General features: G+C 42.7%; 2 protein-coding genes across 2 annotated transcripts in view; both read left to right on the top strand.

The window, feature by feature from the left end:
• Nucleotides 1-10105, top strand: part of HACL1 (2-hydroxyacyl-CoA lyase 1) — a gene marked incomplete at its 5' end in the record, with an annotated part of 21208 nt that extends 11103 nt beyond the window's left edge. The window contains 9 exons of the mRNA XM_084279843.1: nucleotides 719-854; nucleotides 1746-1851; nucleotides 3215-3298; nucleotides 3575-3676; nucleotides 4600-4754; nucleotides 6182-6340; nucleotides 7124-7231; nucleotides 7826-8012; nucleotides 8335-10105. Coding sequence (XP_084135969.1) covers nucleotides 719-854; nucleotides 1746-1851; nucleotides 3215-3298; nucleotides 3575-3676; nucleotides 4600-4754; nucleotides 6182-6340; nucleotides 7124-7231; nucleotides 7826-8012; nucleotides 8335-8367 — 1070 coding nt within the window. The 3' untranslated portion in view covers nucleotides 8368-10105. The remainder of the gene's footprint in view (nucleotides 1-718; nucleotides 855-1745; nucleotides 1852-3214; nucleotides 3299-3574; nucleotides 3677-4599; nucleotides 4755-6181; nucleotides 6341-7123; nucleotides 7232-7825; nucleotides 8013-8334) is intronic.
• Nucleotides 10106-19504: 9399 nt separating this feature from the next.
• COLQ (collagen like tail subunit of asymmetric acetylcholinesterase) lies at nucleotides 19505-59886 on the top strand (the record flags this gene model as incomplete). Its single annotated transcript, XM_084260221.1, has 17 exons — nucleotides 19505-19610; nucleotides 31526-31638; nucleotides 33447-33551; nucleotides 36190-36234; nucleotides 36924-36950; nucleotides 38619-38690; nucleotides 41072-41134; nucleotides 42140-42166; nucleotides 42812-42856; nucleotides 43585-43620; nucleotides 44557-44637; nucleotides 49117-49213; nucleotides 51015-51154; nucleotides 54636-54755; nucleotides 55375-55495; nucleotides 57750-57852; nucleotides 59817-59886. 17 exons carry the CDS (start codon nucleotides 19505-19507, stop codon nucleotides 59884-59886), a joined length of 1371 nt encoding a protein of 456 aa, XP_084116347.1.
• Nucleotides 59887-69045: the final 9159 nt, after the last annotated feature.

Raw genomic sequence — 69045 nt, forward strand, 5'->3', positions numbered from 1 at the left:
ATACATTTGTTGATGTCACATTTGTTGAGTAGGCTCTCAATTGTTATCTGAACTTTCTGCTCTATGTGGTGGTTAGCAGAATATTTGGAAGAAGTACATCAGTTTATTATCCAGGATTTAAGACTCATGAGTTTAAGACATTGGACAAGGGCTAGTCAGTTATTCTAGATTGCCTGGGCTGCCTTAATTCAGCAGCCTTGTACTGAAGGGTAGCATCACCATAAATGTGTCCACAGACATATATCTTTACAGGATTTTCTTTGAGCTCTTTTTTCATTAAAGGCTTAGAGTAGACCTGTTTGGGCAGATAGTTATGGGGCATACAATACAATGACATGCAGGGGGCAAGCAAAAGGTGTCATGACAAAACACAAAGGTCATCATCTGTTGCTGCTGCAGAATACTTTGCCCTGTAATACCAAACTTCACCCACTCAAAATTGTCATTTTAGATAACCAAAATGCCCTGTTTTTCCTCTACTGCTTTACAGAAATAGTTAAATAGTCTTAAAGAATAGAATAAAAGCTTTTATCAAAAACATGGGAAATTTCAACCCAAAATACCTGCAGTGTGGCGTGTTATGTTTCAAGTTCCCCAGAATGAAAAAAATGAGTAGCTTTCCTAATAGGAAATTCCATTACTGTCAGTAGGTTAATAGAAATTCAGGTGAGTACAGTAGGTTTCCATAGCATTAAGTGATCTCTTTCATTTCATTCAGGTGCTGCTTATTCACATGCTGAAAACAACATCAGAAAGTTGGTGGACCTTTGTGGAATCCCTTTTTTGCCTACACCAATGGCAAAAGGAGTAGTTCCTGATAACCATCCAAATTGTGTAGCTGCAGCAAGATCAACGTAAATATAAAACAAGGCTTCTAATCCTAACATCTGAAAAGCAACTAGGAATTGTGGTGGTCTGGAGATGCCAGGGAAGACAAAATGCACACAGCGAAATTTCTTTTCAACCACCTTTTGCACCTCATTTTAGAGTACTGAAGATCTTGCTTGGAAAGAGACACAGGTTTAGGTGGATTGCTTTTGACAATGCTTGGAATTCTGGCCAGGGAGATATTTTATCTGAGAACTAATATTCTGTAACTCTGAAACCTATGGCAGGTGGATGCATCATTGTTGTTAGTGTGTATTTTCATAACTTAAGCCATTTCCTGGTTTCATTTTACGTTGAGCACTTAATTTAGTGCACTAGCTTTTTATTTTAACATCATAAACAGAAGCTTAAGAGGCACACATTGCAGTTCAAGTTTTGCTGTCTGCTGTCTCTGTGTGGTGTTTGCAACACAGTGTCACTAAATTGCAGTTTATTTAAAAAGAAAAATAAGGTGTTGCAAACTACACTGAAGGACTGTGTTTAAACTAACTTCCAAGAGCTCTTTCTGGCTTTTGGCAGAATTAATGTGAATGAGCTATGAGGCCCTACTAGGTACATGTTTGCACAGAGTCAGCACGCAGATGGGGCAGTTACATACTTTGAGGTCAAAATATTGTCCATTGTTGAGCATCTTTGCTTTATTGCTGTTGAGGAAAATGGAAAATAAAAGAAGATACGAAATATTGTCTACTCAGCTGAAAGGTAAATTACCAGGAATCTAAACTGAGAGGTCCACAGCAGTCTTAAATTTGGCTCCCACTGTTGCCATTATCACGATAGTGAGTCTTTTGCTTTAACCTTCACATTGTTACAGTATCTTGTTGGCGTCCTGATTCTCTTATTTCCCATTTTTTTAGGGCATTACAGCATGCTGATGTGGTCATCTTGCTTGGTGCAAGGTTGAATTGGATTTTGCATTTTGGCCTTCCACCAAGGTTTCGACAAGATGTAAAGGTGATTCAGGTAAGCAGGGAAATGATTTATCACTTTATCCTCTGTGTTCTAGCATTGTCTAGAGCAATGACTGCAAATTATTTTGGTGGTGTACTTCATGAGGCAAATGCTGCCCCATGGACATTCTGGTGTGTATAGTTATGGTAGTTCTGCAGAAATAGTTTTGATTTGAACTATTTTTTTTTATACTTCCTTTTTTTTTCTTTCTAAAAGTGGTTCCAGCTATCAGGGATTCGGTGCTGCTGTAATGAGGACGGCAGACACTCCTGTGTAGTTGACAAATAGAGACACTTGTATGAACTTTGGAACATGGGAATTTCCACAATGGAAAGTAAATTGTTTTGGAATTGGGAAAACTTCCATACTGTTTGCTCTCTCAGCTGGATTTTAACTTTTTTTAAATGGTATTACTTTCCAATCCAGAGTCAGTCATTATAAGAGCTCAGTCACTCAGAAACATTAATGAGAAAAGAGAAAGAAACTATTTAACTAATGTATTTGACAATCTGCCAACTCTTAGAAAGACAAGACATTAAATTGTTCATATCCTTAGAATCTCTTCCCTTAGAGTCTGTGATCGGACAGTAGAAGTTGATTCCATATGCTGACTGGCCTGCTGCCTTCAGTGATCCAGAACATAACCTCAGTTTCCACATTTTGCATCTTTTCCAGAGGAATAACACATTTTTCAGCCATACTTCCTTTTGACTTATGAAATAATACATCTTTTATGTTTCCTTTTTCTAAAGAATGCAAAAGAAGATTTATTTTTTTTTTAATCTCACTTAATTTTTTCACTGTCAAGGGATAGTATTAAAACACTGATTCAGTTCACAGTCTGTGTGACCTGGCCATACGTTAGTATTCCATGCAACTTTAGAGGTCTCATATAGAAATCATACAGAAAGTAGAGAAGGTTCTTCAGTGGTCACAATTTACTTTTCAGTTTCTGCTTATCAAGTTTTTACTGCCAAGTAGCATACACAAACTTGGCAAGAAGATTTCTGGTTTGAGCAGCCTTTAAGAGTACACCTAAGCCTAAATGTTTAGTTCTTATATAGTTACCACTAAAATCACCACTTTTTTCTCTTTAACATTCTAATGAAGTTCTAAACCACCTGTAAGAGCTGGAAAGAGGCACACAGTCAATTTGAAGGATATGTATGAACTTTTATTAAAATGGGTGTGTACCATTGGATTTCACTTTGAATAAAGCATTTCCTGATGTCCTTTCAATGAAAGGCAGGGGAAGTTACCTGTGCAGCCCAAACAAGGTATGAAGGTGTTGTTAGACAATGATCCTCATTTGAACTGAAGAAGATTCTCCTTAATAATCCTTGACTTAATGGTGGTCTTTCTTTTTGAAATATAGATTGATATTTGTGCAGAAGAGTTTGGGAATAATGTGAGGCCAGCTGCAATTTTGTTGGGTGACATAAACGCTGTGACTAAGCAGGTAATGTAATGTTAGATGTCCTCCTGTTTTGACCTTAATTTCCTCTGATTTATTTATATAAAATTACCAGTTTAAAGAAATAAAATTAAAAAACTGTTCAAGGACAAAAGAATTCAGGCAATATACTCATGCAGTGAGTCTATTCCCAAATTAAATGTTAAAGATTTTGGTAAGCATTATTGTGATTATGCTGGGGTCTTTCTTGATAACGTTATTCTTGATGCATGTGATGGTTAAATTATGTTGAAAGAAATCTCTGCTTCAATGTTGTTCCAGCTCTTAGAAGAATTCAGCAACAGACTTCTGAAACATCCTTCTAATTCAGAGTGGTGGAAGAGGCTAAGAGAGAAAATAATGACCAATGAGGAAAGATCAAAGGTAGTGTTACATTAAAGACATGAGGAGGCTCTTGTCTTCAGAGTACCAATGCCTAGTCAGTTTTGTCACTGGTCTATATCCAGGTTCCTCAATTACTTCTGACAGTCGTGTTACCCAGACTTTTGAAAGTTTACACCATTCTGGTACAGGTTTTTCTTGTCAGGCTTATGAACTTTAAGTTAAGTATTCTAGATTTTGTGTAAATTCAAAGTGTGTGGAAGTCGGGGAACTTTGGGATTGGGTTCTTCAAAACAGCAGTGGAAGACCAGAGACAGAGCTGCTATATTATGGGCAGTGACTTCTGAGCAGTGGCCAGGTACTCCCAGGTACCTCCAAGTACTCCAGGCGGAAGCTGTCTTATGTGAAAATATGTTCTTAGTTTTCTTCTGTAGTTGTGCTGTTTAGCAGTGCTGGTGGAAGTATGATGTATGTTAAAAGCAAGTGGCTGTTAAGGCCAAAACACCACAGACACTTGGCATGTGCCTAACTTATGCAGCTCTTTATACTCTGCAAGTTCAGAAGCATGTTTCTAAGATTGGGATCTAAAATAACTAATCTCTAGCAGATTACTCCTTTGGACTCCCTCCCAGCACACATGTGACAGCTCACTTAGGTTTGACTATTGATAACCTTGTGTGCAGAGAAATTTCACATGCTTCTCAGGTTAAACCAACTTCTAATTGCTTCCTGTTAATGATAAGCCATCCAAGGGTTGCTGAGCCAAGAGAGTTGCTGTTGAATATATGGTGTCACCAGCATAGTTACAGAAGGAATGACTTTGATGTAGTGCACTGAAGACCAAATACTTCAGCCTTACCTAGCAGAGTGCATTTTCATTCCCATCATTAATATTTACATGTCTCAGTAGTGCACCTTATAATAAGTTCTATGCACAGGAGTTACCTATATCTCTTATTTTTCAGGGTTTAGCATTACAGAAATCACTGCCTATGAATTACTACACAGCCTTTCATCACATCAGAGAACTGATACCCAAGGACTGCATCTTAGTAAGTGAGGGAGCAAACACCATGGACATTGGACGAACTATGCTTCCAAATTACTATCCCCGTCAAAGGTCTGGTATTCTCTCTGTTGTGCTGACTCAACAGTCTGGATCTATGTGTAAAAGTTTTCATTTAGCTGAGAAGTACGAGTGTCCAGATTTTTTGTAATCCTTTTTAAGGGTTCTAAATAAGAAATAAAAGTTTAGTATATTGGGAGAGGGGTAGAGGGAAGTTTTCCATTCATATACCCAATGTCCTGTCATAGATTTTAACAGTTCCCTGCTACTTGTTTGTGTGATCTGCAACAGAATGGCAATAGTTTTGCACCCTTTTGTGGAAAGGGAGTGAGGAGAGTCATGTTGAATTCCCTGATCTAGATGTTTATTGCAGTGTTCAGAGTCTGTGATAAATATTGGTTTAAAATAAAACCAATCCTTGGGATTCTCATGTTGGAAAGAATTCATATGATTTTTTTCTTCGAAACACACTTAATAACAGGGGAAACCTTAAAAGACTCAACTTGTTTTGAAAATTGGATTGTATATCGGGCACCCTTTCATGTAAACCTGCATGCCTAAAATGTAGGTGTACAAATTTGGAGGTGTTGGTTTGTCAGTTTAATCATTATGTGTAATCTGATTTTAATGTAAGTAGGAATTAAGTGCTGTTTCTTGAATCAGGGGGGAAAGTGAGCTCTGTCTGGTGAGGTGAAACTTTGGATCTGACTGTGAAGCTTGTGCCTTCTTGTGAGAGTAGCACTGAAGTTGTAAGGGAACCTAAATACTTCTTTGTAAACAACAAACCAACCAACAACAGGAAAAAACCCCACCAAACTTCTCATTAAAACGGAGGAGTTTCCATTTTTTTCTCCCCTTATTTTAAACAAGGGCACAGTAACGTTAATGGTTGTCTTTTCAGATTGCATTGTGTAGATCTGAAAGCAGATTTGAAAAGTTAACCCTAAAATAATCTAGCTCTTTATGTACTCTTGTATCCATTATGTGCTTCTGACTGAAATGATCTAACATAATTACAGCTTTCAATTTGATTTGGAAAGTTGAACAGAAGACTAAAATTTGAACAGTAGTATTTAACCAATGGCTTTCAGACTTCTAGTTACGTTTTCAAGGAATTAAATATGGGAAGATTTCATGGAGTCTGCCTATCTCTACAGTAATTGAATGTTTTTGAAATATTGTTACTATGCAAGCTAAAAGCATGCAGTAATAGTTCTTTACTGTAGCACAACTAGTGTATAAGTGGTCCTAATTTTAATTAGAGTTCCAGTGTGTTTATATAATTTTAAACATTTGCAGTCTTAACAACTGTTGAACTGAATCTAATAGTCTATGCATCTGGTACCTGTGTGTACCAATTTTTTGTGAAACAGTATTTGAATAGTATGGCAAATTATTAAAAGTAAAGAGAAGTCACCATGGCTTAACTGGAAATTTTGAGTAAAAGCAAAGGGTTGGTAATTCTGTGTCCTCCCCTTCAGGCTTGATGCAGGCACTTTTGGGACGATGGGAGTCGGGCTGGGTTTTGCTGTAGCAGCTGCAATGGTGGCTAAAGACCGGACACCTGACAAGCGCGTGGTCTGCATAGAGGGAGACAGCGCGTTCGGATTTTCCGGGATGGAAGTGGAGACTATTTGCAGGTAACTGGGTGAAGACCCTCCTCATATATTTCCAGGATCAATTTAACTGGAAGGCCAAGGACGCTGCTGTTAGATGGGGTGCTGTTAAAAGCATATGAAAACCAGCCAAAAATAGACGTGGCTGTTTTTATGCTGCTGTGACATAACGTTACCGGTGATAAATACATCACGTTTCTGGTGGGAGTGAATTTATTTAATTTTTTAAATAAATATTTATTTTACTTTTTAAGGAGAAGTAATTTTTTTAACATCTTAACAGAAGGGTGCAAGTGTACTGGTTTCAGAGTTAGATTTTCTTTCTAGCAGCTCGTGCATTGCTGTGTTTGGGATTTAAGGTGAGAGCAGTGTTGGTAACACACGGATGTTTTAAGTTGTTGCCAAGTAGTCGGGGACTTTTCAGCTTCTCTTACTGGCCTGCCAATGAGAGCCCAAGAAGCTGGGAGGGGGGACAGCCAGGGCAGCTGACCCAAACTGGCCAAAGGGACAGTCCATACCATATGGTAGCATGGCTCAGGAACTAGCTGAGCATTGGGTCCAGGTAGTGACCAGTTGTGCTGCATATCACTTTCATGTTTTCTTTTTATTGTTGTTACCTTCTTCCTTTTCTGTCTTATTTAAACTGTTTCTATCTCAATCCACAAGTTACATTATTCTTTTCAATTCTCTTCCCCACTCCCACTGGGAAAAGGGGGAATAATGGCTGGTGTGGCTGTTTTAGCTGCCTGCTAGGTTAAAACACAACAGCAATTATTTCAGAATTCTTCCAAATGTACCTTTTTGTAGATACAGCTTGCCAATCCTGATTATCATAATAAACAACAATGGGATTTACACTGGTTTGGATGCAGATGCCTGGAAGGAGATGGTAAAGTTTGGAGATCGTGCTACATGGTGAGCATCTTTGATATGTCCTATTAATTAAGGAAGAAGTGAGCAAAATGGTCATTCCCTTCACTCTTAATGCTTTGTGATCCAGAGTGATTTTTTTTTTTTTTGTAAAATGAGGTTACTCCTAGGCTAAATTCATATGGGTAAAAACCAGGTACCAAAAGGAAGCAACCATCCAACCTAATTCCAGGCTATTGTTTACACAACAGTGCAGCAAGGAGATGACTTTCTATTAGTTTTCTCAGATTCAGGCCACCCAGTACAGAGTTCATATTGGGCTAACCTCCAAAATCATTGTCATCTCCAAATTACCTGTGAGTTTACACTGGGCTTCTGCTTCTGGAGCTGAGATCTCAGTACCTAGAAAACTAGGCTAAAGCTTTGTTCAGGAATGTCTCTCCAGAGTTTGAAAATAAGTATGCTACCCTATAAATGTAGTTTAAGTGGTGTAAGAAACATAGTTCTTCCAGCCCAGAAGAATTCATCAGGCCAGCACAATAAATATCTTACACTTTAAAATCAGTGCTGGAGTAATTAAATTGGTCAGTCTGGCAATTCTTTCCTGACATTAGTCAGACATCTTCCTTTTCATTACAGTGTGCCTCCTGTTTCTCTCCTGCCAAATTCGCACTATGAGGAAATTATGTCTGCCTTTGGAGGAAAAGGATACTTAGTTAAAACGCCAGAAGAATTGCAGAATGCTCTGAAAGCAAGCATTGCTGACAAGCAAACACCTTCTCTTATAAATGTCATGATTGATCCACAGTCTGATAGAAAGAAACAGGTAGGTGTATATTCTCCTTTCTTTTTCTGAATGCTTCATGTGGGCAAACCTCTGAAAGCCTCAGGAAATACCATTTAAAGTGCAGAGTAGCTGTGTGGCAGAAGGATTGTTTTTAGATCTGGGAGATAGGAGAATGGGGTTTTTTATTAATGCCTAGTGTCTTCAGTGACTGTTCCCAGAGTTTGTGGTTGTTCTTTCAGTGTTTATTTCCTGTGGATTCCATCTAGTAGTTAATACGTATTGTATCCTGTTCCTCTTACTATTTGCCCATTCTGATATATTTTTATTCTGTTTAATTTTTTGTTGGTTTTTTTTTTTCCAGGAATTTCCTTGGCTGACTCGTTCAAACCTGTAGTAGAAGATGAAGATTATGGTGGTGAAGGGCAGTGCATTAAGCAAAACTAAACTGGTTTATAGAACTGAAAATACTACAATCCTATTCTTCGTAAGCACTGGAACAAAGTGGCATTTTAAAACTGCAATTAGAGAAATTCTTTAAATGCTGAAATTAAGTGATTGTAAAATGAACAAGACATGTGAATGTTAACCAGGCCTGGTGGTAAAATTTTATACTCTTAGTCAGTCGTACCCATCAAGATGTTTGAATTAAAATCTTGGATATTATGGATGATGGGAGTAAGCCAAGGTTTTTATCCAACAGAAACATAGAAGTCTTCAGCAGTTTGTAATTATAGTAACTCAATTTTTAACTTACTGTCAGCACGCTACTTGTTAGAGACTTTGTCCTGTAAGGACCAAAACAAAGCATCTTGTGAAGAAGTGCTGACTGGCCTCATTATCAGCCCAGTGGGCTTCAATACATAGCCACTTCAGAATTCTACAGGTTGCTTTTTCAGCCTCTACTGCAGGTAGAAGTAGTATGTTGAAAATGGAGATTTGCTCAGGGGCCAAGTTCCTGTCTGTTGCATTTGGTTTTGTTAACTGGGACTTACAGGGGAGAAAAAAAAAAAAAACTTAGATTTTGTTTGAAGCTTTGCTCTTTGCAAAGGCAGTATCATCCCTGTAGGCTGAAAACAGGACATGGTTAATAGATCATAAGTATTTCAGATCAGAAACATTAAAAAACCCAAAAACACCAGCAAAAAAAGACCAAACAAGAAAAAACCATCACAACCTTTACCAAAAGAAACAAAAAACCTGTTAGGCTGAAGCTTAGTGTTCAGTTTGGCTGGCACCACAAAGCAGCCACTGGCATTCATCCTGTGCTGCATCTGAAAATCTGAGTTAGAGCTCAGACTTTAAAAGCAAAGTAGTTCTCTATGTTTCTATCATGGTCTGCAGCCATTACTAGTCAGTATACTACTGAGCAGGTTACTTTATATTTATGTCTGTTCTTAAATGCACTGGGAAGATCTTTGTTGTTACATAGGTAAAAGGGAAAATTCTGGCTCTGATTTGGGGTTTGATTGCTTTATTGTCTGTTTCACCATTGACATTGTGTTGCTTAACTAGAATGGCACAAGGAAGAGGAGGACTGGGCTGGCAGGGAATCCTGGCCCACTGTTAGGTTAGTTGTGAAAACTTTTGGCTTACTAGTTCTTGCACTTCAGTCTGGGTCTGGCAGAAGGCAGCTGTTAGGCAAAGGACGTTCTCTGCACACCCCTGCAGAAGGAGAATCTGACGAGAGCAAGAGTACCACGGTCTGACTGGGGACCCTTGGAGGGGGTGGGCTGGTGGGAACAGCCGTGTGGCATGGTGAATGCTTGAGTCAGGAAAGGGAATATCCTAGGAGGGCTAAGAAGTGCAGGAAGATAAAATCCATAGAGTGGATGCAACTCATAAACGAGCGTCAGGCTGATAAGACAACAGAGTTGCTGTGTCCTCTGGGGTACTCTGCAAGGAGTGTGGAACAGCATTGCTTCTCTGTACCAATTCTGTTTTATTCTTCTTTTTAACTGTTGAAAATCTTTGATACTTGCAGTGATTAAACACAATCTTTTATGATGATGTAACTGTAAGAGTTAATGCTGGGGCTGACCACGAGAGAGAGATCATTTGATAAAACAAGAATTTCTGCAATTGCTTATATTTAAAAATAAATAAAAGGTATTTTCATACTGTTTCTCCTTTAATGAGAGCATGTTCATTATGTCAACACTTTGTGTCAGAAGTGGGAAATCAGCTTCTGTTGGATTTTCAGAAAAGTTGATGAATAACCACACCACCATGCACAATTCATCCTAATGTCAGGACGCCTGGAAAATGGAAAGCAAAATATTTGAAACTGTGGGGAGGCAACAACATAGTTGATAACATCAGTTTGACTTTGACTGAGCTTTTTAAAAGCTCAACAAAAGAATTTGTGATGTATTTTTGAAGGCTTTAAAATAATCTAATCCCATGATATAATAGAAATTCTTAGGTTGTAATGATTGGGCTTTTTGAGATGAGAGAAGGTGTCCAATTTCCCCATAAAACCAAGGAGAGTGAAATCTGTACTATTTTGTTTATATAGGTTACCTGCTTGCTACTATATTTTATACCGTGGAGTTGCATCTAAGAGAAGTGTCAGGCAGATGAAACTACATGAAAGAAAATAGTTTCAGAAATGAGACAGAAACAAGCTCTCTTTGAAATGTCCTCATTTTATTAAAAGTCACAAAAAATTACAGATGTCCTAAGTCTGGGGAATGCTGATCCACGTGGCTTTAGTCAACGAAATTCCTCTTCAAAACCAGAGCATGGAATTAAAGGTATCGAACAGAATCAAGGCACCAAACTGAAGAGGAAGACAATGCCTGGGCCTCAGCTGAAGGAAGATGCTCTGGAGGAGGTACTGAGTATGATTTACTGAGACGTACCAGGAGGGCTGTGTTTAAATAAGGCACTGTTAGGAGTCTTTATTCAGCAGATAATTTAACTGTGCAACCACAGGTGAAGCCACCAGCAGCCACAACAAAATGGCCAGGTATGAAGAATAACGAGTAGGGTTTGTTGCTGCTGCAGTACCTCACAAGATAGTTTAAGCTGTTGAATATGTGTTCCTGCAGCCTCTTGGTATACTCAGCTTGCTAAGAGGTTTAGTTTGTGGTAACTTTTTAAATGATTTGATTGAAACCAGATGGACAAGGTTTAAAGAGCTGCTTAGCAAAGCAGACCCTTTCACCTAATTATTGCACTCACCAACATAAATGAGCATTTTGGTGTCCTTCCCAGGAATCTCTAGGCTGCCTGAAATAGTGCAGAAATAAGCAAGAGAAATCAATATCATGACAATTTGCTTTCCTGAGTCAATGCTCTAATAATTATTTGTTTTCTTCAGTCTTTTTGAGGGGGTGATCAGGAAACTAAGGAAGCACAGTACTGAAAATCTTGCATAGAATAGTTTCATCTGATGGTTGGTTGGTTTTTTTACTTTTTGTCAGCTACAGGATGTCAGAGCGATCCAACTAGCAATTAGTTGTGGAACACCTTGGGTCAAATTCAGAGAAAGCGTGCTTTTTGAAGACAGGGTCTGAACTGCTGTATTTTGGAGTTGAAGAAATGGATTAGCAACCCATCTAAGGTTGTGTAAATGACCCTGGACACACGAATGATGGCAGCTTACAACGTCTTTGCATGTAGCTAATGGGAGACTTCCCCTAGTATCACCTGAGGAAGATTGCAGAAGACTCATAAGCCACCTTACACTTCTTCAAAGACTTCAAAGCAGAGCTGTTTGAAGAACTGGCATTAAGGTAATATGCACATATGGCATTTGATAGACCTTGGCGCTGGGAGGTGCAGATATCAATGCTGGTGTGCTTGGGGAAAGACAAGTTCCAGCCAAAGCAGCACATCCTTACAGCAAGGAGACATGGCTGTGGGGGTTTAGGTATGAAAGCCTCACCAGCCAGGCCATAAACCACCTGCCTGCTCTACACAAACAGGGATATCAGTCAAATGCTCAGAAAATAAGGACAATTATACTAGGAAAAAATAGTATTTCTGCCCTACCAAGGACTTTACGCTACAACAGATAAACAGCTGATGCTGGGCCTCGTTCTATGTGGCTGAAACCATTGAGACCTTTGTTACTGAATTTAGTGTAAAAACTGTTTTTTCTCTCAAGCTTTCAGCCCTGTGTACCAAATGGCCACTTGGTAAGGAGGTCTGTAATACAAATGATGAAGTTTCAAAAGCAAGACCTAATAATGGAAATGGTAATGCAGCGTTAATTATAACTCCCTAATTTGGCAAAGGGAACTAGGAAAATGCATTTGTCTTGTTTGATTAGGCTCAGCTGTTACCCCTGTGTCTGGAAGATGACAACTCTGGCATACTGGAATGACCAGGCAATGTTCAGTACCCAATTTTGTATGCTGCTGCAGTAAGAGTGCTGCCTGGGCTTCCAAATTAGCAGCACTGCAAAAAAGCAAAACCTCTCCAGCCATTGCCTGACTCAGCACCTCTGGAAATCAGCAGGAAATTTGCCATCAGCTTACAAAACCACGGCAGTTTTAAAGTGTAAATGTGGGCTGCTCAAAAGCTATGGTGCCAGTGAAGTCTCATTGAGTTCTGCTTGCTCTAGAGTCATGGTTGGTCAGGGCTTATGGCCATCCATTTGCTAGAAAGAAAAGAAAAGAAGAAAGGCAAGCAAATTTGGCAACATAATGCTACTTCTTCCTGCTGTTCCACTGTGACCTATTTCCTTACCCAGCCACAGCTTTATAATAGTGGCTCTTCCATTAGGCCTTTGGATAAACCCCATGAGTTTTCTCCTCTCCTGCTGTTCCCCAAGTGGGGTCAGCAGCTCTGCTCCTGGCTTTGCACCCTGCAAGGCATAGCATCCCTAAATATTTAGTGCCCAGAGGCATCCATGAGAGCAGAAGAAAACCAGCCATGGGAAAATGAGGCACCGTGCTATTCCATAGACAAGGTCTCGGAAGTTTGTCAGGCCCTGATTGTCAGGCCACCTACACGCATTGATTTCATCCATTCACTTGCACTGATTTCACTTGCACGCTTGAGGTTACCCTCACAGTCACACCTTTTCCTGAATCAGTGCTCTGGCCACTGGTGTGATGAGTGCTGCAGCCCTTCTGTAGAGGATCCCTGTGTGAGGGGGCATTCTAGGTGCATGTGCACTGGTGTTGCCATCCATGGTTGCTTGCATCTTAGTGGCGGCAGTGCAGTATGAAAATCAGGAGCAGGAGGCTGCCTTGCCAGAATCCATGAAGCTCTCTTGATTGAAGCATCCTGATACTGGTGTGAGTATTAAAATAATAACAAAGATTTTTTTTTTCTTTCCTGCAAGAATGTTAACAGAGAAAAAGGCAGATTGTGCTTTATGGTGTTTAATTGATTTTGCTTTTTGGCAAGCTGGAAGATAAATCACTAAAATTAGGAGCTGTGAAAGCCAATTACTGCCAGATAGTCTTCTGTTCTGTGCTTCCAGCAGCACTGTAGTGATACTAGGACAGGCAGCAAGTTCTGCAGGCCTTATTTATTTGTGCAGAAGTAAATAACAGCAGTAGACAATCCAAATGAAAATAAGATGAAAGAATTACTGAGGGCTACTTCTATCTCTTCTAGATGTCAGTATCAGGGACAGACTGGGTAATAGCTGTGAATTGGCTGTGATTCACCACCCTAGGATGTCAAAGGCAATTTATCTATTTATATACTAATAACAGTAGATCTACAGGACTCCCGTTGTCCAGGCCATTGTATATGTGCATTTCTATAGGAATCTTCTTTTTTCTATAGGACTGTATTTTCTATGAATAATTCCAGTATTTTCCAATTACCTGGCAATCCTGGATGCAGCTCTTGATCCTGCATGGACTTGCAAGCACGTGTGATGAGTGCAATTCATCCAAGGTGTCCTGCATGGTGATCTGCTCCTGTGCAGTACATACAACAAAATGAGAACATGTTTGGTATACTATGTATGCACCAAATAACCATCTACTCCCTGAATATCTTGAGGAGCCATCGAACTTTCTGCACATTTGATCAGCATGTTCAGCAAATCCACGAGATTCTTGCCTATATAGATTTTGACAGCACATGTGTGCATAGTAGGGAAGCACAGGCTTTCTGCACAACCACTCTGTTATGTACGTGGACGTATTTCAGCTGAGAATGTACAATGCTGGAACTGCCAAAATTGTATACAATCATAGAATGAATCATAGAGTGGATCACAGAATGGTTAGGGCTGGAAGAGACCGTAAAGATCAGCAAGTTCCAACCCCCTGCCATGGGCAGGGGCACCTCTCACTAGACCAGGTTGCTCAAGGCCCCATCCAACCTGGCCTTGAACACCTCCAGGGAGGGGGTAGCCACTCCCTCCCTGGGCAACAATCCCACAGTGATTTGGAGTTTGAAAGGTAAGTCTAAAAGGCAGATGAAACAAGAAAGGGAAAGAAGATAGTTGTTATAAAGGTCAGTGGCTGAATTGTTTTTAAATTGTTCTACTTTGTGCCTGCCAAAGTTACAAGGCCACAGTGGGGTTCTTCGGGTGGCTTTGATGGAATTCACTTTGCATTATCCCATAATCTTTATTGCATCCCAAACTCTCTTGTTCTGTAATTTGTTCTACCATCATCAACAGAAAAAGAAATGTATGTGAGGAGGAAAAAGTGAAGGACTGAGCCTTGGAAATAAGTCTAAAAGGTAGAGTTTTGAACTGAACTTTCTAAAAATGGGATGAGAGCTGGGCTGCTCTGGAAACAAATATCCTCTGAAAGGTTTAAAAATAAACTAGTGTTGTATTTCTGTGAACACAGAGTATAGAGAAAAGAGGAGGCCAGGTGGCCACCACTTGTGTGATGTGTAGCATCCATTAAGTGGCTAATTTGCAAAAGGGGGTTGCTTTTGGAAGTTGCTAGGTGTCATAGCCTGCCTTCAGCCTGACATCAATGGCCTGACATCAATAGCCCACCATCACTGTCATGCCTTCACCCTGTTCATCCAGTGGGTAATCTGAAGATTTACTAGCACTGACCACCCTTAATGGGGCACCTGCCCTGTGACATCATACCCAGCTGGAGCTGTGGAGTAAGCCAGAACTTTATCATGCAGTTGAATTTACTTTATCCCACAGTTAGTGTGTCTGTTCTTACATGAGCTTCTGAATTTAAATTTAAATACACCAGCAAGGAACTGGTGAAGCTCCTGGTTGTTTTTCTGCACTTACTGTCTTTTTTACTTCAGATAACCCCATCTTCCAAAGTAACAATACCTATGTTGTCAAAGTATTAAACCTCCATTAGGTGTGACTCATTCAGGTGTGCAACCTTGAGCAGGTATTTTTTTATTGGGAGAAACAACTGTTGCTAAATAGCTATCTAACAAGGAAAACGTAATTATAAGGACTCTTATCCATCTCTCACACTAATTGAATGAACAGGATTCTTCTGTACTACTTTGCAGACATAAGCTGTGATTGAATTACTGCATTAACACTGGGTTGCTGTTTTACCTTTGCCCCACTCAGCAGAAGATTTTTTAACTAGAAAAAGTCTCAATTGCATATATCAAATATCTCAGTAGGACAAGAGGTAATGGTTTTAAACTCAAAGTGTGTAGATTTAGTCTAGATATAAGGAAGAATTTTTTTTTACATTGAGGGTGGTGCTACACTGGAACAGGTTGCCCACAGAGGTGGTAGATGCCCCATCTCTGGAAACACTCAAGGTCAGGTTGGACAGGCAAGACATCCCTGCTCATTATGGAGGAGTCAGCCTTGATGACCTTTAGAAGTCACTTCCAACCCAAACCATTCTATGATTATCTTTGTCCTTCTAACTAGAACTGGTTTTAACTATGTTCATTTTCCCTTAGCTTGTTGATGAAGTATCAGCCCACCAAAAGTGGGTAAGACTGGGAAGAAGCCTTTATTTTTTTAACATGTATTTATTAATTCTTCAATAGAGAAGGTTCATAAATTATATTTCCATGGTAGGGTCATCAGCACATTCTTCCATCTGCTTCTAAGAGCTCAGACCTGGGTTGAAAAGGTCAAGCAACAGCTATTTGAGCAGGTCAACTGTACAGGCATTTTTTTGGTTGTTTTGTTTTTGTTATGTGTTGGTGGGCTTTTAATGGTTTTGGTTGCCATGGCATCTACTCAAAATAGGATTTTTTTCAATGGCAGTTGATCAGCTGTGATAAAACTGTGGTGGATCTTTATCTTTGAAAAGACGACATTTGAGGTTCTGGAGTTCTCACTGTGGAACAATTTTTAAAATTAAGTCTTCAAAGCCCCTTGTTCTCATTTAGGCCACTGGGGTATCATGTAAGAATCAGAAATTGGAGTGTGAAAACTTTGCTGTGTTTCTTAAGTTAAAGTTGTCTGAAATAGAAATGCTGCCAAAGCCATTTTATTTCCATTTGGTGAGCACTACTCCTGGTAGTAGCAATTCTAGGTGAGGCACAGGTAAGAATTATGCAGCATATATTGCTTCTATTTCTTACAACTGCATGGTCTCATATAAAAATTGTAACTTTTGGGGTTTTTTTTTAAAAAAAAGTGTATTCCCAGAAAAATGTTAAATATTTTTGTTCCCAAATATGTATGGGATCTTCTCCAGTGGTCGCAGGGTGAAGTCATATTACTCTGTGTTTTCACTATACCAGCAACAGCAGCTGCAGTGAATACAGAAGAAAGAAAAAAAAAACCCATCATTTGTTATTGATTGCTGTTTGGATGGGTGAGACAAGGACTTACCTCTGATCTCAGAGCTTTGGCCTTAACTCCCTGCTGCAGAAGCTTTCCATTGGCTTCGTGAGCCCACGGGAATAGCTGGAGGAATGCACTGCTTCACTGAGCAAGTTCCCAGGTAGCTCAGGGGCTGGGAATGCACACATCTGTCACATTTCTTGCCCCATGTATGACTCACGCTGCTACATGGCACTTCCCCTCCTCAAGATCATCATTGTCACGTGCACCAATGCCATGGGGGTCAGAAACAAGCCATGTAACCAGGTGTGCCTGGCCTGGCATGCTGCCTTGCAACGAGAGCCCCTCTTTGTGTTGACCAAACCATGATCCCACTACAACATGGTGAGTTGATGAGCTAATGCTGCATCCTGATGGAGAGGTCTCTTCAAATGCAAATGAAAACCTCCCCTTCCGAGTCTTTTGTGGGAAATGGTGTGTTTTCCACAGCTGAGTCCCTACTGAGCTTTCCTCTCACGTTAGCTGAGATCCAGTTCAGGTCAAACAGGCTTAGTCTTCATAGAGATGGAGACACTATGTCACAAGAAAAGAGAATGTTGACAAAATGTCAATTTTTAATCAGGGTTCTCCACTGAAAAATGTGTATAAAAAATCTCTACCTAAGAATTGACTGCAAAGCTAACTTTATGTGGTTTTTTTTTTTTTAAACTCTGAAGCAGCCCTGGCTCTCTGTATCACCTCTGGCCACCTCCAATATAGCAGTCACACTTGCAAGGAAAAAGTATATTCCTTGTTCCTATCTACTTGAGAGCAGATGAGATGGTGGGTGTGGCTTATGACAGAATTCCTTGCAAGTCTGCAAGGAAGGTGATGCATTTTTACCCAAACACGTGTTTCTATTCTAGGTTGAAGAACTGAAATTGGTAAGGGGGTGATGGAAGAGAGGAAGAGTATGGCTTCTACTGGGTGATCTTAGTTCTTTGCAGCATTATGTAGTTATTTCATTTTCTTAGCAAACAGAACATATTTTGTACTACAAATTTCTACCAGTTTTCTATTGCTAAAAGACAACAGGAAGATTTCAGGAGGATTTGAAATTACTCGATTGTTGCTTTGACTGACAATATTGAATTGGTCAAACGTTTTCAGGTGTGAATCTTTTGATAAAATCAACATTTTTTCTTTATTTTAACATTGTAACTTTTCATCTGGACATTTATTACACATACTTAGGGCTTGTCATGATGAACTTTGTGGGAGCTATGCCTTCCCTCCCCCTGAGGTGCAGCACACTGAGAGAAGTAATGGCACGCACTTAAGGGACCATCTTGGTCAAAGTAGAAAGAGGCCAAACTACTCTCTTCACTAAAAATAGCCAAATACTAAAAAGTAACAGACAGTGGAATAAAGTGAATTAAATTAAAAATTAAATTCGGTTAACCAAAGTGTTGCAGTCCTGGAAAGAGGTTTTAGAAATCATTATGGTCACATGAAGCGTGTCGTTTAAGGACAGAAATGCACGAGGCAGATGTGATTGCTCCTATTAAATCATCACATTTAGGAAGATTTTGCTAATATGTTTGCAGAGTCTTGAAAATAACAGCCAGGACTGTGTAACCAGAATTAGGGAAATACATGGCCTTGCCCTTTAGTGGTGTACTCAGTAGGAGTTAACACCCAGGGGGACTTGTCATTGTCTCTGTCAATGAGGACTTTTCTCAAATGAAACAAAAAACCCAAAAAAAACCCCAAATCTGTAGTTAATCCAAAAGATTTCTCCCTGTTTGTCATGGGAGGAACAGTAAACAGCAGGCAAGGAAAACTATTCCTGTCCGGAAGAGAGGGAGTAATGACAGTTTTCACAGGGAAGGAGTACATCTGCTTTTCTTGGAAACCACTGTCAGATCCCAGGCAGCAAGGAGGATCCCTCTACTAGCTATTCAGAGCACAGAAATTTGTTCACAGAGCCCTGTGAGCTGCAGCAAGGTGCAGAAACACCAAGATTTTGCACAGGTAAGAAGGGCACACGCTGTGCTTTGGAGAGCCAGAGGTTTGTTTTCTTCCCACAGCGCTGTGCAGGGTGTTGACTGTCACCACCCCCGAGCTGATAGCGTTTCACTCACCCCATCATGGCACACGTATTGTTTCTTCCACCTGTTGCACCCTGTCAGTAAACTCCCTGCGATGGTGCCTGGCACTGTCGGCGGCACCGTCATTTTCACTGAAATCTGGACTAATAATCTGTTGTGTGGTTTGTGAAGCCTCTGCGGCATCCCTCAGCCCGAGATGCACTCTGCAAGTGAGCGCAAGGCTTGTAACTACCAGTGATAAGCAGATGTTAGGTCACTGCTCATCTCGCTCATTAAGGCAATTAGTGACCTGTAGAAGATGATCAATCAGGGATTTTATCCATCTGAACGTCGGTGTCTGGTTGCCTGCACCGAAGGATGCTGTTTATAGTCCAGGGCGTAATTTCTCCCTTTCCTGCTCATCATTATTATAATCCAAAGTGCCTTTTTGCTTCTGTTAGCAAAACCAGAATCCCCCATGCCCCCGTTTTAGCAGCTAATGTCCACAATAGGGGCAACTGATCCCGCACAGGAGTTAAATATAACCCTGTCTAGTGTAAGGAGAAGATTTAATGGGAAATGGTTGGCATTCTTTCTTCCTAAAGGCACGGGGAGGAGGGGGGGGAGAGAGAGAGAGAGAGACGTACACACACACAGACACACACGCATCCCACAGCGAGGGAAGAGGCAGAGAGCAGGCAAGGCAGAGAGGGAGCGAGGGTAGAGAGAGAGAGAGAGAGATCCCCAAAGCAGCCCTACGCCTCTGAGCTGGGATCTGCCAGGGTGCAGCCAGCATGTTGGTCCTCAGCCTGCTTGCCTGGGGATCTTACCTGCAGCTTTTCTTCTGCTTTGCTTTATCCCAGACCGCGTGCGTTGACAATGTCTTCTCAGTTTCAGAAGGTAAATTGCTTTAAGTCTTGATACTTTTCCTTGCTTGGAGCTCTCTGATTCTTGCACTTGCCAGTGATTGGGAACACAGGAGGAAAAAATGAAATACTTCAAACTGCAGGACTCGATGGAGGGATTTTGCCTTGCAGACCTGTTCTGCCTCATGCCAAGACATTTTGCTGCTTGATTGTTTTTTTTTGGTTTTTTGCTTTATAATTTCTGGTTCTAAATGCCTCCCTTCCCCATGAGAAATAATAGACAAAATCTTCAGTGGCTCTAAAATGTGTGGGGGTTTTTTTCCGTTGGCTTCCGTGGTGCTGTGCTAATCATGGATCTGGCCCAATTAGTGTATTACTTGCATGTCTGCATGTTTCTTTCTATTTTGGATGAGCTTAGGTAGATTACAGCAAGGGAAGGAAAATGAATCTCAATGTATATCTGCTGCTATAAATAAAGCCCTGACCTCAATGAGTGCTGCCAGAGTCCGACTGGATGTTAGCAGAATAAACATCATCTGGCTCTGGCTATGACACTAACAAATACTCGGATGACTTACATAGCAAACGAGAGCCCACTGCATGGAAAATCCCTGCTAGGCAAAAGCAAAACAAATTAGTTCTCAGCTGAGCTGGGGCACTGGAAATCCCACATAGATTTTACAGTTTCATCGGGAAGCCTTTCCTTTAGCCCCGTTCCGTGCTAAGGAAGGGGAAGGCTGGGGAGAGCTCTGCCTCCATCTCTCCTTTGAGGAACTTTCTCCAACTTCAGGCAACTTGCTGTCTCCCACCTTCCATCCGCTATTCTGTATGTCAATAGAGATGCTTCTGACTAACATCCTGGATTCCTTTCAGTGTCGAATTTATGATGGTTCAGTTGAGATTTGTAGGTCAAGGTCAGCTATACCTACAGATCCTCCCTTTCACATGAAGACAGGGACCAAAAGGGTGCACATTTTAAGATGTTTAACCAACCTTAGATGTGAGTCTAATGACACACGGTTTTTCTCTAATGTCTCTGGTGCAACTGGAGAGCTCGATGGTTTATGTTCAAGTCATTTATTGAAGAAGGGTGATGAGGAGGGTTGCTTGTATGAGGTGATAGGTTTTGGCACTAAATAACAGTATGACTTAATAACACGATTTCTTCTAAGGTTTTTTTTAAAAAAATCCTTTTAAAAGTGCAGAGCTGTCACACTGTCCTTTGCTCCCAATGGTTTGAACAGTCCATTCATTTAAAGATATTAAAATAAAAATATTCTGAGGGCTGCAAGAGTAATGCAGCTATCCTTTGGGGTAAAGCCCTTTAGCATTTAATAATGCAGCCATTGCAGTTGGGATGTCATTTCAGATAGCTTTTAAGATAACATTGAGGAAAGCCTAATGTTTAAAGAAGTACATCATCTGAAAAACAATTTAATATTCTTTTGAACCTTTAGGAACTAATAATTTTCTTCTGCTAAGGTCTATAGGATACTAAAAAGCATTTGCATTTGTTATCATTTCTGTTCAGTTTGGTATGCTTTTTCCATTACATTCAGATTAGTTAATGCTGGGATACAGGAATTATCAAGATTTATTTTTGTCTGAAACATTCCAAATTGCAAGTCATTAGACCTGAAAATTGTTGTGAAGAAGCTTTACGCTTACTTGAGAGCTGCAGATGCCGCCCAGACAAAGGGGAGTTTCCCATTTCCATGGAGTGCGTGGCCTGGCCCTTCTCCTCTGGCACACACTTGTGTGTCTAGAGAAGCCATTTAAGCCTTCATCTTGAACAATAACAGTTCAACAAATAGCTTTCCCCTTAGAAGAGGAATCACAGAATGTTAGGAGTTAGGAAGGGACCTTGAAAGATCATCTAGTCCAACAGAACTCATCACCTCTGCTGAAAAACGTAGTAAATATGGAGGAAAATGTCAGACTCTGCTCTTTGCAGTACAATTTTTTCATGGTGCAGCCCCCGGGGGCTTGCCTGAGAGAGACCCCAGGGCTCCCAGGGCAGAGATTGCAGCCACCCGTGGCCCCTTCCTGCTCCATCCCCACAGTGCCAACAGCTTCTGGGTCCCGGCTTGGAGAAGGTGTGAACCCTTCTGGGTTCAGTATGTGGCAGTTTAGGCAAATTGCCACCCCGGTCTATGGTAAAGCCCCATGTCATGCTCTTCTAGCCAAGTGATGGCAAATGACCTTTAGACCCAGCAAGGTCTTAGCAAGGCTTTTATCACAAACGTCTTGTAAATGATTACTTGATGTTATGTGGAAAAAATAACATCTGGTGGATGGTTCAGTCTTAATCCCTCCAACCACAGGGCTGGATCAACAGCCATCCTTTGGGGAGCTCTTACATACCTGTGTGCCTATATTACTTGCTAATTGGGGCTATTTGGTGTGGAAAATTAGGTAATAAAAAAAATTCTCTGGTGCTTTGATTGCATCTGCATTTTAAGAAACATCTCCAAAGGAAAAAGCAAAAAAGTTCTCTATTTTCTGGTGGAAATCCCACAGTGGGTACAGAAGGTGAATTAATTCAATTTAAAATCTCAGTTATTTTAATTGTTTCTCAAATGTCCTGTGACTGTCAGCTGAATCAATTATCTGTAGCTGGCACCAGGATGTAATTTCACATTTAAAGAATGGATTTCAGCACTGTACTTGCAAATTGTAAAATTAATCACATTAAGGGTGTTCTTAAGCAACAACTTGTCTTTCCTATAGTTGGGAAAATGCATTTGGGTATTTTTCAGGTGTGTCTGAAAATTTCTGGGCTAAATTTACTTTTATTTCTGTCCTCACACAGCTTTGCATAGCAGCAGATCACAAGTAAAAAGGTTTGCAGGTCACAAAGCAGTAACTGGAGAGCAGAGATAAACAACTGGGGTGGAGGGAGCGGGGGTGTTGGTAGAATAGTTGGGGAAATAATAATCTGGATATTTGTTTTGCTGCCAATTCCACCTTATAGTCTCATCAGCCTCAAGCAACAGCAGATTCTTGCTACTGGAAGTATTTTGGGGTCACATCAGCTCCAAAGAGTTGAGTGTCCTGATGCTGAAGCACCATTTCTGGACGAAATGTTTTGGGGAATAACACTGCAATGTGCTCACACGTGTGGCTGTGGTTCTTCCTGGCAGTGAGGACCAGCAGGGGTGGGTAGCTCAGTGCTCCTAGAGACAGCAGGTTTCTTTTGAGGGTAACCTGTCAAATCTGCTCTTAAGCCACTGTGTTTCTGATGTCCTTTATCACCATTTTTCAGAGCTCTGCTCTACTGAGGTTCCTGCACTGGGCACTTGAGCGAGACATCTGAGTGATCTGCTGCTGCACTTGCATAATGAAAACTAGGTGTCAGTTTTATACTCATTTTTCAGTAGGGTTACGTGGACCAGTAAGAACCAGCCTGGAGAAAACCACCTTTCAAATTCAGGTAGTAGAAAGACTCACTTCCACTTCCCCTCCTTCCTTCTCCTCCCATCTACTACTCACCCAGGCTGAAGGCTTCTGACATTTGATGGAGAGATGGGAAATTATTTAAAATGCAAGCAACAGCTGGAGAGAATAGCAGTATCTCAATGCTTCTGGTTTGCTTCACTGACAGGGTGACACTTTTGGATGGGCAGCGCAGTGAGGGGACCTTGGCACCCCCTGTGTCACTGTGGCAGAAGCCACTGTGTGTTTGTGAGAGAAATGGCAGGAGAAAGAAACCACAAAACCAAGTGGTGATTCCTGTCATTGAAGGAGTCGGGATCCTGGCTGGGTTTCTGTAAAAGGAATTTCTGACCCCAGCAGCAGGTGGGGGTTTTTTTTCCTCCAATGGAACAACCTGCAGGAACCCTAAATATTGTCAAACAGAGGAGGGCAAAGGGGCTTCTGACCTACTTGTGGCATTACTGGGTGACAAGGCACTTGGTTTATGAAAAACGCTTCAGTGACAATTGAGCAGAGGAAGGGGAAGGGTTTGGTGAACTGCTGCTTAAGGGGAGTAGCGTGAACATTCGTTCCCTCAGCAAGAGGCCTGTCAACAGACCAGGCAGTACCCTTCACGTTCCCCTGTTCCCCTTGGTTGAATATAAAGGCCAACTTGGGTGGCTTCATGTGGTGAGCTGATGTGGGCAGAGGCATCGCAGAAGCCAGGTTTGATACCTGGACTCCTGAAGCACAGGAAGCTGGGACTACATCAACAGTCAGTTCAGATATTTTTTTTCTGGGGAAACACTTAAGTTTAGGTAAGGCAGGAGTCCAGCTTGAGGCCATGGAAGCTCCTCTGGACCTGTAACTCTAGTATTTTTCAGGTAGTTGCTTTGTTGTGAACAAGTTCTCCTGCCACCAGGGACAGAGCTCAAGGCAGTGCCTGCTTGGCTGTCCAGTGAAAGAAGCCATAACCCATCTGAAGGCTTTCTGTATGTAGCCCATGAATTTTTTTGACAGGCAGAAGCAAGTCCAAAAGGGAACCTCAGCTGAAAATGATGTTACAGCAGACATCCCAACTGGTTCAGCTTGGCTGTGCTGTATCGTTGCTGTGACTGAGGACAGCACACACTGTACTCCATAGATTTAAGACACGTTGGTGAATGTTCAATTTTTATTATGACCAGTCTGGTCGGGGCATATCAAAATCAGGTGTTTTCGGTGAAAGGGCAGGAGCTCCACCAACAAGCAAACCAAAGTGCTGTAAAACCAGCATACTCCTTGTGTATGTGTAGACAGACAGTGCTGGTGGGCCTCTGCTCCTAGAACAGTTAGTTCACTAGTGGGATTGTCCCAAACCCTTGGGCAGAGAAGAAGCAGATTGCGATTGTTCATATGGGACACTGAGGCTTCCCCTGGGCAGCCTGTGTTGTCACGGGAGCAGCAGGACCCTGGTTGCAGCAAGAGAAACTGCTAATCTGAGGTAAAACCACAGAAAACTCTAGTTTGTGTTAATACAGGAGGCAGTTTGTAGTTCAGGAGAGGCCATGCATCCCTGCAGGCTCACTCTTGGTGCTAGGAGTTCCCCAAAACTGGGGGAACACGTTCAGCTGTAATGCAAGATAGGACTCAGGGTATGCCCAGGAGAGCTGGCTAGGCACACAGGGAAAGCCCAGAAGCCTCAGAGCTGGGGCACTTACCCAAAGAAACGAGATGTATGGTCTCATGGGTAAAATGGAAGATGTATTCAATGTGTTACAGATCAGTCCTAGGATTAAAGGGAATTTTAGCGTAGGGGACGTGCTGCAGGTTAGTAGGTAGAAGAGAGCTGGGAAAGCCCATCAGCTTTAGGAGGAACACGTTGAGGAAAATCAGGAATAGGCAAAAGAGAACTGCACACACACACACACACACACACACACCCCCAGGAATTAACAGACACCTACTGAGACATCCTTTTTCTTCCCTTCTCCTCTCCAAGGAATCTCTGTTTTATTGAAAAGGAAGTTGGGGAATGCCTTCTGTAGTCACACAAGTGTGTTGTAAAAGGGCATTTGGGATGAGAAGATGGATATAGGAAGAATGCAGAAAAGGACTGAGATGGTGGGAAAAAGATAAAAGAAGCTTTTAACCATTTTTCTCAGGAACGAGCAAGTGTGTCTGCATAAATGCGTGTGCCAGGGAATGCACACAAGGGAGATGCTTTGTCCAAAGAAGGCAGAGCTACAATTTCAGTTTTCTTCTTTCTTACCCAGAGAGTTGTCAATTAACTTCTTTTTAGCTTCTTGGAACTACAAAGTTAGTGACTTCTTGCAGTACTGAGTCAATAGAGCTATTTTTTGTGAAAGGCAGTAGAAGCAAGTCAGCTGGGCTGTGAATCTGTTGCAGCAAGGGAGTCATGAGGAATTAATTTAGTTCATGATAGCAAAGTTTCAAAGAGGAACTTCAAGGCACAGCAACACCCGCCATCTCATAGGGATTGTCTGGGACTGAGCATATGGTGAAGCAACATCAAAGTCAAGTACACGTTTGATCCATGCCAGCATCAACAGATTATGATCTTGCAGTTGCAGAAGGGGTGGCACTGGTATCTCTCAGCTTTGTTGCTACTGATCTCACAAAGCAAGAGAGGGCTGTGTGGCAGTGAATGGTACACAACAGGCTTTCAGGGCTAATGCAGCACCAATCTGGCATTGTCTTCAGGATTTCCAGATCTTCTATGGGTTATAGTAGAATCTTAGGCTTTAATACTCAGCATATTTCTAGTATGTTCTTGTGTGACAAGCATAAAATGACTGAGAGGAGATACTGTGGTTTACCAGGCTGGAACGCTGTTCTGGGTATTGTAATTGAGCTTAGCCCTCCTAGAGGTACCTGCTCCTAGAACTGACCTTAAATGAGTAACAGTGTCCAGAGTTCTGGACCTCTTCAAATAGAAGGAAAATTGCACAAAACATCCCTGTTACTGGGATTTGCAAGGCATGGGTTTATTTTGTAAACCTATCTGTAACCCACCCTTCAGATTTTATTGGGATTTTCATGTTCTTGTGAGACTGGAGAGCAGAGCCAGCTCAAGGGAATGCTCCTCTCTGTACTGATCCCAGAAATCATCCTGCTATCACTCTGGGAGAACAGCATAGAACCTTTTGGCATATGCCTTGCCCTCATACAAGCCCATGCACACAGATTAAATGTCTGAAGTATTTGCATATGTGGAGCAAAAAGCCTTTCCCTTGCTTAGGAACCTCACAGGCCCCTTTGCTTTCCCACGTCTTGCTGTTTTCAGAGGCTGATCTGCAAAGGTGCAGCTGCCTACCAGGCACCCTCTGGGCTGCGAGGGGCTCGGCGATGCTGGGGAACGCGGGCTGAATATTAGGTGGGGATGGAGGACAGAGCGTCCTTGCTCCTCTGGCTGGGTGAACACTGAGATCTGCTGTCCAGGCAGCGTGCCAGGGTTCCTGCTATTCTCAAGCTTTTTGAACATCGGCTGACTTTTAAATACCTGTATTTATTTATTTTATTGTATTTTATTTATTTGTTTATCTATTTCTGATGACAGCTCTGAGTGGGTGCCAGCCTGTAAAGCTGCTTCTGCCACAGCCTGTGAGCACTCTGGGGATTAGAAACAGAGTATTTCCATATTGTTAGGAGGTTTTTTCTTGGCTGAAAGCAAACTTGCAAGGTTTTGGCTGGACTTTTTCACTTCCTGTCAGAAGGACGGGGAATTAGTTTCTGATCAGCTTTTATCTGTTCCTTAAAGACTCTGAAGCCCCATTTCAAACAGGAGGAAACCAGAAGCAGGTGAGAGACGAAGTCCCACATCTTATCCCGTAACTTCCACAGGAGCTTCATGGGTCACCCATCCTCTGCACAGGCACCATTACCTAAGCTGCAAGGCTCGATATGTTTCTTTGGGATGTCTACCTTAGGTGATTTATAGGAAAAGATATATTTAGGCCATCAACCATAAGGCTGAGGTTTAAAAGGGTACTGAGAGCAGCAAACCATTCACCACCCTGACTGTCCAACCCAGCTCCAGACAAAAAACTGTATTTCTGTCTCTGCTTGTACATCTTTAAGGAACATTTTTTCATAAAGCACTTTTTAAAGAAGTATGCATTGTTAATGCTGATGCATGCCTTTGGGGTTTTAAAGGAGAGCTTAATACCTGAATCTGCTCTGTAAATAAAGGACTTTGACTTGTCTGGCTCTCAAAAGGCACCTTTCATGAGCTCTCAGACTCCTGTTACCCCTTGCAAGGAGGGTAACAGGAGTCTGAATGAACGACAGCAAAGCAGATGAAAGTCTCAGTTTCAGCTGGACAAGCCCACATTCATTAACTGACTAGTCTGCACAGCTTGTTTATTATTAATTCTGAGTGCCATCCAAGCAGGAGAAGCACCTGTGATGGGACATCAGCCATCAGAGGTCTCCGTCTAGCGGAGTCCTGCCCGACACAAGCTGGGCAGGCCACCAGCGCTGCTGTCAGGGTGACAAGCCCTTGGACAGCAGCTTGGCTTCCCATCAGGGTTTTCTGGATGCATGTGGTCACAAATAGGAAGGGAAACACATGTCAAGTATCTTTCTCCTTTCTTGTCCTTTCGTCCTGACAGTTGGCCTACAGCTTTGTGATTTTAGGATAAAAATCACTTTCATGGTCTACTTATTTTTTCTCAGTGAATTCCTGTAAATGTAACCTGAACCCAGGACAGCGCTTCTCTGGTGCCTTCAGCCTCGCAGGGTTGAAGGTCAGTACTAGGAGCAGGTAGCTCTAGGAGGGCTAAGAGACCTATCACCCCCTCTCTGGAGGACTCAGCCTGGGTGAAGGCTTCTCTGCCTCTGCGTTGAACCATCTTAGATGAAAGTTCTCACCTTCCAGCAGTGGTTTGAAGTAAGCAGTCTGCAGGAACCAAATGCAACATTACAACAGCATATTTAAAATGTGTTATTTTTCTGAAGCAACTGTTGCCAGTATATGTACAGACGTATATAGCCATTTTCTTGAATTAGAGTAACATATAGTTTGGACTGTAAAAGTAATTTGAGTTTGAAAATGATAAAGACTTTCTATTTTAAAGCTGACTATTATAATATTTATGTTCTCTGAAAACAATTGCCACTTAGAGAAGTTCTATAAGGAGTTGTCCATTTTTCCTTCTCTTCTTGAATAGGTTCTTTGATAATGAAGCTGTTGAAAGAGCAGTGTCCATGTGAGATATGTAAACGTGTGCTCTCCATAGGCGGAGTCTTCACATTTCACAGAAAACTGACAGTCCTATTCTTGGGCTGAGATTTTTTCCACTGATGGGGACTGGTGTATTCTGAAGCTGTGTTTAGAAAACAAAGGTATCCCGGAGCCTAAAAATACACATTGTATTTGTGGAAAGCCTGTGAGCCCACGAAGGTAACCCTTCCTTGATACACAAAACAAACCAATATTGTAATGGTTGTACATCAAAATCCACACCAATGCAGTGCAGTGCTTATTGGTAGATCAAATTATAGCAGTCAGACCTGTAGTCACTTTGTGATTAATTTCTTTGCTCCCTCTTCTGTCGTATGCACCTGCTGTACTTGAATGTTGGAGGTCCTTGGCTCCCGGACCAGTCTTTTCTTAAATACTTGCTTTATAAGTATATCTTCCAGAACATAGCCATGATTAATGATGAAGCCCCTGAATATTAACTACCTGCATCATTATATAATTTATATCTGTTCTATATAATAATTATTAGATACCCTTTTTTCCTGGTTTTGCGTTGAGATCAGTACATGTTGTCACTGTTCATACCAGCAAGCCTAAATCAAGTTTCAACATACCGTAAGACTGAAATCAGTGGCTATTTTGCCATCAACTTGGTCAGGGTGTTTCCCAATAAAAGCTGTTCCACAGAATTTCAGACTTCACTAGCAAAAAAGTAAATCCCAATATTTTATAACCCAGAACTTGACCTTACTTATGAGACACAATAAATATCCAATTAAAACTGTAGATGTGCATCTATATTTAATCTTATATTTTCAAAATATTTAAAGAACTCTTTAATGTCTTTTTTTTTTCCTTTGTTTTCCCCTCCATACATAGTAGTACAACTGCAGTTTTACAACTACAGTAAATTACATTACTGGACCTTTTTCTGTAATGCCTGGTAGTGATCACGTAGCAACTAAGCCATGTCAGGCCAGGTTTGATATTCTTATTCCTTCTGAATGATAACAAGCCTGTTGAAATTCAGCTAGAACATGGGAAAAGGTAATGCTAAGAGTGAGTGTTGGCATTGGAATGTGGCCTGAAATTAACCAATAATCACATTTTTCTATCCTGTTAAATTGCAAGCTATTGTTTTAAAAATATGCAGTTTAGTCCTAGTGCAGTATGTTCAAATACAAATTAAGAACCACAGAAGATTGTGTGGTAAAAAATAGAAGACGTTGGTTACAGCGGCATAAGAGCTGCTGAATTCAGGATAAGCCAGTACAGAACTTAACTCTACATATCTTTGTGTTTTATTGCTTGTGTAAACTGTAGACATGTAAACTTAAAACCTTTGCTATGTTTTAAAGAGCATTGGCATTTCCAGCATGTATTTAAATTTTAAGTGAAAAAATATATCTCTATTTTTTTATTATAAACCTTCTGCCTTTCTCTTAAATTTCAGGTTTTGGTTGAGTTTCAAACTTGAGGAAAAGTTGAGAAAGAGTCATCATAATGGACCTTTTCAGACTTTAATTAACTCCTATTTCAGTGGTATCATCACAAATAGTGTTCTGATAGAGTAAAAAATATGGATAACATAAATTATCCCTTAATGCTGCTGAATCACAGTCCTCTGGACAGCCCTTCTCTGTGCATCGGGACAGATGCCTCTGTACTTGGCATTGGTGAGGCCACATCTCAAGCACTGTGTTCAGTTTTGGGCCCCTTGCTACAAGAAGGACATTGAGGTCCTGGAGCGTGTCCAGAGAAGGGCAACCAGGCTGGTGAAGGGGCTGGAGAGCAAAACTTACGAGGAGCAGCTGAGGGAACTGTTTAGCCTGTTTAGCTGAGGGATGTTTGGCCTGGAGAAGAGGAGGCTGAGGGCAGACCTTGTTGCTGCCTACAGTTACCTGAAAGAAGGTTGTAGAGACATGGGTGTTGGTCTCTCTGCCCAGGTGACAGGGGAATGGTCTCAGGCTGCACCAGGGCAGGTTCAGATTAGACATTAGGAAAAAGTTCTTGACTGAAAGGGTTACCAGGCATTGGAACAGGCTGCCCAGGGAGGTGATTTAGTCACTGGCCCTGGATGTATTTGAAAGATGGGTAGATGAGGAGCTTGGGGACATTATTTAGTAGAGGACAGGTATGGTTGGACTCAGTGATCTCAAAGGTCTTTTCCAACCTAGTGACTCTGTGGGACTGAGAAAATGCTGTCTCCATTAACATGGGATGCTGAAACTGATATAATATATTTTCTGAGGCACTTGAAAAGCTAGAAGTATCTCTGTCCCTTAGAAAATTCACCTTACCTTGAGATGTGACTAATATCCAGCCTGTGATTGATTTGCACACAAATCTAGCAATTTTGTCAGGTTTTTCTTCCTAGAAACTTAATTTAGAGATTTTCTATTAATACCAGATGCTTCACCAAAGGCTTTTCCTCCTACTGTATTTGGCTTCCTGCCACCCTTAAGTTCACAGACACCCATTCCAGCTGCCACTAGCCAGAGGAACAGACCAACAGACATAAATAAATGTTTGTTGTCCTTGGCAAAACCTTTGCAGAAGGCCCCCAGCCTGATTAGAGATGTATTTCCCAAGGACTACATAGATCCAGAGAAAATAAAAAATAGAAATCCCACAGTATAAGTGCTTCACATTTACATCCTTTCCCTGTGAATCTTTGGTCAGAACTTCTTATATTGATGACGGAAGTTTACCTCTTAGAAAAGGTTAAACATATTGCTGGAAACAAGTGAGATCCTGCCTTACCAGCCAGCCAGTGACAAAGCTACCAGCTAAGCCTGAGTTGCAGAGTATTTATTCTGAAGGATGATACATGAATCAGAAATAAGGCAACTTGATTTCAGTCCCAGGGGAAGTATAAGCAAATGTGCCGTGGGACTGCTTCCCACTTTGCATCATAGAAGTGCCTGAAATTGTTCAGTCCGTGGGGAAGGTTGATGGCAAGTGCTTCCTGGTGGCAGGCGGGCTCTACCGGGAACTGGAAGATGCTATTATTGATGCTCTTTTTGTAGAGAGGAAAGAGAAAGTGAGAAGTATTTCTATCTATTTTCTAATGTTGCCTACCTGAAATTTTCCAAAATCAGCCAGTGTCATAGCCACATGAAGAGCTTAACACTCCACTTAGCCTTCAATACAAGAAGGAAATTACAGACTTAAGGGATCACCCACTTTCTAAAATCCCTGCTTGAATTCCAGTGCTACACTCGGTGCACACAGGATGTAGGAAAATACCTGTGGAATGGAAACACCTCTTATTCTGTAAGAAATGCTTGTGGTGCTCAAGACAACAGATGAGTGTTTGTATTGAACAGATCTCCCTTGTTTGGAACAGAAGAAACAGCTCAGTCCCAGAGCGTGCTGCTTCCTCGGCCCTCCTCCCCCGCCCATGTTTCCACCACCGTACTTCAAGCATGGCTGGAGCACTGTAAGTGTGGCCCAGGAGCCTTTCTCTTCTTTTTACATGACTGTTTATCTATGACAAAGAGTGAAACCTCCTCTCAAGCACAGCTTCACAGCACCACTCAGCAAACCTGTCTCACTGGGTGGATATGGCTCTGTTAGGACAATCATTCAGTAGCCCAGACTGGGGCTTGAAGTAAATTTCGAACAGATGAAGGAATGAAAGGATGCTGAGCTTGTGCACACAGTTGATTTAATTAAGTGAAATTATTCTACTTACTCTGTTTTGTGAACTTTTTTAGAGTAAGACAATCTTGAGTTAAAGGAAATGGCAATGCAATAAGCCAAGCAAGGGCAGAAAGGCAATTTTCCATCCTGCACGATGATTTCAGGGTGCAGGTTGTGCAGGCGTCCTGTTCTGCATCACATCTTCCTTACCCAGTAGATGAAATGAAGGTCCCCAAATCCTCCTGTGATTCCCACCATTTTATTTTGCTGACAGAAAGATGTATTTCAGTTGCTGGTATGGAGCTTTCACTCACCCACCTATGCACAGACCTGCCCTATATGATATGCATCCATACACTATGTTAATATATGCAGCATACAGGATACAATGGGTATATGATGGAGTAGTTTGCCCAATTGCTCTTATTGCCAGTGTCTGTTAACTCCAATGTTTTTTCCATTCCAACATAAAGAATTTTTCTACCTACTGAGTAACTCCCATTTCTTAATTCTACTATTCATTTACCATATGCGAATACTGCAGCTATTGCTAATGTTAGGTAAACAATGATTAGTAAGTTGTCTGACAAGAACTAACACAAGAAAAAATACCATGTACATCCTCTACTATTTTCAGAGAGAACAGGATTGAGCTCAGGGTGTGATTCCCCCCATCCTAAAATCCAGTTGGCTCCCCCTTCCTCATCCCCTCCCATCCCATCCCATCCGACTGCCTTGATTTCTACAGAAAGGAGACCCAGAGACAAGATCTCCTTAGGAATGTGGTGTCTCCCTTCAGTGAAGATGAGGTTGGGATCAGAGTCCCTGAGATTCTCCAAGCAGCCCAGAGCTGACCATAAAATCACCCTTCACACCATCTCCCCCATAAATAACCATAAAATAAACCCAAGCATTTACCAGGAGAGTGGGAGCCCTGTGAGCAGTTTGTGCTTTGGAGTCTCTAGTTGGAACATTTCTGGAAAATGGCTTTTCACTTGGAGGCTGAAGATCGTCATGTTAACCCAGTTTTTCTGGCTCAGTGTTCATCAGCCTTTCCAGAGGAGAACACTTTTGTCACAGTACATAAATAAGCAAGTTGACTCATGCAAGCCTAATGTTGAGGTCAAAAGCTTAGACATTCATTCATCATTAAAGGCAACGGCACTGGTCTGCAGTAAATGAATGCCTACAGGTCAGTATCTTCTGGAGTGGAGTTCAGGCTGCCTACACCCTCGCTGCGCGTAGTCTCTATTATTAGAGCAAAGACACTATTTTTGGAGAGGAGCTGCTACTTGTAAAGTGGGATGGAGAGACCAGGGTCAGGTCTAAGAATAGGCCAGGGTCCCACGCTGGCTCGGAGGGGGGTGTGACAGCCTGGCTGCAATGTGCCTCTGCAAGAGGAGGAGGAAGCGTGGGGCAGGACGCTATGCCGAAGTGCTAATGTCCAAGCATCCATGAAGATCTTGTGACAAACCCTGGGCTTCTCCCTAAGGGAGGGAAAAAACTCCCCTGAGGCTGTAGTGTTTGGTGGCTGGGTTTTTGATGTGTTTCTCCAACAAGCTGTGTATGGCTGCATGTTCACTCATATGTTTTATGTTTGCATAGAAGCTGCATGCCCTGGATACAGAAGAGTTGGATCAGGAGCTCCGGATAATACAGGCTTCCTCCCTGCCTGAACCACATTGCCCTGCAGGGCCTCCTGGCCCCCAGGTGAGTGATGCATTTGTGATTAAACCACATCATTCTGTCCCTTGCTCCAAGGTCCTTACAAAGCTGTAAAACATCTGCAAATGCTTTTTACCACTTAACAAGCATACCAAGCTCTGGCTTAATTTCATTTTGATACAAATATGCATAAATTGGGTAGGCTTTTTGCCCTATATTTTTATTCCTGCCCTGCATACTCCAATCGGTTTCAAGTTTATCCTTCATTTTTGTGGAGTTTTACAGTGGGTAGCACCCATCAAAAGTCCCAGAGGCTCTTTGTTAATTTTTTTCTTTGCTTTAGACCCTGTGTTTCCTTATGTGAGGGAAAGAGCTTGTGGAGTGGATGCACAAGAGGTGCTGTGAGTGTTAGCAGTAAAATCCCTGAGAGGATAAACACCTGCAGTAAACATCAGAGACAAAGAGAAGCTTTAGGAGGGCAGTGGGATGGGATTCAGGAGATACAGCATCTCCTAGCCTGAGCCGAAACATCTCTGCCTCTGATTTTCTGGGTAGACTTAGGCCAGTCTTTTTTGACCTCCTATTTAATTTTCTACAATTTGTACATTCAGAAATCTTCTGAGGGGTGTCAGAAATCTCCTGAAGAAGCAGTCCACCTACAGTGGGAAGGTTTTTGGGAATATCTTCATAGTGTGGAGATCACCCATCTGCCTTTCCATTCCAGTTCATTCCCTCCAAAGAAAAATTAAACTTTTCACGGAGAGGTGCTTCCAGTTTCTCCTGGGGCACAGTGGATTCCACTGAAGGGTGCTGTTTTCCACTTCTATTATGGTACAGCTAATAGCAGGCATGGCATGGGACCCTTGCTGCAGAAAAGCTGTGACCAAGGCTTTGGCAGCCTGAGAAGTTAACAAGCACCCAAACACTCTTTTAAAAGTATGGGCAGTACATCACAGTAATGATTCAGTTATGTGGCAAAAAGCTGAGCTTTAATTATTTAGTATTCAAGATTTCAGAAGTTATTTGTAAATAGTCTAGAAGTTGCAATGTTAAAGCCAGAAAGTCTTGGTTTATGACTTAATTGTTCTGCTGTTTTGTCTTTGCTGAGATGCAGGATGAGGCAGATTCATCTGGCATGTGAATGATGAGGTGTGGAGAGAGGTAATGGGAAGCATTTGTGCTGTCCTGCATTGAGAAAAGTCTTCTCTGCATTATGAAACCCTGCAGTGTGGTTGGCCGTGATCCAAAGTTGCTGTACATGTAGAAGAAGTGGTTGTTATTCCAGTCTTCTCTAGACTGTCTTTCAAAACAAAATTTAAAAATTAAAAAATTCTCTTAGCACTCACCCTGACTTAAATTGGAAGAACAGTAATATTAACTCTATTGTTCTACAAGGTCCGTTGCTATAAATAATATTAATATTGCAACCAAAGAACCTACAATCCTTCAAGAACATTTTTAGATAGAGTAGGCTGGCAGATTCAATCACAATGGCAGACAGGAGGGTGGGTGTAACATGGCTTCGGAATTTTTAATTATAAATTGCAGGACTGTGTCTTGTGACAGGACAATGCTAGAGCCAGCAGTCCTCTGGGCAACATTTTTATGACAATGGTTACCAAAAATATCTGAAAAGTACTTCTGAATTCTTCTCTGCTGTGGCTTGCATGGCTTTCAAGAGAGTTGCAAAAGCTCATTGACTCAGATGTCCAACTCTATTGACTCAGAGCTGAATTCCAACACTTTTTCATAGGAAGGGGAATTAGATTTGTAATGATAGAACCCAGAGTAATTCCTCCCATGTGTAACCTAAGGTAAAATAAGATAATAATAAGATAAAATTTGGCTCTAATAATGTGCATTCTAATTTACACTATTTAGAAATCCAAAATAACTCTACTGATTAAAATAGTTGAAATAATTTGCATTTGACAGTACACTTTGCTCCTACTCATGTACAATTTGCATCATGTTTAGGACAGTATAAGACAGCCAGGATCCAAACCTGGAGTGAGTGGTTTGTACCGTGCTCCTCTGATGCAGGCTCATGGGATTTTTTTGCCTTAGTCATTCAAAAATAAAAGGTGGTCTGTGAACTGAAGCATTCTAGAAACACAACTGATTTTCTGATGTTTTTTTTTTTTTCTGAGGTTGTGTTCAAGGTCTCTCTGGTTTAATAAGTCTCCTGGAAGGATAATCAGCCTCATTTGAGGGAGAGAAATATCTTCAGAGTTCAGAGGTGGCGGCAATCCTCCATGTCCATACCTCACTACAGCGCCTATCCCACATGTCTGGTGCTGCATCCCTTACCACCCATTTGGATGACTTTCTTTGCTAGTTGATGTGGCGTCTCTGTGTCCTTGTTATTGCCAGTTCTTCAGGACGTCAGTAACTTCTCATCATTCCTTTGCCCCAGGCCTTTCTTTTTTTTTTTCTAACTAGTTTTCTTCATCTACCAGATGCCCCTGCACTCCTCATGTCAGTCCATCTCTCCAGCTTGCCCTTCAGTGTTGGCACAGGCCTGGCATTTAGAGGCCATGTTCAAACACCACATCCAATATCCCAACCTTGGGGGTTCACACTGTTCCCAGGTGATGGCTACAGGGTCAAGGGTTGAGAGAAGACAGGCACCAGTGCCTCCACAGTAATGCAGTTTAATAACAACATTCACTTTTCTCCATAGGGTCCACGAGGAATTCCTGGTATAATGGGACCAAAAGGGGAGAAAGTAAGTGTGGTTATGGAGTTTGAGGTGGTTTGGATGGGCAAAGACAGGTGGGAGGTGGGGCTGTTTCACCGTTTTCCTTGTCTATGTAGTGAATGGTGGGGGCATTTGGCTCAGTTTGAATGTAGAGCTGTGCATTGGTTTGAAGCTGTAATTTAAAGATTCATCTCTCTGTGCTCATTTTCAGTCTTGAAGTATTTTTTTATGGCTTCTCATGGTAGCTACCTCCATCTAGAGTACGTGTTAAGAAAGCACCTCAGGTGCACGAGGCTGAGATCCAGTAGCCTTTGAACACCCTGTCCCTCTGGGAGGATGTGAGAAGCAGAGCTCTCCTGCAGTGTTAATTGTATGGGTCAGCTCAGGTATTAAAACTGACCCATATGTTAAATTATGGCTTCAGATCCGCAAAGCATTTGCTTCGTGCCGATGCTTAAAGAGCCTTATACCTGAAGCTGGGCACGCAGTTACATGCTTTGCTACACATGGGGGTGACTAGATTTAAGGCTGAAAACATGGGAAAGGCCAAGGTCCTCTGTTAAAGTAATTCTTCTCATTTTACCTCTGGAAGAAAAGTCTTGAGCACAAAGATATTCTTAATATTTTTCTATTTATTTAAATATAGATGCATTGAATGATGGGCCACTGTGCTCCACATGATGCCTATGAGACTAATCTATTCCTTTCTCTGGCAGGGGGAGATTGGCAGGCCAGGAAGAAAGGTATGAACAAAAGTGCTTTCTCAGAAACCCACCTAATACTTGATACATAGCAGCTGTCAGAGAAGGGTGTAGACAATGGTTGAATAAGAATTAGTCGGTGTTGAAGTGTAACCTGTTTGTGCTGCTTCCCCTGGTACCCAGGCTGGGTGGTAGGGAGCTCTGGGCACAGGACTGGAAAGCTGGGCTCTCTGGCTTGGAGACCTGTCCCAGCTGGTTTGAATTCAACAGATTCCCTTGGTAGGAGCATGTGGCTCCGGTCAGACAATTAAAACAGCAGGGGAAATTACCTGAACTATATCTCTGTGGACAGAGGAAGCAGGGTATGAGTACTGCCTTAAAAAGTGTGTTGAAAAGGCCAGAAATGAAACTTTTTACTCCTCCACTATTTACTCTCAGACGAATACCCCCAAAGGAGGAATAACCAGTAATGATTCCACTTACAGAGTTTTGGCACCGATGCAATATGCTGATTACAGTCCTATGCTTGGTGACATATGAGCTATGATATATTGTCAAAAATATGTGCCCCTACATGTGATGAAACAGAATACGTTATCTCAGTAGCTAAGTACCTCCATTTAATGTAATTAAGTTTAAAAGAAGGCAGAAATGCAGGATGAAATCAGAGATATGCAAGGGGTAGTCACTAACCAGGAAAAGAAGTACCCTTCTAATAATAGACGAAGGATTTTAACACCCTTCTAATAATATACAAAGGATTTTAACACCAGCTACCAATCAGTAATTCAAATAAATACAAAACAGATGAACAGAAGAGCTCTTTAATTAAAATTGCAAATGCTCTACAATAAATAAAAATATTATCTAAATAAATCCAAGTGTTCAAAACAACAAAGTCTGAGAGTCACCTACCAACACGCAAGAGTGTGAAAAGCTTAAACAACTTACTCTTCTGACAAAAAAAAAGAGCTATGTTGCTCAGGTTGGAAATAAGTAAGTCCAGCTCCTGTTAAAAGCTGTCTGGCTCTTAGCCCCAAATGTCACGATGAGACTTCTCAGATCGTATTGTCAAGTGGCATAAAGCAGCGGAATGGCACTAATCTGCAGTGTTTTAGGAGATAATCAAAGAGTGATTTCCAGGCAGTAATTAAAACAGATAAATAACTGACTGTATAGTTTTGCAAGTCATATAGTAGCTAATAAAGAGCTATTATAGGTAGTAATATAAGAATGTTCAGATTAAGAATAATTGTAAACAAACCCAGTAATATCTTAGTTAAAGATTTTGTTCTGTTCTTAGTGTAAGTTGGATTTGGACTGATATAATGACATGTAGGTCTTTTTGATTTACATCATATTAATAAATGAAAAGAGGATTTAGGTTATTGATACTGGGGTTTTAGGATCATTATTTTGACTGTAGCTTTACTCTGCTGCTGATCTATTTATTTGAATGGGTTTAACCAGGCATTTCTGCGAGCCCACACTTCCTCCAGTAGCATCAGCACAAACTGTATTATGAATACAATATACTATTTTTTGTATTAAAATCAAGGTAAGGAAGCATTTTCAGATCTTTCCCTGAAAAGATGTGGTGGTTTGACCCTGGCTGGAGGCCAGATGCCTTCGTATCTCCCATCTGCAGTGGAGGCCAGTGTGCAGGGATGATGTTACGTGAATCATTGTAATGGATGTTTTCCGTTCAAGGGTAGACCAGGTCCCCCGGGTGTCCCTGGGATGCCAGGATCAGTGGGATGGCCTGGACCTGTGGGGCCGAAGGTAAGACTAAAATTCACGTGGGATCACCTGTTCATGATGCGAACGTAACAGTTGCCTCAGGAAGTCTCTAAACCACTCTCTGCTGGAGGCTGGGAAGCTGTAGTGGTGCAAAGGTGCTCTGTACTTGTCCTGTTTCTTATACTCCTCTGCAAAGACCTGCCCAGTCTAGGGTTGGGTTACTGCACCTTCAGCCTAGCCCCTCTAGCAACTTATGTTGATTAAAATACTTGAAAGGGAAATTGAAAGTCAATCTAATGAAGTCTCATTGATAACCATGGCTGTCTCACAATCACATGAATCGGTGTTTCAAAATCAATCATCATCTTTGTGACTGTCCTTCAGGAAAATCTCTTTGCCTGAATGTCTGCTTCTTGGCACCGTAATGGTGTGCCCATGGGATCACAGGAAAAATACCAAGTTGGTTTCTGGGCAAAGAGATTACAAACCAGGTGGATTGCTGATCAGATCTTCTAAGTTCATTCCCATACAAACAAATTTTAATTCCTGTGATTTTTTCCTAGCCAACTGCAGAAGAAAAGGCAGGACATGCTTTGCTGCTGCAGAGTGAATGCTTCATCTGCATTTACTATTCAAAAAGCTGAAAGATAGTCCTTTACTGAGAATTTTTATTTTGCAAAATGCATACAGGTATTCACAGGAGCCTCTGCATACAGAATTTCTGCTGGGACTTTTGAGATAACTTACTTTTCTTCAATCTGATATGCATCAGGCAAAACAATTGCATTCAGTTAGTTCAAAGCTTCACTTTCCAGTAAATCTTTGGCTCTTCATTTCTTCCATCAAGTTTGGTGCCCCTACCTGAGAGGATGTGATGCAGTAGCTCTTGTTACTGCAATAATAATAGTAGATGACTTCTGAATTCAAACCACAGTGGGGATGCAGACCCTCAAGTGTTTCACAGCTGTGTTAGACAAGGAACATCATATTATATTATGTAGACAATAGCAAGAGAGTATGAGACAAGAAATGGTGTCCCCCAAAATGCAGCGTGCTGTGATTTCTCACAGTGGAAGCAGTGAGGGCAGAAGGAAAGTCCAACCACTTCAGTTCCTCAGTTTGTTTGCTGAGAGCACAGCAGTCAGAAAACTCATTCACTTGACCTTTTCCTTATATAAGCTCTAGTTTTATTTACAAAGTCTTCCTAATTTTGGTTTTATATCTTCTATGTCTATTGTTACGCTTTTTCATCACAAACCTAGAGACATCCTTCACATTCAGTAGTAATACTTTTTCCTAGACTTTGACTACAAGTCCTACTTGCTGTTCGATTCCGGTTCTTCTGCTTTTATTTTCTCCTCTGATACCTGCCTCCCTTATTCTTTAGGTGGATTCACACTTTCATATCTTTATAAGTTTATAAAGGTCTTTATAAGTTTCTGTTTTCTGCCTATCAGCGAAGGCTCCTGTTGAATAGAGGCCAGCAGATCTCTGTTCTTACTTCCACTGGATGTATCTCTTCTTTCTCTTCTTCTGATCTGTGATCTTCCCAAATTCTTGATACTTACCTTCACTGTAATCACTCACCGCACCCTCTTCTTCCTGTAGTTCTCCAGTAAGCTGCTGTTTGCTTTGTTTGTTGGTTTGTGGTTGGGTTGGGGTTTTTTTTCTCATTCCCACCTCTCTTTCTTCATCTGGGTCTCCCTACATGTCTTCTCTTTCTTTGACACAGCCTTGGTCTGATCCTTATTTCTCCTACTTTGTTTCTTCAAGTCTTTTCTGAACTTCTGCTGGGGCAGCAGCCAATGTGAAAATCCTCTCCACTATTTAGGACAATGAAAGCCAAAGGAGAATCAGAGCCAACTGTATTCTGCTGCTAGGGCTGCTGCATGTCTGTGGGGACTACTCTGTATTTCACTCTAGATATAATTAGCCAACAGCAGCCAGAGAAAGTTGTTGTAAAGCCTTTTCATGATTTACTGTCTCCAAACCACTGTAAAGCAAATGATGTCTCAGACCTACGATAAAAGTAATTGCTGTGCCTCTCTGAACCACAAAGGCTTGCAGCACAAAACCTTTCTTTTCTGCAACTCAGTGGAAGCAATGCTGGATAGAGAGAAGGCACCTTCATGCAGTAAAAGGATGCACTGTTGCTGCTAATTTTCTTGCATGTCCTTTGATAGCATCTGGGAAAAATGAAGCACAAGTTACACATCCGAGGAAATGCGAATAGAAGAATAAGATAACATATGAGGAATCAGGCAGAATACAATTGCAATGTAGACCTCTGACTACAAAGCTACACCAAGGTCAGGCTTGTCGCAACTATTTGACATAAAACCTGAACTGCTAAACTATCAGACATTCGCACATGACCTCGTCAGAGAGCCACAATCAATAACTCTCTTTATTGACCCCTTTAGGGTGAAAAGGGAGAGTTGGGTGTGATGGGATTGCCAGGTACAAGAGGACCAATGGGCTCCAAGGTTTGTTAACCAAATGCTGCGTTTTCAGACATTGGTTTCTAATGCTCTGCTGACAGCTGCTTCCCTCATGAATTTGCTGGAAAGCATTTATCAAGCAAGATATATCTTTTTCTAACACAGCTAAAAAGATATGTTCTCCTCTGAGTAAGGTTACGTTGCCTGGTTGGGGCTTGGCTGCGGTTTTCGCTCTTCACAAAAACACTTTGGTGTAAATTAATTACTGTAATGCAAAAAACATTACTTTGAAAGCAAAACTTACATAATTTTATCCCACTAGAAAACTGGAATTCTCAAGAGTGTCTGCAGAATTAACTTGTGTCTGCAATGTTTTTCACCCACCTCTTAAGACCGTGGAGACCATTTTGGTCTATAACTATGTATATGTATGGGTAGTTGGATAGTAAGTGCAACTAGTTCTGGATGTTCTAGTATCTGTATGCCACTGTCTGTAGCACAGCCTCTGCCTTTACAAATTTAGGCCACAATATTTTCAGGTAGCTAGAAAAAATAGATATAAGTAGTTTATTCAAATAAAGAACTGAGCACTGTTGCTTATTTTATGTTTCTTAAAGCAAAACTCAGTTCTATGGTAATCTTCACATTAGCAGATTACTGAATTACAGTTTAAGGATGTTCCATGGGGAAAAAAAAAAAGAAAAAAAAAACAGAAGAGGGAGATTATTGCTAAGATTATTTTAGATTATTATGACATCTACAGCTTCATTCACTTTCAGTTATGTTTTGTTTCCCTTGTTTCAATTGTAAAAGCAATATCAAACCTGCTGGCTTTCATGTTGGCTTTTGGGCTGAGTTGTCTTGCCTTTAATTCATATTTCATTGCTCTGTTTCAGTGCAATTTGAGAAGCTATATTCATTTGCATTTGCAAGTCGGTGCAATTAATTATTTGTGCTTCATTCTTTTTCTTCACTTTTAAGTTTCAAAGTCCAGCTTCTTGGGTAATCTTGAAATCAAGAAGCATTAAAATATCTATCTTTCTCTTACAGGGTTTTCCTGGAACTAGAGGAGAAAAGGTCAGTGTGAAAAAAAGTTTATGTATAATTTATGTAATGTAAATTATGTTAAAAAAAAAAAGTAACTGTAGAAATGAGATTGAATTTTGATGGAGAGAAGTCTAAAGGTCCCACCAAGAAATTAAAACAAGCATTGAGAAGGACCACAGTCTTGTGGCCTGGGCTGGAATGATGAAGTGAATTTTACACATATCTTCTTATGAACTATTTACCATAGCACACCTCACTACAGTTTACCCATCTGTAGAACGGGTGTAATAATCCTTACCTGTTGGTCTGGTTTATTTAGACTATGCATATTTTGCTACAGAGACAGTTTTTACTGCAAAACCATACAGTGGGACCTGAACTTGGACAAAGCCAACTGGGGGGAAAAAAATCAAGTTTGGAAATATTGCATCCAGGAAAGCATGTATTGAAAGTCATTATCTGGGGAGAATGAGTCCCTTTTCCTACAACTCTCAATACTGCTACAATATCAAGGAAAGTAATAAGGAAACAATTTAGGGTATCTACCATATGCCTTACTCTGGAGACATGAGTGTCCTGCATGACTCCAAATAATACCTCTTGTAGGATAAACATGTTTTGCTTCCTTGTGAAATGTTAGTAATTAAGCTGTGTCACCCTGTTCTCTCTCTCCAGGGATCCAGAGGTGACAGGGGTGACAAAGGAGTCAAAGGAGACCCGGTAATTTTCTTTTCCAAATGTCTGTGAGCTTTAGGTGAACATGCACATGAGGGCTAATATATTTCTGAAAGAAAAAAGGAATAAAAAAGAGTGGTGTGTGCAAAGGGAGCCTGGCAGTATCTTCCAGGAAGGGAAGGATGTAGTCCGACCTGATGGGAGGATGGTAGAGCAGCCTCTGTGTCCATGTCCCACCCCCACCAGTGCCAGCACACAGGGGGAATGACATGCAGAGGGAGATTCCTCTGATGGTGACCTCAGTCTCTCCTGGCCTGTGCACTCCAGAACCACCACAGCTTGCCAAAATGCTTTTAACTGGTGATACTGTGCTGTGAGGAGAGGTGGGGAAGTGAGATTCACAGCTTGGGAGTTGTTTTAACTAAGAAAGGGAAAGTAAGCGGCTTGTGATGTAAACAGGGAACTGTTGTTCCCAAATGCAGGCTCTGGGAGTTGTCCAGGCAGCAAGGTTGCCTGTAGACAAGTGCACAGCCAAGATGTTTTTGCTGGAGGAGAGGAAGCAAGTGGCATAATCAGATGGAGGAGGGGTAGTGATACTGTAAAATTTTGCTGATAGTCCTCCACCTGTGACATCACCCACAGTGCTGAATCACAGTGTGTGTTTTTTAACCTGTATGAAAACATGGCATTTGTTTTTCTTCCTTCCAAGGAAGGTACTGCTTTGTCAAAGATCAGTCCACATTTTTTATGCCTTTTGTCCTTTTATTTTGTAGGGAGAAATAGGCTTCCCTGGAATGCTGGGACAAAAAGTAAGTGAGTGTGATGTATTGGGGAGTTAAGTGCTGGTATAGGGAGAATGAATGGCTTTGGGGATATCCTGGAGAACATAAGGCATTGAAAGTCTTGCTCTACTCAATGACCAAAACTTCTTGGATTTGATCAAATTCTTTAGGCCTTTTATCTTGGGAGAAAACTCTGAGATTTAGCTGTTTGTTGTTGCTGTTTCCCTGTTTTCCCCAGAACATTGGTTTAGTCATCGTCTTCCTCCTGTTTAACATATTCAGAGACTTCATTATAGATTGACAACTGGCCTGACTGGGTGTTGGTCACTTGAAGATAATACACATTTCTTTCTTGATAGTCTGGATTGAAACAGCATTACTATAAATAGCAGTGATGAACCAAATCAGTTTTCATATCATCGTTATTCTGTACTTGAAAAGCACTCACAATTCAGACATTAACTTATGGATAGATACCCTAAAGGAGGATAATTTTATGGCATAATCCCATCTTATCTCTGAATTTAGGATAAGGAAAATTTGGTTACTTCTGAGGAGGCTAGAAGATGACTGAATTCCTTTCCCTTTCCCCAAGTGATTTTATTACACGTGCATCTTAACAGCAAAGCAAGGTATTGCCAAGGGGTCAGAGAGTTTTGCTAGCCTTTACCTCCCCAAGTCTTTGAGCATGTTTCTGATCTCTCCACTTGGCTTCCTCTTTAGTAAAAGATTTTTCAGGGAAATTTGGGCAAATATTGTAAGAGATATTTTTTTACTTTATGCTTGTTTTAAAATATGTTATCATCATTTTGATGCTCTGAGGGACAACTGGTGCCAGCTTTATCTAGAGACAGCATATGAATTAGAGCACTGTCCACCTGCTGTCTTGTATAAGGAGGTATAACTGAGGTAATGTGCATTCCTATACTTATGTCCTGCTTCCCTCCCTCTGCACCCACCAAGGGAGAGATGGGTCCGAAGGGACAATCTGGAGTACCAGGACACAGAGGACCTATAGGAAGACCTGGAAAACGAGGCAAACAAGTAGGTGTTTCCCCTTCCTGTGTTGTGGCGTACGACTGTGTGGTCTGTGCTCTCCTGGTACCATGCACTTTGTCACAGTGGGAGCAAGCAGAAGCCCCAAAACACCTCACACACATACACAGGCTTCAAACTTCAGCTTTACATCTGGAGCTTTATCTGCAGCATTCTGGCAGCATGGGAACAGTTGTGTTTTCTCTGGTTTGGTAACAAACTCATTGAATATAACTTGGGCAGACCTTGAATGCTCCCACTGAACCCTAATAAGCATGGAACTACAGTCCCAACCCCACCTGATGGATGGCTAGAGACTTCAAGCAAGGTCCAAGTCTCAGACAGTGTGGGAGGTCATGGGCCCCTACACTTTGTAGATCCTGATCTTTGAGGCTGCCTCAGGGAGCAGGCTGCTCAATTTACAGGCAGCTCTGTAGGCTGCAATGACAAATAGGCTCTATTCAAACTGCAACACATTTTACATATTTCAGCATACCCAGGTGCCATCTTCTGCCCCTAGTAAAAACAGGTTCCTGGGATGAGCAGAGGAAGGTTTGTAGGGAAACACCAGCTTTCTGGGGCTCTGAATGAGGGCAGGATTGCTGTGGATGCGACAAAACCAGCCCACCTCTCATCAGCTCCAGGCAGAGAGGCAGCATCAGCTTCCTGCAAGGGTTGTCCTGTTGCCTGTCTGTGAATTTTTCCCCTGTCTCAGCAGTGCAAAGAGCAACACTGCTGTTAGCAAAATCACTGCTGATGTGCATTGGCAGCAGCCACCTGTACACTAAGAATGGTATGCTGTAGTGGATTCAACTGGTATGTGTTCTGTGGCTATGTAAACCACTGGTCTATACATCCAAACCTCAGTCCTGTATTACAGTGTAATAGTCCCCTGGATTCCAGCACATCAAGTAAGCATATATCCAATATCCATGCAGGCTCTGTCCCTGCTGCCAGGTCCACCAGGAGGATGCCTGCTGTCCACATCATTCAATTTGGTTGAGTCAGGCTTTGCCCAGGTACAAGTGTTAGTCAGTACAGATCAGCTGGCAGAGCCACAAGGTCTTGGAGGTATCTGACACAGAGTGCAAGGATCCAAAGCACTAAAACACCCTCTCTGTTTCTCCCGTTTCCTCTGTTAACACTAAGCCAAGATTGATTTGTTAGACTTGGATATTTATATGACAGTTCTCACCATAGTACTGCATGCCAGGGACAGATTCTTCTGCTCTGAGAAAGGTCAGGAAGACACAGAGCAACCTTAAGGGATGGTAATCTTGTATGGAAGCCATTCAGGAATGGGGTGGTTCACAGATGGTCCTTATGTAGAGCTCAACATCATTATGCTAGCAGAACCATTTTTTCAGCCTTTCAGGTGAACTGCAAAGACCAGGAATTGTGTGTAAAATTGACACTGACTCCTGTGCTATGGCATTTTCCAAGGAGGAGCTAGCAGCCTATATGGCTGTAGTTAACCGTTCAGGTCACCAAATGAGCTTCTTTGGGGGCACCTTTCCTTCTTCATTTACTTTTAACATCAGCCCTGGGAGGACAAAGGAGATGAGTCCCATTGGTGCTGTGAATTGCCACCTGCAGAACTTGTTTCTTTCCACTGACAGGGAAGGGAAATTGGTCTTGCTAGAACCACGTTGGTTTTAATCTGCATCTTCTCAGATACAGGAGCTTGTAGGTTTGGTGGTTAATGGGCCCAGCTGAAAGCACTTTATTTGTGGTCTGGTTATGCCCAGCACCTCACACAGAGGTGCACACGGGCATCACTGTTGCTCTGATGCTGTCAGCTAAAATCTGAAGTGCAAGAATACCCAGTGTGAGGGAAAATGAAGAGTTTGGTGTTGGGCCAGGGAGGGGGAAAAGTAGGTCACCAAGTGAGGAAGCTGTGTGCAATCTAAGTGTGTTAGATGTTCCAGAGGGCTCTTTTTGTCCTTGATTTGTCAGGTTTTAAAAGCTGATATGTGCTCTTTGGTGGTGTGGTTTATGATGTAAACTGTGCTCGGTTCTCCTGCCAATTAAAGTGCACAGAATATCTTCCAGTGCATAAGGTAAAGAGAAGACACAGTGCCAGCAGATCAATTTGAACAGTGCACTCCTTGCTTGACCTTAGACATTTTGTCATGTTACACAGTGCATTAATCAGAAAGCAGTGACATAAGACATGTTATAATTTAAGGCAACAATCAGCGTGACTAAAAGAAACTAAAGTAGGATTTCTACGCCCAGGGCTCAGTACACAAAACCCTGTCTGGTGCCCTGAAAGCAATTTCAGCATTGATCTTCTTCAGGAATACTGAGTTTCCCTCTGTAATTGGGAAACTAGCTGTTTCCTTTCTTCTTTTCTAATCCTTAGAAAAAACTTGAGAGTGGCATTTCAAGGCTCTGTGGGTCTGGCTGCTGCCTTTAAGTGCTGTAGTTGTCTGGCTGTTTGCTCAGCTGAGAGGATAGTTTCCATCAACATGGGGTCATTTCCTGTCTCTTGATCCAGCTGACATCCCTAGATGAAAGCAGCTAAATTAGGAAGGTGTCACTTCCACTTCCATTTTGAGATACCTCTTGATTATCTCACTGACTTCTTCAGCTCTCCTCAGCCTCCTAAAAGGTGGTCAGGAGGTGGAAGTCACAACCTCACTGCCCTCACACTGAGATAGAACACCCAAAGCATTGGAACCTGGGAGCTGAGCCTAAGGAGCAAGTTTAGGGTCTTCATCTTGATAAGGAGGAATGACTCAGGGCTTTAAATAATGCTGCTTTGAAGGAAGGGACAGACATATAGATACTGTCCATGGGAAAAGCCATGGGTCCCTGTGAAAGAAAAATAAGGCAATGAAATTTAATATAAATCTTAGCCATTGTTATTTAACCTATCTGTGCTAAACAAGAGAGCATTAAGCAATCATTCCTCCAAAGCAGGAGACAGAGAATACAGCTTTGCTTTCAGGCAGTACTTGTCTGACTGTCCCCAGCTTGCCTCTGTTACTGTGTGGGGGAAAGAGATTTCCCACAGACTTAGTGGGGGCTACAAAATCCCAGTCTGCTAGTTCTGTGTTGCATAATGTAAGAAGTAATTAGGGATCAGCATCGCTGACATTCACATAAATCCTGGAATATTTTGATGGCACAGAGTTTACCTAATAGGATTAAACAAAGCAAATATCCAATTAGTTCTTTATGGGCCATGGCAAAATCAACCTCCTTCTGTTGAAATGGTACAAGTGACATTCAAATGTATCCATGGGATACAACATATTATATAATCAAATTATTTTAGCATATATTACTACATATGCTTTATTACTCTGAAATTAGACATGCAACCACTTGACATGTGCCTGAGAATGCACATCAACCTGGAATTACAGCATCTTCAAGGAATTTGCCTCCTTTGGACTAGATCACCTTTAAAGCACCCTTCCAACCTAACACATTTTATGATTCTATGAAAAGAAAGCTTATATTGCCCACATCATTTTTGTTATGCTAAAGAATGTATGCTGTGACATAAAAATCAAACCAGATATTTAAACTTCGAGCTGTGTAACACACTTCTGAAATATAAAGCTGAGAAACCCAAGCCTTGAGGAGTATATGAGCAGGAAGATAAATATAGTTATTTTTAATAAGTGTCACCATATTAAATTCAGGACCAAAAATAGGAAGGCGCTGAACAGCTCTAGGGTGAAACTTCCAAACGCCTGAGGGTATGGCTGTACAAACAAGCCTTCCAGGAAGCAAATTAGGTCTGATTTTACAGAACATTAGCTATTGTATGCTAACTGTGTATAAACTCATCTCCCATAGGGAATTTCACAGCGTTTTAACTGATAAGATACCAGAGGAACACCTCTTGTCAGCATGGTGTTGCCACAATCCAGCTTGCCTTGCAATGATTTGTTAGCATAGCTGTACCCATGGTTAAAGTCAAGGAGATACAGGGGTCCAGGCACCTAAAGTACTCCTGAAAACAGTGTGGGCCTCAGAGTCACTAGTGTGCTTCTGACAGAAAGCACCTTGAGACTGGAAAGAGTCACTGTGATAGAACTTGCCAACACCTTCCTGAATTCTCCCTTTGCCTCATGCAGTAACTAGGTACTTCCAGGGTCACCTATTTCAGCTCCACCAGCACTTTCTGTATGAGCTGCACTTACCCCTAGAGAGCTACCAGGGGTGAAAAGGTATCTTTAGAGAAAGGTCCCCAAATGTTTGGAGTCAGAGCAGGGCGATTCCTGACTCCACATGGAGCACATCTGCTGGGACCGCCTACTTTTAGGAGCAGAAGACCTGCCTGGTCATGTTTTTCTGTCTCCATGTAAAAAAGGACAGCATGTCTTCCCTGGGGTGGTGGCTATGAGGTTCATGCTGCATACTCCTATTGCCAAATGTCTTGGGTTTCTTGAAAGGGAAGCCATTGCTGGCTGGAAGATGTTGTGTATTATTAATAGTTTAGCAAACAAATGGATGTCATCTCTCTCCTAGGGATTAAAGGGAGACGTTGGACCCGCAGGTATCATGGGTCCACCTGGAAGGCCTGGTCCTTCTGGCCAGCCAGGGCCCCCTGGACCCTCAGGATCAGGTAAGCAGGAGATTGAGTGATTTCCTAAACAGTGTCTCTACTCCCCAGCCCTTCCTCACCCATCACATACACCTGCATGTGCCCCTTTACAAAACATGCTGCAGGGCTTAGATTGCTTCTTCACTGACAGCAAGGAGAGTATTTCCCCTGAAGGCAGATCATGCCATCCTTGTCCATTATAAAGACTCTATACCTTACTTTAAAGACTATGTTGTGACTTCTGATATTTCATATGAAAACAAAAACATGGCCTATGTGGGACTGGTAGATGGGGATGACGAAAAGTTACCTGGCAGCCTTGGAGGGACTAGTTAATCTCCATCATCAAAGGTCTGCTGCTTATCCAGATATCCTGGTGTACAGTGAAAGATTGCAATTTCTAATCAGGCAGAACATACCCACCCTGTTCAGATCCATAAAAGAAAAAGAGATGTGACTCAAGTCACAATGGCAGTAAGGAAAAAAGGGAAGAGAAGGAAAGGGATGGAAGTCAGAGGCGGAAAAAGGGTGGTGAAGAAAAATAAAAATCTCTTTTTCATTAAGTGCTGTAGACCTGTGCTCACTGCAACTGTGTGTGTTGTAGAAAGCACGAGAAAAAAAATGGTCTAATAATTGTACAGCTTCAAAGCTATGCATGCTCATGGACTCCAGGCAGCTTATGAGACCACACATAGATGTGAAGGACAGTACATGACCCGCAATGTTCAGCGAGAGTGAACCCTTGGGTAGGGTTTTCTCCACCCCAGAAATATACTAAAATATCTGAAAAGAAAAGCAAAACCAGTTGGAAACTACTGTTGGCTCAAATTGACAGCAGCTGCTTGTACTGCAGCTGACCTGTTATATGTCCTCTTCCAGTCTGCTTTCCCCTTTTCTTCCCTCGCTCATGTCAGTGGGCAGAAGGACTCTTCCTTCTGGTTGTCTGGATGTCTTCACATCTGTGAAGCTGGAGGCTGCTTCAAAATCTTCACATAATTCATGTTTCCCATTATAAAACATCTTTGTCCTGAGTAAATTAGCTGGAACTTTTCAGAGGGCAGAATTTTTCCTGTGACAATGGGAAGGCAGCCAGGATCTTGAGATTATTTTTTAAAATTTCTATTCCATCCACAGAAAGTTTATGTGTCAGACTTGTTAATCTTTTTCCTCTAGAATATAAATTCTGATCCTACATGACCTTTCTGTAATGATGTCACTGCTTGCAGTATGAACGTGTTGGCTCATGTTCTAATTCTGCAGGGTAGAGCATCCTTGATGAAGTTTGAAAGTCAAAAAGTGTTTGGGTTTTTTTAAATTATTTGTAACACTCCTGTATTTCTGTTTCAGTTTTTCTTGTACAGAAACCCCTGAAACAGAATTGCTCGAGTGGTTGCAGAAATGCACAAGTCCAATGCGTTGTGGATGCTTACAGAGTCAAACTAATGATGTAGTATAGGTGCTATAGAGTGATCTGTGTATTCATCATGACCTGAATTTTTGTAGCTACAAATACGTGGTCATTTATCCAGCCACCCTAAGCAAATGGCCTCTCTTTTTGTCTGTGAACTCGGTAGAAAAATTTAAAAATTAATCTGAAAAAACCCAGGTGTGTTACAAGCCCTGGTCTTTCTCCTGAAGTGCTGGAACTGGTGGTTCAGGTAATTGCTTCCTTCATTTCCCAGTGGATTTGGTGGGAGATGTGCAGCTCTGAAAACACACATAAATGCATATATCCACCCAGCCTGTACTTCTTCCACCAAGGCTGCATTTGTGTTTCGTATGTTAACTTCATCACAAGGCAACCTGACCCTTTGCTTCCTAGGGTTATTCTCAATAGGACCAAAAGGGGAGAGAGGACTTCCAGGGCCTCCGGGGAGATGTCTCTGCAGATACCCACAACACATCAATAACCCCTCATATGAGGAGCCTGTGTTTGGATACGGCTATCCGAAAGTCCCCGCGGTAAGCAGCTTCTCTGGGAAAGGATGTGAGTGTTTCTCCAGTGCTTTTGTTGTAAGAGGTGGTGTGCTCCCCAGTAATTCGGATTTAACAGGCAGTGTGATATTTTGAGTATCCACCACCTCTTGAGATCCAATTGGTGCAAAAGAGTCTGATCTAGTAACTAGTCTGAGGGTTGTACGATTGAGGTGCTCAAATGAAGCTGTTTCAAACCATCATTACACGGCATATGATTGAAAACTTTTTTCCAAGCCTGAGGATACTCTCTGCCAACTCCTACTATACAGACATAACCCATTCTTTTTATTTCAGTAAACTGAAACATATTTCAGATTGGTCACCGAAATGAATATCTCTTTCTTGCTTATTTTTTTTGTACCTTCTTCTGCAAAGACAGTGATTTCAAAATTGAATATTGAGCTCAAGCATTTCACATATATGACAGAACATTCTCTCAAAGTATGGACTCTCTACCTTGGACCAAAAAGAAGTCTCCACAAACTATGGGAGTCAGACTTTCAAGCTCCTCTCTGTAGACATGCACTTCATACAGCTAATTTCAATCCACAGCCTTCTGCAAATCATTTTTATGAGCAAATAAGATAAAAGTACTTTAACAGACAAGTCATCAGTGGAAAGTGACCTAGCAATCTTTCATCTCCGGTTTTCTCTGGGCTTTGTAAATACTACTTCTGTACTTTTCCTTCTGCTGGTCTCTGTTCTATTCTTCTGTGCATTGTAGGACTTAATCAGCAATGAAAGTGCCATGTACCAGCCTAGCCCAGCCACTCCACTCATGCAAGTGGATATTGCATGGTGTCTGGTCGGCTCTGAATGACAATAAGCAGCGATTACCTTCGTTAACTTCCCCATCTGTCACTCGTTCAGAAAGGTGTTAGAATTTGTGAAAGGGACACCCTCACCACACTGTCCATTAAACTGGGTCATTGAACTCAATCTTTTGCATGAGCTCTCCACAGGCCTTGTCAGCTGCTCGCTCATCCCTGCCTGTGTTGCATTAAAAGAGCCCTGTTTCTTTTAAATTGTACCTAAGGGTGTGTGAAATAAAGGTGTGTAGCACATCATGCTGCACACTGTTCCAAGAGAGCATCAGGTACTTCATGGCACGGAGAGGTCATGGGGTAAGGTATAAAGCTTGCAGTATCCTGTGTAGGGCTTATGACCCTCTTTTTCCGTCCAGCACAGTTAGATCTCAAAAGTATGACTACCTAATATACAAGTGCCCTACACTATGAACCTTCACTTGATGATGATGATGATGATCAAGTGCCGTTTTGTACTCAGAAATGAAGGATGGCAAAGAGACAAGCCTCAGCTCTGAGAGCTGGAGCACCAGCAGAGTTCCCCTCTTTGCCTGCCCCATTTGTTTTACCCCCTCGAACGCCAAGAGTCAGAGCTTAAACATTGCTATTATTTATTCTGTTAGGATCTCAATGTAGCAGCTTTGAAGCCTGCCTTGTACCACTTGAAAACTTGTCAAGCTTGCTATAACTGTGCATGGAAAAGGCCCAGAGACAGTGCTCTGTGCCCCCTGTGCCTATGTCGAGTGGTTTTGCAAAGCACATCCCCACAGCAGTCACCCACTTGCCCATCATCTCATCCCCACCGCAATCACCCACTCTAATCAAGTCCTCGGGTGACTGTCCTGGTTTTGGTCAGGATGGAGTTAATTTCATTTGTAACAGCAGATGAATGCTGTGTTTGAGAGTAAAATGGGAGTACTGCTGATAACACCCTGATGTTTCTAAGTTGCTGTCAGACAGTCAAGGACTTTCTCAGCTCTTCATGAGAAAGGAGGGGCAAAGCCAGGACAGGTGACCGAACTGACCAAAGAGAGTATTCCATGCCAGTTACGTCCTGCCCAGGATATCGGGGGGCTGACGGGAGGAAGGCCTAGGGCGGCTCCGGGACGCGCGGTTCTTGGGGGACGGTCGGGTTCTGGGACGGCTCTGGGTGGCACGGCCTGAGTTGTATGGTTTGGTGAGAAACTGCATTGTGTATCAACAGCTTCATATATTTTGCTTTGAAGTCCTGTTAGTATTGTTACTTTGTATCTTTCTGTTATCTTAGTAAACTATCCTTATCCCAACCCACGGGCCTCTTAATTTCTTGATTTTGGGGTTATTTGCCCCTTTCTCTTCCTTTTCCCTTCCCTTACTTCTCACCCCCCTTCCCCTTCCCTTTAACCTGCCCTTTTCCTTAAAGGAGCAGGCAGCTGCGTGGATCTTGGCCCTCAGCCGGGTGAAACCACGACAGTGACAAAGCTGCCGGAGGAGGGGAGAGGCTAGGAAACTAAGTGTTGGTTTTCTGTCACTGGTTAAAGGTTCATGTTGCTTTTTAAATCTTTCCCAATTTCAAAGGCCAGTAACACTAAGAGAGAGTTGCCAGAGAGCACAGATCTGCTATTGATTTCAAGAGAAATGAGAGCTCCTCAACACAATTACAGAATCAGTCCTTTGCTGGCTTTCTAGTTCTTTGCTTGCTTTCTTTCAAGCTGAGGGCATTTTTATTCAGTCCTTCTTTAATGAAACCAGCCTTTCTCAGGGACTACATGAGTATTCTGCTATGTAAAAATTTCGGGGTAATTTGTTTTAAAATGAGCCAGTTCTGTTTATGCTGGGGGGAATCGGGCTGAGCTCTAAAATCCATTTTGCTCAGAAGCATTCCATTTGCTTTTTCTTAATTTAAAAAATGGTTTAAATCTTGCTAAAATTAATTTGATTAAGCTGCTGAAGGAAGCATTTTCTAATGCCCCTTACAGCCAATATAAGTGAATGAGACATTAACCTGTAAGAGAGCAGCTCATCCTTTTCCATTGTGAACTATTTTTTTCCATTTTGAACTATTTTTTTTTCCATTTTGAACTATTTTTTTCCATTTTGAACTATTTTTTTTTTCCATTTAATTGAAGGCTTGGCTTTATACTAAAACATGTGCATGTAAAGAAGCATGTGTTTCAATACCAATTAAATCTAAACAAAGTGCAAACTAATAGAGTATAAGTAAAGGCTGCATTGAGCCGTGTGTTATTAATTTTGTAGCCATGAGCATGGCTAAAAAATTACAGACAAGCCCATGAAAAACACTTTTACGTCCATATGGCTTTAGCAGTTGTCCCAGCATCTAGCCATTTGAGCATCTGGGTTTTTTTCTGAGTAATGACTGTGCAGAATATTTGCACAAGCATTACCTGTGGTTGTGCATTTCAAAATAGGGGTCACTGGAACCGTAGCTTGGGGCTCAAGTTACTGCTTGCAAAGGAGCCTCTGACCATCTGTCAGTCTGTGGGTGTAAGTTCTCACCCAGGGCTGGAATATCATTCTGTTTCTGGAAACAACCGAACCATTTCACTGGGCAATTGTTTACTTGTTTGCAGATACTTATGTCAGTTTACGAGAGATTTCTTGACAACCCAAAATACTTCTTGAGAGGGTTACCAACCACCTCTTTTTCTGTGCCCCAGATTTTTGTGGTGAATAATCAAGAAGAACTGGAGCGGTTAAACACCGAAAACGCCTTAGCTTTTAGAAGAGACCAGAGATCTTTGTATTTCAAGGATACCTCTGGATGGCTCCCAATCCAGGTGAAAATATGACTGTGGTCTCAGGAAACTCGTGAGTGTATCTTTCAGTTCATACAGAACATACTCCTCTACTTAAGGTGTCATGCAGAATCAGTGAAGCAAATGGAGAAAAGGCTCATTTTTGAGCACTGCCACAACCCTACCTAATTCTGTGATTTTTTTTTCTGTTCACAGTAGTCTTAATTACTGAGGCATTAAGTCATCAGTGCTGCAGGTTTTGATCAGCTCCTTCTGCTCACCAGTGGAGCCTGGTTCAAACTGGGGCTGAGCTCAGGGAAGTACAGCAGTAAAGAGCATCTTTTATTTAACACAAAATAAGGCAAAACTCACCAGGGTAAAAAGTTGCATGAAAACACAAACCCTGCCAAACAAAGCCATGTATTTCCTCATTCTTTCAAGAAGCAAAGCTAAGTCCTGCTGAAGTCAGCAGCAGGGTCCTTCTTGTGTCCACCGGACTTTGAATCAGATTCTGTACAAACCCTGTGAACCACCAAACCGCAGCACTGGGAAACTTGAAAACCTGCTTGTGGGGATCTGCCTCCCAGAGCCCTTCACCTCTGCTCACTAGCCAGGCTGCTCACGGCTGCTTCAGTAACCACAGTGTGGTTTTTTTGGCCAGCTCACCCCTTTCTACCCCGTGGATTACCGCTTTGAAGCTGGTGGCACCTGTGGAGATGGGATCGTACAGGATGGGGAGGAGTGCGACGATGGCAATGCCGTTGTGACCGATGACTGTATAAGTAAGTTACTGTGCATCAGGAGCAGCCTCTTCCTACCAGGGAAGGTGCACTAGCTACGACCACGGGGTACACCGCTGTGTAAATTGCACAAGCATTTCACTCAGGGGAGCTTGGAGGTGTTTGTGGCTGGAGTGCAGGCGCCAGGAGAGGGAGGCACGATGGCCATAGTGCAAAACTCAGGTCCTTCATGCATGTGGGTGTCACACACCAGCACAAGACAGAAGTGACCCCCAGTACTTCTCACACACGCTTGCTGAGGAGCGTGTCTGCAGTCAGAGCGAAACTGCTGCATTTCAATGTCCAAATCCAGCAGCGGGTTTACATGCACAGCCTCCCCAGGGGCTGCCAGCTTTCTGGCCAAGACATGTAGCATCCCTCTGCAGTGTGCCACAAAACCCCTTGGGACAGGCATTGGTGAAGCCTCTTTCTAATAGTAAGCCATACCAAGTCCAGTGAAATCACTTGGGATGTTGCAATTCGCTGTGCCTGGGGAAGTCTCAGCCCACTATTTGGTTTGTGAAACACTTGATGTGTGCCTAGTCAATCCTCCTTTTGTTCTGCTGGGGCAACCTTCACTTCAACCTTTCAGCTGCTACTTTTCAGCTGCTTTTACTCCTTGATGCCTTCCCCACAGCGCAGCACTCTACAGCTGTACCATCTCTACCAGCTCTACCACCTACAGCTGACACGAAGCAGGTTTGGTACTCCGCCAGTGCTAGCAGAGATGCTTCTTCACTTTTCAGAGCAAGTAGCAGCCAGCACTGAAAGATGCATTTTTTTCCCTTTTTTTTTTCTTTTAATATTTTTAATATAGTCCTCCATTTTTTTAGCCCATCTTTCTGAGGAAATGAAGTGTGAGCAGCCACACTCGGAGTTTGCCCACCCACCTATCCATCACCACCCTTCCCCTTATAACTTAGGAATCCAAATGAACTTCTCCTTGACAAGGAAAGAGATTTCAAAGGCAATTCAGTTGCAACAGGTATATGGAGACATATAAACAATGCCTCTCTAAGCTTGCCTGGCTGCAGACTAATCCAGGCAGAGAGGGTGAGCTCTCCAGGCTCCAAGCCTGATTCAATTAGAACTTGCAATCAACCATGGGGAACAAGTATGCAGGAAAATTGCTTTCATTAGCTCTAGTGCCTGCAAAATTGTACATGGTGGAGGCACATTGTACTCCTGTGCACTAAACACGGGCCAGACTTCAGGTCAGTTGAGGCCCTGAAGTACAGAGACTTCTGACACTGGTGTGACACAAAGTTATCATGGAGTTACTTGGAAATTAGTATATTGTCATCATTCTGCTTCTGTGACTGAACCAAAAGAAAAAAGTTAAGCCAATCTTAAGTGGATTTAACTGTAAAATAGGCTCATTGCTCTTAGAAGCATCAATTTCTAACAAACAGATACTTGGTGCTATTAATTAATTGTGTTTATTTGTAAATAACCCACTTCAGATCTTATAAACTCCTTATTCTTGACTGTTCTTTTAATCCATTGCTTAATAGTGTCTCTGAGAAGATCTCAAAGGAATTTTAGCTAAGTTAACTTTTTAACAAGTTACAAATCATGCTCAAAAAGTTGAAGGCACTGGAAGCAAAATCCAGTTGCTAAAATAGCAAACAAGCTCCCATGTCACTGCAGCCTACATGCCAGCCACCACGAAAAAATGTCACAAGGCCCACACACACTCAAGTCAGTGGGAGTCTGTGGGAAAAACACTTTTCTTTTTGGCAATCATGACTTTATTTATTTTTTTTTTAATGGACAGAAAATAGGTTTGCATAATTCTGTTTTGATGTGGGTGCTCATTGGCAGCAGATGCACACAGATAACGTGCAATAATGGGTAAATACATTGGGAATTTCAAACCACCTGATGTCCTCAAAGTGGTTTTTTGAAATTGTGGCCTCCCCAACACATTTTATATTAACTATCTTTTATGCTTCCTTTAATATTTTTATGAGAGAGTAATGATCATTGGTAATAATAATGATGAGAATAAATGCTGTTGCAATTAGTACTTTAGTAGTTGCCCATTCTTTCCCTTGATCATTGAAATTAGGCTAAAACCCCCAAATTCTTTGTAGCAAAGAATATCGCTCCTCCTAAGACACTCCTTACAGGATGCCCTCCCCAAAATGCCTTGTTTTATACTTTACCCTAAAAACCATCTAGTTCCATTTACCTCACCTGCCTCTTTTGACACACACAGTGCCTTGAAGGTGGCTCTCTCTGTCTGTTTCACCAGGATGCCGCCGTGCTTACTGCGGGGATGGCTACAGACACGAAGGGGTTGAGGACTGCGATGGGAAGGATTTTGGATATTTGACATGTAAAACATATCTCCCTGGGTATGTATGAGCTTTCTTCGCTCCCCTCCCTGCTCCCCACCCCCCCCCTTCTTTTTTCCTCTTTGCCAGCTTTAAAGCAGAAAAGTATTCCCCACATAAACCTTCTTCCGCTGAGAGCGCTGCAGGTAGTGAGGGAGAAAAGGCCCATCAGATTGTTTCTGAGCATCATCGACTTTAAGGGCTGAATCTCAACTCTCAGGGTCTCTTACCATATGAAATGGCTGAAGGTTGCACAGACATGTATTTGCCTACTGCTTGCAAAAATTCCTTCATTTGGTGAGAGTACCATTGCGTCAATGTTCACTCATAACATACCAAGAGTAGGAAAGACCATGAGAAGGAAACAACCTCACTCAAGGAAAGGAAAAAAAGCCCAAACCACAACCTTCAGTCGACCTCCTGTACCCTGTTAATGGGTACTCCAGGGGTATCTTTGTTTCTGAAGCAACTGGTCATCTCTCAGCCCTGCATCTCAAAGCCATGCATCTGCTTAGCAAAGTCCTTCATTTACAGCATCTGCTTATTGTTGACTTGCCTCCTCTGCTTTTGTTTAAGCAGCTTCCTCTGGTCAACGTTTTGCCTCCAAGAGCAGTACCTCTAATTAACTGTCAGGTATTGTTACTGGCTAACAGGAAACATTTAATTTGCAAATTAAATTAGGCCCAGAGCCCTCATCATTCATGGAAGAATAATGTGCTAATTGACAGGAATAAGAAACCACAGGATGTCTTTGTAAGTCAAGTGCTGTGCTAAACCTTTCACTGCAGTTGTTGGAGTGCTCCTGGTCCAAGACATGACTAAAATCGAGAGCAGCAAACTTCACAACCTGAAACATTTTATAGAGATCTCAACTTCAGACAGTGTTGAGCTGCTTTCTCCTGTGAAAGCTATTCCCTTCTAGAATCCTCAAGTTTGGTGCCAAAATAGCACTGCAAAAGCTTGAATAAATCTTTATAAATTTAATATTCTATGTATCACCAAGTTGCAAAGAGCAACCAAAATCCTTTATTTTTGTGGGTGCAGCCTGCAGATTATCTGCTAATCTAAAGAAAGAGATGTGACTCATCAGTAAAACAGGGTAAATATGTGAGCGTGGCAACCCTGTGGGAGTTTCAGCCCAAAGCACCGTCTCCTCCAAGAGCTCCGCTGGGACTGATTTTCCCATTTTCCACCCTTTCCAGCTCCCAAATCCACCCACATATTACGCACACATTCACTTCAGGTTCTGTGTTGATTTTCTGAGAACGTAGGTTATCCAAGGACATAGTTTTAAGGACCTGCTTAATGGCTGCTTGTTCCACAGCTTGTGGGTTATCTGATAGATGGGTTATTCACTTAGACATATGCTGGCAATAAAATCTCATCAGAATGCTTATTTTATTATCATCTGTGGTCAGGCCTTCAGGAGGTAGAATCACTGCCGCTCACTTTAAGTCAGCAGAAAGACAAAATCATTGCTTTTCCTTATCTTGCAAGGACCCTTCCATTTACTTTTTTATTATTTCTAAGGTGGACTTGAGTCACTGTCATTATTTCAAGTACATGGAAAATAAGTTAAAGGGCAGTGACAGTCATGCCTGCTGGAGCTATTGGAAGCCACTGGAAGAACACTCAGCACCTCAGATATTTCGTTACAGTTCCCGTGGATGAGTGCCAAGGCCTCCTGCACCCACTCCCACACAATGCTCAAGTCCCACTGTCAATAGGGACTTCCTTTGTTTGCTTTTTTTTTTTTTTAAATGACATTACTGAGAATTCAGTCTTCACTCAGTTTCTCCTGGACTCTTATTTTGCTGGCAAGAGGGAGCACAGCAGAGCACTGATGGAAATTCTCCTCTTAATTTGGTCCCCATATGTTGCCACATTTTCTGATGTTCTTCACTTCCCACTGAGAGTTGCACCCAGAAGCCATGTCCCGTGGCCTATGGCACAGTTTGAAACTGAGGTTCTCCCTTTTATTGCAGGTCTTACGGAAAACTGCGCTGCACGTCTTACTGCTACATTGACTCTACACAGTGCCGGTACTTCACATGAGGGGAGCGAAGGTGGGTAGCATCCCAGGTGCAGCGGGGTGCTAGGTGCTACACTATCAGCTATCCAGAAGGACTGGGACAAAAAAAAAAACAACCCAACCAAAACACCCACCTCTTCATGAAAATAAACAGAGAGACATCATGCTGCTGATGGCCATTTTGAGATGTTTTTCTTTTCTTTTTTCTTTTCTTTTTTCTTTTTTTATTTTAAATGAAGTCAGATTGGGAGAAAATAGGACCACTGCATCCTGTCTTAATAGAGAAATGTCAAACAGCGTTTGCCAGTAAGACTTTCAAGTGGCTGTGGATGGCAACTTGCTCTCCAATCACAAATGCAACGTTAAGCTACTGGAAACCGGACTTCACTAACCAGGAATATCATGTAACAATTACCTCGACTTAGCACTGTTAAAGGTACATGTGAGCTCTTCAGGGTTTTTGTCTTTACACCTTCCTCGGATGCGGTGTTTATAGGAACTTCTTCTTCTATCACAATGTGAACTTTGCAAGGGTTGTATCCACGTAAGCGATGACTTCAGCGACATTAAGGTTACCTGGACACCTTTGTGGAGCAAAGGAGCAGAGGCCCTTCAGTAAGTGCTTTCACATCAGCCAGAAAATACCTGGTTAATGTCTCCTCCAGGCTCAGACATTTGGCCGTGTGTACCTGGGTTTGCATGGAAACACAAGCAGTCACAGGAGGCTCGAAACTGCAGACCACGAAGGCCAAACTGAACAAATAAACTGTGAAATAAATAGCCAAGGAGCTCTCTCCCAGGGAAAAATCAGACAGGGAGGGAAGATAAAGAAGGAACGTATTTCCATATTCTTCACCTCTGTCAAACTGGCTGGACGCTGTGTGACTCCAAAGGGGCAGGGACAGCATCAGTCAACTCCCTGAAGCCACAGCGTGACCACGGACACGTTGCTGTCACTGGTTTCTGCACTGGAAGGTCTTTTCGTGTCCACCCTGTCCACACGACCATCGTCATTCGATTACCAGTTATTCCCTGTTCTCTGTCCCCGTCTCCTCCTCTTTGGGGTACCCCCCTTTCCCCCTCCCCTCCCCAGTGTATCTTCTCACTTTTGTATTGCTGTGAATCAGGTCTGGCCGTAGGGTGTTTATGGATGCTCATTCATGCTGTGTAACGTCCATGTGGCTTCGTTTCCCGGAAAGTTCATTTATATTGGCTCTGATAGGAGCCAGGGTAATTATATCCTTATTTATTAGCAAGCATCAAGGGGCAGATTTCACATGGGAAGCATACTGAATGTTAAGTGAAAAATAATCTATGAGAGAAGGAATGGAAGTGAAGGATGTGCAGATCTCAGGACTAAAAGCCTCGAATCAAGGTGTCATTTTCCCACAAGACGCGATAGATGCTGCTTGGAACACACGAGTTACCTGCACCAGTGACACCGTTGCAACAGCTGCACGTAGGCTGGAGCTTCCCTCATGGTTAAATAAAGGTGGTCGTTGTGTTTAAATGGTGATGCATGAAGGCAGCTGGGAAAGGCACTCAGCTTATACCAGTTGTATAGAGGACTTGAACTCTGCGTCTCCAAAGTGATACTGGAAATCGCCAGTTAAAACCAAACCAGAATGAATGTACTCTTTGGGGCTGTCTCTTACCTGGGCTGTTACTGTTACTCCAGAGCCAAGCCACCAGCCTTTGTAGCCCAGGTCAATAGCTTAAAATTTTTTATCTTTTTGCTTTTTTTTTTTCAGTTGTTTAAACAGAGGTCTTAATAAAAGGTGAAGGAACCACTGGGGCGAGGAACTTGCCATAAACTCTGGAAATCTGGGCACTAGCACAGCTGCCTTTTAATTCCCTGTGCTTGTGCAAGCAGTGGGTTTCAGGAGCATCATGCCACATGGGATTATGTGTCCCAGCTGGAGGCCCTCGAGGACAGCCACATCCCTGGCACCACATCCTGCTGGCCAACCCTCCGGCTGAACCTCTGGCAGCATCTACCCGGTGTTACCATCCTGGGCTTGGAGAGACTTCCTCTGAACACTTCACCTTCTCCAAGGAGTTAATCTCTAGCCCCCAAAGGGCTGGAGTCTTGGAGAAATTGGGTAATTCCAGGGGCCTTTCAACTTCAGTTTGACGACACATCATTTTTAAAAGCTCCTGCCTCGGAAGGACAATGAAGTCACAAAGCCAAGCACATGGAGGGTAGGGAAACAGGAGTTGTGACTGTGTAGGTAAAATAATGCTGTGCTGCACATGTTTGTGTAGGGGGGCATCGCTGGGAAAGCTTTCACAGAGCATGGATTTTGAACAGACTTCATACAACACACAAAAAAATCAGCATCTTCACAGAAAGAAAGCACAGTGAGATATAAGGGGGGAAAAAAGACATGAAACAAGTTTCTTCCTACTATTACTGTCTTGTTCCCCTCAGTGGATGAAATGTGACAAAGACATTTGGGAACATGTAAGGTATATACCATTTAAAAGGCCTCAAAGAAACCTCCTTCCTCCTTATTTCTGCCGTACCTGCTTCATCATTAACTGAGGACAGTGCCTGGTCTGCTGTGAATTATCTTCTCTCCTTCTCTGAGTTTCTTAACACATTGTGCCAAGTCTGGCTCAGTGAATTAATGGAGGCCTTTCAGTTCCTTGGCCTTTTGTAGCAGCAAATACTTGTGGGAAGGTTTTTCTAATGATTAGTGGAGGGCTGTAGATGAAGACAAAAATAGGGTGAGCTTACGCCATGCACTGTATTAAATGTATTCTAAAAATCCAGCTTGCACTTAATATGTGATGAAATATATGTAGTTGCCTATTGTGTGTATTAGCAGCTCATGTCAATAAATCATGCTACCTTGGTTCTGGTATTCCCTTACTCTCACCTAGCTCATTTTGAGTTTAACAGCACTGTTTTTAAATATAATTAACTAGTTTAAGGTGCTTTGCCGACACCTGCTGCTGGACCCAGCTCCATGCACCCCAGCACACACAGCCCAGGTGTATGACTGTGCATCCCTGCACCTGGTCCTGCCACTGCCTCAGCCCCAAATGGACCTGTGCAATGCACCATGTGCAGAACTGCTGTGCTTTCATCGATTTCTGGCTATAATCGGTGTCACATGGACATTTTAATAGTGCTTTGGGCTGTGGCTTGGGGATTGTCTCCTCCTGCTATCTCATAAAGTCCTGGATGGTTTGTAACTCCTGACAGAGGCTGAGCTGATGGCTGCAAAACCAGAAGGCGATGGCATCGGGTGCTGATGGACGATGGGGGCAGCAATATTGGCACTTAGAGTTCAGTGATGCCCAGCAGCTGGCACACAGGCTTTGGGAAGAGGCTCCTGCCTTGGAATGGCAGCTGGCAAGCCTGTCCTCCCGAGGCTTTTGTGTACAACGGGCCATGGCCGAGAAGCGCAGCGCTGTCTGCCACAGGGAATGGAAGTGTGTTGGTGACCAGAGAATGAACGAGTCTTTGGGTCAGTGTATTTTCTGCCTGTCCTTTCTAAAAGCTCACCTTCCATGACATTCTCCTCTCTGGCTTCCCAAATGCCTGCGTGATGTCTCTCTTCACTTCAAACCATCCAAAGCTGCAGCTTACAGCCCCGTCTTTGCCTATAAATCTGGCCGTGCAGCTCTTTGCCTCCTTGCTTTGTTCTTATCATTCCGCTAACAGTGTCAAAATTCATGCCCTCCATAGCCCCTCCAAAGCCCTGCAATGCCCTCGCTGTGCTGCTGGCAGTGGGTTTTGTCAGCTTCTCTTTCAGCCTCCTATGTCATTCCTTTTCCAACATCTTCCACATATCACAGCCCTGCTAACTTCATAGTCCTTGGCCACCGTCCTTCCTTTGATGACACTCGAGTGTATCGTTATTACAGACATCAGTGGGCAAGGCACTGCCACAAGAAGATCTTTAATGCTGGAAAAATTCATGTGTTAATTCACAAAGTAGTGAGGCAACAGAGAGCACTCTGATAGACTTTCAAGTTCTTCCTCTGACAGCTTTTACCTAGGGAGATGGTAAAGTAAGTGCCTCTTCCCTGGAAACTATTCTCTTGCAGGGAAAGCACCAAGAAATGGACTATTGACCCCTGCCACAGGCAGTGGGCTGTTGAGCTCAGCTACAGGCAACATAAGGTGCTGGCAGAAAGGCAGAGTGACGAAGACAAATAGTGAATGTAAAATTTGAATCAGGAAGCCCTTTCCGAGTAACTGGTGCTTATTGATCTTTGTAAGGGACTGTGCACATTGCAGAGTGCCTGAGTACTGCCAAGCATCAATCAAAGAGGAAAAAGGAGCAAAGCCTAAGCAAATGAGCTGGTTTGTGCCTTTATCGAACATGGCCAGGGAAAAACCCCGCTGTATCGATGCAGTCCATGTGCTCTTTGCTGCCAACTGGGGTCCTCTGTGCCGAAGGCAGGTGTCACTCCAGGTCTGAAGAGGCCACAGACAAGGTTGGGCTTTCATCACATCAGTAACTACTGGGGCCTTTAGGAGGATGGGCCCGAACCAGCCCAGCAGAGGAAAGGGGAGCCAGGCCAAATCACATTAGAGTGTACTGCTGGAAATTACATTAGTGGCTAATTCCCTCCCTCCACCCCCAACAAAATCTTGGCACTTAAAAGGCACTGAGTTATAGCCCTGGCCTTTTGGTGCTTTTAATTCCCTCTGACAGTTTCCTGTGCATCTGATGGAGAGTCTGGTTGGGATGCACAATCTCCTTGTGTGAGAAAGAGTTTAACCAGCCACATTTTGCTGCAGCCTTTCCACCCCCTGCTGAAGGAGTTGCCATCCCTGCATGGGGTGTTGCTTAACATTTTCTTCGGGAAAAGGAGGGGGGGGTGGAGAACCATGGAGCTGAACTCATCAAGGCCATGCAGTGCTTGGGCACTGCGGGGAGACAGAGCCTGAGCAGCCATCCTGCTCAGGGTGGGAAGGGGCCTCGTGCCACACATGCATCAGAACATTTCATGCTCTTTAGGAAAAGGCAACTGCTGGGCTGCTCCCAGGTGCCAAGGCTGCTTGTGACATCTCCCATAGGACACAGGGAAGGATAAAGCACACCCCCAGCAGCTCTGCAGGGACAGCTGGGACTGTACCCGGCTGGTGTGTGATGACCCAACTGCAGAGAATTGACTGAACAGGAACCTGAGGTAACAGCATGATAAATCAACCAGGAGGAAGAGGAGGTAACATTAACCTCCTCAAACAGCAGTGCCTTTAATATATTTAGAAACTCAGCAACTGATGACCCTCTTGCAGCCTGTCTAAGGTGTCACCATTTAATAAGTCAGCTAACATCAGCATTAAACTCAAGCCCACAGCAAGGTGTTTGTGTTTGACCCTTGTCCAACAGCAGAGAGAGATCTCTCTGGGTCCTCAGCATCCTTTGTGCAGGGGGAGAACAGTTACTCACCTTCACCCTCCCAGGAGGAAGAGGCACCTGGCAGCATTTCCCACTGCACCACTGCCACGTGGTGACTTAAGATGTGGAGATGCAGGTGTGTAAGACACATTTTTCCAGTGCACTTTTAATCAGAGAGTCTCCAGTTCAGTGGAGTGAGAAGGGAATAGTTTGGGGACCCCATATTGTTCCCCAGCTGCATTGCACAGGCCCAGAAACTTTTTAGTGATTAATTTTGTTTGGAAAAGGAGAGCCCCATTGTCTGCTGCCCTTCTTATTTCCATTGGCCACGTTCCCCTCCCAAAACAGCGTGCATGGTTGGGGGAGCCAGTCAGACATGTGGGGCAGGACATCTGTTTGGTGCTTCCCATGCCTTCCTCAGATTATCTGATGGTCAAACATATCAGGGAACCCAGCGATGCTGCCACTTCATAGCAATGTAATGTGTTTTGCACATTTCCACTGGGTTCACCCTCTTTACCTACTTGGTGCTACGGCTCTGAGCATGGGATGTGCCACACAAGATAAATACTGAGGACTGCTTAGATACTGAGTTGTTATGAGATTTAAAGGGTAGGATGACTGATAAGATGTAAGAAAAAGAGAGCAAATAGGTTGTACAACTGACCTGACCTGGAGTGTCCTATAGAAATGTGTCTGATACTGGGCCAAAAACCACATGGAAGCTGGTCGTGAAGTAAAACAAAGAGCCAGATTTAAGCTGTGTTGCTCCAGTACACTCAGCTAAACCATCACAAACCACCTGGTGGCCATAGTGATGAGTTGCTCTTTCCTTGTCATTTGACCAGAATAATTTTCAAACCCAGCAGTAACCCCAAAGCAGCAGTGTGGGACCGGTGGGGTCAAGATGGTAACCTCACTGGTTTTGGTGGGCACAGGGGAAGGGCAGAGAGGCTTCCTCTGAGTCAGGGCTTTCTGAACACACAACATCTGGTGTGAAATGCTGCAAGATTACAACTTCTAAATAAAGCCAGGGAGCTGTACCTGTTACAGCCGGGGGTCAGCAGGCTCCACTTTAAGCTGTCTGAGATCAAATTGTTTTGAGCTGTTATGCTAATCTGAAGGTATTCACTGAAAAAGTTGTCAGGGCCTTGAAGAGGCTGCCCAGGGAGGTGGTTGAGTCACCATCCCTGGGTGTGTTTAAGAAAAGGGTAGATGAGGTACTTAGGGATATGGTTTAGTTTAGGATGGGAATGGTTGGACTTGATGATCTTAAAGGTCTTTTCCAACCTGTGATATTAAACATTTCTTCTCTGATTCACAGCACCCCAGTATTTGATGACAAATAATGTCCAGTAGGTTTGCCAGTGAGTAACCACATGTCAGGGAGGACTGAACTGCTTTGACTGGCCCATGGGGCAAACAGGTTGACATGAGAATTTGTACCAGGTAGAGACAAGGAAGAACCTGGCCCGAAGGACACACAAATAATGTGATTATTCCTCCAGCACCCAGCAGTCAAGTGCCCAATGGACCATTTGCAAGGGGAGTTCCTCTCGAGCTGTAGTGCCCCTGCATTATGCAGCCTGTGGATGGCAGGATGCCAGCTGCAGGGTAAAGAGAGGGAAAGCCTCCCTTGAAATGCAAACCCACCCAAAAGGCCTCAGCAATGTCCCAGCAGTGGGATTCTGCAGCACGGCTGCGGGTGACGCCGGGTGACTCGAGTTTCTCTCCTTGCCTGCAACACCCCTGCCCAGGTTTCCCAGCCTGTTTTCCTGAGCGGATGTGAAGATCAAAGACTTCCTGATTTCTGTCAGATCAATGGCAGATTGAGCATTGTGTCAGGAGTGCAGGAGTAGAAGGAATTCCCCTCTTCACCCTCACCATCATGAATCAACTGAAGGCTGCTGCTGAGCCTGAGGGACATATGCTTGACAGCTCAGATTTACAGGGACAATCAGATCTGTCCAAGGTTTACTCAGGTATATAAACCACAGCAGCTTTCCAGACCCTCTCCTGATTTCATCAAACTTCAAAGCCCACAAGAGAAGTTCTTTAGGGCAGGACTCCCTCAGCAGAGGGGTGATCATTTCTTTGCTTCTTTCATTTTCAATAACAAAAGATAACAACAAATAGTTATTCTTGAAAAGTCACATTTGTGCAGGAATATCTTGCTTTTATGTCTTCAAAGCACCTTCACCAACAGCTGAGAGCAGAGCTCCATTTCAGATGGTCTCCAGGCAAAAAAACCCAAACACAGGTGAGCAGAGGAATCCTCTCCCTGCAGTAATAGCAGCTACATACTCACAGGCTGTTCACATTGCCCAGTGAACCAGACTTAAGAAAATGTACATTCATACTTAATTATTTTACCCAAAGTGGAAAAGCTTCGACAGAAGAGAGTCCTATTTCAGGAGGAGTGGAGCCTGGATGTATGAAGTCTCCCCACAAGTAAAGGATGGATTATAAGAGAAACGCCAAGTGAAGACACTTTTGGGCTGGCTGACAGGAAGAATGTCCAAGGTCTTTGAAACAGTCTGGGGTTTTCCCCAGGTCCCACCCAGGGGCTGGTTTGAGCCCCCACGAAGAGCAGCCTGCTCAAGGTGATTGATGAAGTTCAAGGTGGGTAGAAGTATCAGTGACTATACCCTGATGGCGTGATGTAAATTACAGGTGAGAGAATACAAACCCTCAAAAGGGGGAGAGGAGAATTTAATAAACCAGATTGAAAAAAATCAATTGTGAAATGTCCTGGCAGGATCCAGTGCCCAGCTGGGACATTCAGCATGTCCTGACAAGGGGGTGACTCCTTACAGACAAGTGTCTGCAATAAGGTCCCTGTGCATCTAGCGAAGCAGGAAGGGTGGTGTCTCAAGACAAGGGCCAAGGGCAGCAGAAGGAAGCTCTGGGTGGGAGAGCATGCCTTTTGCTCTTGATGAAGGTATCCCTATGTGGTTGTGGCAAGAAAGCTCTTCCAGTGGCCACAATGCTCGGAGCAGTGCATGTTTGGCAGAGACAACTGCAGTACACATGGTGCATCCTGCCAGCAGAGCAAAGCTGTTTGGTTTGATGGTTTTGGGGAAAGGTGATGTGTGAGATGTGCAGCATTGGACTTGGCAAACATCAAATACCTGTGACCACAGCTCCAGTGTCACACTATAGGGAGAAAGCTGGGCCTGCGAGCAGCGGCTGACGGCCCACCGCTTCCTCTCTCCTGCAGGAAGGAGGTTGGGTACCAGCTGCTAAGCAAGAAAGCAAGTGGAAAACTGTGACCTATAGGAAACTATGTAAAGCACGTCTGGTCTCCGAAGGCTACAGATGAGCTGGCGATACCAGCACTGCAAACAGATGCTAAATTGATTGGAAATTATTTTGGCGGAAAGCCACAGCCGCAGCAGGAGCGCTGGTACGAAGACAAATCGATGCAAAACGCATTTTGATGGCTCAGGTCTGTTTGATTTTGAGACAAGAGCAACCTCTTCTCTCTTTGACATCGCCACAGGACTTTGCAGAGGCCACACGCCGGTGCATCTTGCCAAAAGCAGTGAGGCACATACTTTAAAAACAGCCAAATGCCGCCGGTTGGCACCAGGAGCTGTTGGGGCCCTGACAGGGAAATAGCATCTCCGGGACTCCTTGACAGCTCTGGAAGGACACAACTATCACCAATTTCAGCTCCTCCTGCTGCAGGCAAAAATCCAGCACTAATAATGCCTTGCTAAAGCAGTGGGTAAACAGCAAAACAGCCCTGAGAAATCGTAACAAATCTTGCAATGACAAAGAAAACTCTCATCTTCAGCGCTTCCATCTGGGGAACAG

Source organism: Gallinula chloropus (genome assembly GCF_964237585.1).
Source record: "Gallinula chloropus genome assembly, chromosome: 2".
Taxonomy (NCBI): Eukaryota; Metazoa; Chordata; class Aves; order Gruiformes; family Rallidae; genus Gallinula; species Gallinula chloropus.